General features: G+C 38.5%; 4 protein-coding genes across 4 annotated transcripts; all 4 read left to right on the top strand.

The window, feature by feature from the left end:
* Positions 1-4,879: 4,879 nt before the first annotated feature.
* LOC309478964 (zona pellucida sperm-binding protein 3-like) lies at positions 4,880-7,129 on the top strand (the record flags this gene model as incomplete). Its single annotated transcript, XM_082142810.1, has 8 exons — positions 4,880-5,326; positions 5,821-5,939; positions 6,017-6,120; positions 6,207-6,384; positions 6,515-6,632; positions 6,715-6,797; positions 6,875-6,966; positions 7,043-7,129. The coding sequence occupies 8 exons, from the start codon at positions 4,880-4,882 to the stop codon at positions 7,111-7,113; spliced, it is 1,212 nt and encodes a 403-aa protein (XP_081998936.1). The 3' UTR covers positions 7,114-7,129.
* Positions 7,130-9,932: 2,803 nt separating this feature from the next.
* Positions 9,933-12,309, top strand: LOC309478963 (zona pellucida sperm-binding protein 3-like; the record flags this gene model as incomplete). The annotated part of the gene is made up of 7 exons (XM_082142809.1): positions 9,933-10,806; positions 11,129-11,247; positions 11,325-11,428; positions 11,530-11,707; positions 11,848-11,965; positions 12,049-12,131; positions 12,210-12,309. Exons 1-7 carry the CDS (start codon positions 10,267-10,269, stop codon positions 12,307-12,309), a joined length of 1,242 nt encoding a protein of 413 aa, XP_081998935.1. The 5' UTR covers positions 9,933-10,266.
* A 3,129-nt stretch (positions 12,310-15,438) lies between these two features.
* LOC309479787 (zona pellucida sperm-binding protein 3-like) lies at positions 15,439-17,787 on the top strand. Its single transcript, XM_082143973.1, has 8 exons — positions 15,439-15,994; positions 16,486-16,604; positions 16,679-16,782; positions 16,870-17,047; positions 17,178-17,295; positions 17,378-17,460; positions 17,532-17,623; positions 17,701-17,787. Exons 1-8 carry the CDS (start codon positions 15,458-15,460, stop codon positions 17,769-17,771), a joined length of 1,302 nt encoding a protein of 433 aa, XP_082000099.1. The 5' UTR covers positions 15,439-15,457; the 3' UTR covers positions 17,772-17,787.
* A 19,149-nt stretch (positions 17,788-36,936) lies between these two features.
* Positions 36,937-48,755, top strand: LOC309479701 (uncharacterized protein C14orf132; the record flags this gene model as incomplete). Its single annotated transcript, XM_082143911.1, has 2 exons — positions 36,937-37,041; positions 48,525-48,755. The coding sequence occupies exons 1-2, from the start codon at positions 37,015-37,017 to the stop codon at positions 48,753-48,755; spliced, it is 258 nt and encodes an 85-aa protein (XP_082000037.1). The 5' UTR covers positions 36,937-37,014.
* Between the last annotated feature and the right edge of the window lie 13,353 nt (positions 48,756-62,108).

Raw genomic sequence — 62,108 nt, 5'->3', positions numbered from 1 at the left:
TATACAGGGGCGTTAGAACCCACACAGACCCCAGGGTGAGCACCCCCTGCTGGCCTCACTAACACCCCTAATATTGGTTAAACTTGCTCATTTTGTGGTCTTTTTGAAGAAACTGCTGCCCATTTATTTTGTGAATACATTTAGGTTTAATTTAAGTTCTTATATTTAACCCTACTAATGTGACCCACCGTTTCATCCTTAACGATATTATTTATTTTTATTACGAAATCCAAAAATTGTCATCTCTTGATAATTTCTTTATTTTATATCCAAACATTTTCATCCACAAGCAAAAGTGGCTAACTGCTTTATGTTTTCCTATTTTTCTTGTTGAATTTAACTCTCGTTTCATGCCTCAGGCCTAGGCCTATAAATAACAAAAAATTCATTGTTTAAATGTATTATAATGAATTATTTAAGAAAATATATATTAAGATATTAAACCTTGTAGGTTCTTTTTTCCTGTGTATAAAATCTCATATTATGTATGCGAACCCATGATATATATATATCCTCATAACATCAGTAATACGGTCCTACCTAGAACGGTTTTCCTCAGCGTTTGTCTGCACAAAGGGCAGCTGTGCGAAGATTCGCCATTGGAGAAAACTGTTGATTTTATACTCGAAAAATGTAAGTATCATTAATATAAAAAATGTATATTACCCCAGAATGAATTGCATTGCTATCCCACCCCAAAACATACAATAATAACAACGATAAATGCTGACCAATACTTACTTATATTACTTTTTACTGAAAATGATATAATTCAATAAAACAATGTAACACCTGCTTTGCAGAACTTGTGATAAACTAGATCAATGGGCCAATCAGAAGACACAGGAGTCGAAGGAGGCAGAGGTACACACACATGGACTTTTTTCCTTTAATATATCAAAAATGAAAGTATCAACAACAATAAAAAAAATGGATTTGAATGAACAATGTTTTAAAAGAAAATAAATTATACACAATTCAATAGTGAATTGACCTTAGTTGCAGATGAAAACAATTACCCAAATTAAATGCAAGAAAATATCAACCAAAAGAAAAACAACAGACCTTTAGTTCCTTTCCTTTCCCTTTTTAGCTAGTAGATTTCTATTTTGAGTTTCCTTATAATTTAGAATTTATTTTATTGCCTTTTGGCCTAATTTAGTTACACCTAATTGGCAGATTTATTAGTTATTTACTAGTTTAGATGTATCTCTTTCGTTTCTTAATTTCAGTGTAATTTTTGTGAAACAATCCTTTCACAATCCAAATTAAATGACAATTTCTCAACAAAATGTTCACCAACAAAGTAAATTTACAATTGTGTTTTGTTACCCACAATAATAATGAAAGTAAATATGTAGGGATATATCTTATCAGATCAAACGATTATTTTCAGTTCAAAGATTCTCAGTCCAAACAACACAAACAAATAGAAATTTCCCCTTTAGTTCTCAGAAAATGTCAGTTCCAAAAGGAAATAAAAGATACCTCAATCCTTAAAGTCAAAATAGAGAAAACTCCTACAGATGGTCGAACTGCAGGAATGACGCAAATCCAAGGAAAGAGGAGAAAAGTAGATCCAAGTTCGGTTTTCACGGGTGGCTCGCCATCTATTTCCTTCACTCGTCACGCGTCTCAATCATAGACTGTAAAAAATATGGACAAAGCGTCTGTGACGTCACCCATAGACTTTCTGAAGAACGGGTTTGAAGCATAGACTGTAAAAAATATGGACAAAGCGTCTGTGACGTCACCCATAGACTTTCTGAAGAACGGGTTTGAAGCCGTTTATGGGGGGTATGGGCGGCGCCATCTTGGAAAATCTTGGGAAACCCTAACCCCGCCCACCTTCTGACGCAGCGCGCGTCACTCAGCTCGCTCTGCTACTCCGGTTATCTCTGTGTATATTTTAGGCAACGAAATATGTTATAAAACACCATACTAACTCTTTTCGTTTTCATTTAAAGAAATCTTAAACATTATAGCCACACAAATGTGGTTCAGGCAACGCGTATTGATTATATTCACTGCACATAACGTTTGCCTATTTATAACAAAACGAAATATAAAACACAAACCTGCCTCTTTTCGTTTTAAATATAATATAAAAATATTAAACATTTTAATATGGTCCAGGCAATATGTGCATTTGTACTAAACAACAGATGTTGCAGTAAACAACATTAAAGATCATCTTCGTTGTATTAAAATTTAAAATGACAAAACTCAACCCAGTCTCTTTTTGTTAAATTTCAGTTTTATCAATATTAGCTATTATAAAAGTATAAGTAAAAGGTAAAGTTACAATAAGCTATACAAATAAAGCAAACAATTCAGTCAAACATAAAAAGTCATGCGCTCGATCTAGTCTAACCATACAACGGTACAAGTTAAATATAGCTTATAAAGTTATGAAACTTCCCCTCAGCCAAAACGATTGCCCACGAGACCAAAAATCGCCCGTTAGATATAGACAAGACGAATTATATCTCATGTTTAACCACTACAGAGACGCCAGAGTCAGCGGCAAACCTCAAAACGTCTAGCCGATGAAAGGCTGCTCCAGGCGGGGTACATCGCGCCGAGCGCCCGGTCATCGCTGGATCTCACAACTGGATACAATTTTCATAAATCTTTATAAATAAACCACAGATTTGAGCTTTAAACAACTACATTCTCGCCTGAAAAACTCTTAAAACTACATTTCATGATACAGAAACAGTAGTATTATATGTCAACTGTATTAAAAAATGGCGCTTCTTATGTTGTCATTCTGCCTTTCAGCTGTCAATCAAGCTGTCAATCAAAGTTAACCACGCCCTTATTGTCATACATTTTATATCTAAATACTATCTAAACTAACGAGTTAGAAAAAAATTCACTACCCTCGCCGTTGTCAGGCACTCGGAACCTATCGAAAAATCCAATAAAAGTCCATGGGACCAACCTGTAAAAACATGATTTTATGCTGTGAAAACGGACATTTTAACATGGGGGCTATGGACATTTGCTCCCTTTTGGGACCTTCCCCTAGCGGATTTTCGATGTATTGCAGTTTTTCGCACTTCCGGGTAGGCTTCATTTTTCAGATCAGAATGTTGCCCCTTGGTCTCAATGCCCACACCAAAGAACGCAGTCCACAACACGAAAATCCAACTTCAAAACACATACATGCAAAATCTGGCCTGCACACAACAGGGCAATGTCCTTAGTGATTTCTCTTTACATTAGAATCATTTAGCACATTTCTGAACAACAATTGACATTGTGATCACTCATTACACATAGTGAAACATCATAGTTTTTACTGTTTAGTCTCATATTAATACTGTACATAAACACTGTTAACCATATTTATCAAAATAAACATTCAACTCACCGATTCCTCTGTAAATTAACTGTTTTTTTGTTTGTTTGTCTCTCTTTCCAGGTTTCACCAGATGAACCACGTTAGTTTCGTTAGTGTTAGCGTGGCCTAACATCTACAGAATCAACAGGAACTCTACTCAGGTAAGTATCTAAACAAACGCTTCTCAATCAGTGTAGTTGTAACAATAAACTGATTCTCAATGAAATTCTAGGTTTTCTTTCAGGTATTTCACCATTAATTCTCCTAATCACCGTTTCTCCTCTCTGTATTGTTTCTCTGTTTTTCCGATCTGCGCTGCGCACAGGGAGGCGGAGTCAGCGCTGCTGCCTGTTTTTCCTGATTGGATGCCTAACATCTGCAGTGCTATACACAGTTTCCATTCGTTGCGATTTGCTGAAATAATTTACATATCACTTATATGAATAATAAAATGTATAATTTACATATTATAATAAACATTATAATAAACTATTACATTGTCACAAAGTTTTATTCTATTTGCTGTTCAGTCACATACATATTTAGTTAAATATGTCATTTTAATGGTTTAATTGTTAAATATTTTGGACAAATTAACTTGAGCAAAGACTGCAAATATGCTAATTTGAGTCTGGGTTACAACAAACAAAATGTAATGTATGTCATATGACATAGCTATGCATGAATACACTCTAGATATGTATATATAGTGAACATATCTACGTTTTCATTCAAACAATTAATTAAAGCATTAATTATATTTTATTTACTGACAACAATGAGAAATATTAATAAATTAGTAAAAGAATGAATGAAAGTCACCATCACACAATAAACAAATGCATATACAAGTCAACACATGAAACAAAGCTTTATTCAAACTACAATCATGTATGTAGGCTGCAGGCGCTGAACCCCACATCCTTCTGCCATCTCAACACAGCAATTCCCATTCTGCGGCTTTATTCTGATGAATCAGCTGACCGCCAGAGGTGAGCCGTTCCTTCGTGCCTGAGGTTGTTGCGTGATGTGTTGTGCTTCACAATCTGAGGAAATAAGGGCAGGTGGAGTATTCTGTATTCTGTATTCTCTTTTATGAATACAGAGGATTCGTACATACTTTTTCGCTCGCCTACTCTTTTTCCCCTACTATATAGTAGGGAAGTATGCGGTTTCGAACGCAGCCAAAGTTTCTATCATGGATGAACTGTCAGTTTCCTAATTGCAAAAAGACTTTAGATTAAAACCTAAAGCCTTTTTTTGGCTAGTGACATTATAGCACTCTCTCATTGGCTAATGCATAAACTCTACAGGTCCAGAGGAGAATCAAAGGTAATCAATTAAGGTAAAAGGGGTGGAGCCACCTTAATTCAAAGGTATACAAACAGGCAAAGCCAATTACTGGTGTGTGTTGAGGTGTTTGTGTCAAAGTTTGTTAGGATGGGGTTCCTGATAGTTGTCTTAGTGATTGTTGCATGTGAGCTGCATGATGTCTGGGGAAGTTTGAGGTACAGTCATAGTCCAAGAAGCATGGGGCCAAAATCAGATCCAGCTTCCAGAAGTCCTGCCCTTTCTCCTCAAGGATTCTGGAACCCTTTGCAAGTGGTTTCTCAGTTTCAGAGTCCTTTGGGTCCCAACTTCAAAAGCCTTGCACAGGAACCTTTTGGCCTTCAGGAGAAGCAGCTGTTGCAGGGTCCAATGAAGCCTTTGGATTGGAAGTATCCCACTGTTCCTGAGGTGCAGAGTGAGTTGGTGGGGAACTTCCCGATGAGGCAACCCGTGACTCCCGGCAGCGTAGCGGTTCAATGCGGCGAGAACCGGGTTCTTGTAGAGGTCCAGCAAGACCTTTTCAGCAATGGTCAGTTGATCCAGCCAACTGGTCTGTCTTTAGGTGGATGTCCAGTTATTGGTCAGGATCCTGAGTCTAGAGTGCTCATCTTTGAGTATGAATTACAGGACTGCAACAGTGTGCTGATGGTAAGAACTCATGAATCTTAATGGGTTATTTTGGTGTGGCAGAAGAGAGCCAAAATCTTTCAAGGAAAGTCAGTTAACTTGGTTGTCATTTGCAATGCCAGGGCAACTAAGACCAAGTTCTATTTAAATGGGTAAATCCTGAATTTTCAAGCACTTGCCTTTTAAATAACCCTTCAAACAACATATGATGTAAACTCACCCACAAATAGTATGAAAGGAACTTAAGAAACCAGATCAAATCTTGTGCCTTAATAGTGTTACCCAGGAGCAGCCAATGTGCATGTCTCCAAAACATTGACTATCTCTGGCAACACTGGAGCTTCTTAGGGCAGCTGTAGTGATGTGAAGACTTGATTAATTGGTGATTTTGCTCTTCAGGAATTCTTCCATATTGCACAGTGCACCTTCTCCCATTCATGGCAATATGAGTGCACGGTCTTGGTATATGTAAAGTCTCTGGGATGACCCTCTTGGTAACCACAATCTTTTTACAGATGAATGAGGATGAACTTGTCTACACCTTCTCTCTTACCTACAACCCTGAGGCGCTTGCAGGTACTCCGATTACCCGGTCTGATGGTGCAATTGTTGGTGTACAATGCCATTATCAAAGGCAAGTGATCTCTTTGACTTCCTGCACTTTCTCGTGAAACTGGGAGACCATTTGATGGGTAATTTAATGAACCACAGGCTCCAAAGTGTAAGCAGTGATGCCTTGAGGCCAGCATGGTTCCCTTATGCCTCAACCAAGGCTGGTGAAGAAGTCTTGCTGTTCTCCCTGAAGATCATGATGGGTTGGTACAGGTGTTTTTTCTTTCAATAAAATAAACCTTTACCCTTGCTATTGTGGCTGTGCCTAAAGTGTTTTTTTTTTGTATAGATGATTGGTCCTATCAGAGGCCTTCATACACCTATTTCCTGGGTGGTGTTATTAACATTGAGGCATCTGTGAAGCAGTACAATCATGTGCCTCTGCGTGTGTTTGTGGACCGCTGTGTGGCCACTCAAGTACCTGATGTGAACTCCCTTCCAAGATTTTCCTTCATTGAGAATCATGGGTAAGGTCATGGCCCTTGATGCGGTAGGACTGTTTAAGTTGCTTTTTGTAACCACAGTCATGGGTAAGGTCTAGTTGCTTGATGCTCTACAGTTGACATTCATGAGTTGCTCTCTGATTTTTGTCGTCAGGTGCTTTGTGGATGCCAAAACTACAGCTTCCAGCTCCCGCTTCATGCCTCGGTCCCAGGTTGACAAGCTCCAGTTCCAGCTGGAGGCGTTTATGTTCCGGGAGGGCAACAGTCCTTCTGTATGTACTATTAATATCATGAGATAATTTGACTCCTCCTCCATCTGCTTTGGTTTTGTAACTTGTTTGTCATGCCTTGCAGATCTACATAACGTGTATTCTGAAGGCAACTATTGCTTCTGCACCCAGTGACGCTCAGCGGAAATCCTGTTCCTTTGCCAATGGGTACATGGGTTTTTTGGGGGGGTTTATTTTAAGTCGACTTTTCTGATGTTGTAGGTTTCATGTTTGTCTTTTTGCAGGTGGTCTGCTGCTGATGGAAACGACCAAGTTTGTGCTTGCTGTGACTCAACATGTGGTCCTGATGGTGAATTTGCTGCCTCTCCCTATGGAGGTTTGTAGCTTGTGTTTTCTTTCTTTTTTCATTTTTTTGTTTTTCAAGTGCTCTAACTTGGCTTTCTTCTCTCTAGGCATTCAGTGGGAAGGCAAGGCCTCACTTGGTCCTGTAATGGTTCAAGGGCAAAAGAGAGGTTCTCAATAAAACTGGCAAACCAATCCATGCTTGCATCTGATTTCTCATTTCACGTCATGTCTGGTTTAACTTTTTTTTTATAATTGGAAGTGCCTCGTTCTGCCAATGTGGTGAAACTGATAGTCCTATTGTACATTTGTAAGTCCCATATAGCCTGGAACCCTTTGGTTGCATTGTTATATGGGACTTGCAAAGGTACAGAAGTTTTTCTCCATAGGGAATTTAAATAAAAGAACCTTTTTAAAGGCTGCTAGTGTAAGACCAAGGTTAATTGATATATACTTTTGAAGTCATCAGTTAGTTACTTTGTTTAACTGTAAATTTCCTGGTAAAAAGAATTACCCATGATGCTCTTAAGAATTCCAAAAGCGCTCAGCAAGGAACACCTTGTCTCATGAAGCACTGCAGATGTAATGGACTTGGTCTCTCTATCATTCCTGTACTCTGTGTTTGTGTATATTGTGACAATTGTTTGTAATCAGCTTCCACAGGAGTTTGATCACATTAAGCTGTAGTGGTGTACATGAAACTAGTCTATAATTTGTTTGCACTCATGTGCTCGTTAGTTGACGTTATCTTTACAAGCTGTCAGTTTCTTGATTGTAAAATTGTGTATGAATGTAGATATCTTAAAGCCCTCTAGTGACTTTCTAGAATTCTCATTTGCTAATGTAGTGGTTGTTCAGTCCTGGTCCAAGGGATCCACTCATCTGCACATTTTAGCTATATTAAGACTGTCAGTCCTAATCTGAATGAAATAAAAATTAGCAAGTGTGAATTTTATTTATTTATTACAAATCAAGCTACATTGTTTTGAATCACATTTCTGTAAATCAGTTTCAATCTGACTGCTATGATTGGGGTTCATGTGATTTATGCAACTTTCTCATGTCACACAAAATGTTAACATCAGATGCTGTTTTATGAAACATGCTGAAAGTCGCTGCAGAAACAAGATTGTTGTAAAGTGCTCAATGAGCAGAAAATGACAACATAATGAAGACATGGTTTGAAACCAGTGGAGACGACAGCACGGAATAAAGCTGCTCATACCAGCTTCCTATGGTTCTGTTGTGGCCTAAGAAGATGCAGTAGTCCAGTGCGGTGGCTAATACACGTTGTAAATAAGACATCTGCATTGCAGACCCCTATGTTGCAGTTGTTTTTGGCGTATGCTTACCAACACAACGTAATTTCCATAGAAATCAATGCAGAAATTACGGAAAGTGAAAGAGCGGCATGGATACACAAATCAGATCTGAATTAGTTGCAATATATAATGTGGACATCAAAAATTTTTGTTCAGATTCCAATCGGTTACACAAATAATCAGGGGCTCGTTCTTCGTACGTTGCTTATTACATCCGAGATCAAATTACACATCTAAGATGATATCATCGTGCTAATCATGATCTGGCTAACTCGGTTCTTCGAACACTTGCCGGATATGATTAGTATAGCTGGATTGAGTTATCTGAGATAATTGCGCGTTCATGCGCTGGGTTAAAAGGGGATATGTATCGATAGTAGAAACATTGATCAGGAATGCTGCTATTGGCTGCTCAGCGTGACCAAAGAGCGCGCACAGTTTTTCTCCTCAGCAGAGCAAGAACTAATAGTCGAAGTTAATTTGGAATTTTAATGTTTAATCAAAACGCCAGGGAACACCTCAAAGTCTACAAAAGCCAGGAGAGAGGGCTGGCAAAAAGTAGCAGACAATTTAAATCCGTTAGATGTGGCCATGTTAGATGTTTTTATCACTTATTAGCCTATATATTTGTATTTTAATAATTGCATAATTACCTTGTTCATTGTAATGTCAGAGTCACCACACTAGAACATGGGAACAAATAAAAGTGAAGTACAAATATATTCTACATAATGGTAATTTTTTGTTATATTATAGTCTCTTTTATAAAAGGCACTGTTAAATAAATGGTTGTCTGTTTATAAAAGCAACCAAGAAAAAGGCTGAGAAAAAAGATAAGAAAAGATCTTAGTAGCCTAAACTGTAAAATAATTTTTTCTGCATTAAATTAAGGCCGTATAGTCATTTCAACTGTTAAATCTTGAGTAATGATGAATTGCTTTGACTTGTGAAAGTGAAAACTGATAAACTTATGTTAATGTAAAAATATTTTGCCATGAGTTATTGATCACATTTTTCCTGAGTGTAGTTCATTGTAATGACATTGTGTTTTCCTCTTTTGTGCACTTTTACATAATACACCAACACTTGTATCTGTTCCCAAGAAAATGGTGGCTGAAATATGTGCAGTAAGTGGACATTTTCTAACTTTCCAAAGCAAAGAAAGTATAAGACTTTGTAATGTCCATTTGTTTCCATTTCACTGCACAGTGAATAAACCCTCTCAGATAACTGTAATATGGAGGAACTAGCCTACCTGCAAGTGCATAAATAACTTTACTTAATTTATACTTGTATGCTTTATGGCTGCTGTGTGTGTGTGTGTGTGTGTGTGTGTTGTACTGTGTAGTACATGAATGAACCACAAGCAACACCACTTACCAGTTTCGGAAATGTCGTTTTGAATGTATTGCACCAGTGTGTTAGACTATGTTGTAGTGTGTGTGATTACTAGGATGTTTGGGGAATTGGGTGAGACGTTATGGATTTGTGTTTACAGTTTTGAGAATACGAGACATAGTTTCAAGAAATGTGTTTAAGCAATCGAGATAAACTGTAATACACTAGCAACAATACACTATGTCTACCAAAACACTGCAAACACGTAATACGCATGCATATGATGTCACCGCTTTCATAAATTCATATTTTTGTAGTTTACAAGGAGACAATAATGGTATCGGTTTCAAAAACTTGCACTTTGAAATCAGTTTTCAAAACTTTGAGTTTTAGGCGCCCAAAACGCTGTTGTTGTGTAAATGAACAAAATGCATAAAAAGATTTAGTTGAAAATTGTGTCATGTAAATACCCCCCTTAATGTGTCAGATAAGAGAGACATACAGAATGTGAAGAGCGGTGGGTGCCTGAGATGCATAAAATCTACAGGTCCAGAAGAGAATCAAAGGTAATCAATTAAGGTAAAAGGGGAGGAGCCACCTTAATTCAAAGGTGTACAAACAGGCAAAGCTAAGCACTGGTGTGTGTTGTGGTGTTTGAGTCAAAGTTTGTTAGGATGGGGTTTCTGAAAGTTGTCTTAGTGATGGTTGTGATTGTTGCATTTGATCTGCCTGATGTCTGGGGAAGTTTAAGGCACAGTCCAAGAAGCATGGGGCCAAAATCAGATCCAGCTTCCAGAAGTCCGGCCCTTTCTCCTCTAGGGCTCTGGAACCCTTTGCAAGTGGCTTCTCAGTTTCAGAGTCCTTTGGGTCACGACTTCAAAAGCCTTGCACAGGAGCCTTTTGGCCTTCAGGAGAAGCAGCTGTTGCAGGGTCCAGTGAAGCCTTTGGATTGGAGGTATCCCATTGTTCCCGAGGCGCAGCGTGAGTTGGCGGTGGACTTCCAGTTGAGGCAACCCGTGACTCCCAGCAGCGTAGCGGTTCAATGCGGCGAGAATCGGGTGCTTGTAGAGGTCCAGCAGGACTTTTTCAGCAATGGTCAGTTGATCCAGCCAACTGGTCTGTCTTTAGGTGGATGTCCTGTTGTTGGTCAGGATCCTGAGTCTAGAGTGCTCATCTTTGACTATGAATTACAGAACTGCATCAGCTTGCTGATGGTAAGAACTCAAATCTTAATGGGTTATTTTGGTGTGGCGGAAGATAGCCAAAATCTTTTGAGGAAAGTCAGTTTACTTGGTCTTAGCTGCCCTGGCATTGCAAATGAAAACCATGTACTATCTATTTGAATGTGGAAATCCTGAATTTTCAAACTACTTGCCTTTAATAACCCTTCAAACCAACAACATTTTGATGCTCTTATTTTGGAGTCATTCAACTATTGCACTGAGCACTTTCCCATTCATAGCAATATGAGGGCACTGTCTTGGTATATGTTAAGTCTCTGGGATGACCCTCTTGGTAACCACAGTCTTTTTCCAGATGAATGAGGGTGAGCTTGTCTACACCTTCTCTCTTACCTACACCCCTGAGGCGCTTGCAGGTATTCCGATTACCCGGGCCGATGGTGCAATTGTTGGTGTTCAATGCCATTATCAAAGGTAAGTGATCTCTGTGACTTTCTATTCTTTTTCGAGCAACTGGGAGACCATTTAATGGGTACTTTCATGAACCGCAGGCTTCAAAATGTAAGCAGTGATGCCTTGAGGCCAACATGGTTCCCTTATGCCTCAACCAAGGCTGGTGAAGAAGTCTTGCTGTTCTCCCTGAAGCTCATGATGGGTTGGTACAGGTTGTTTCTTTCAATAAAATACACATTTACCCTTGCTATTGTGGCTGTGCACTTAAAAAATAAATAATTGGTTATATTTTTATTTGTATAGATGATTGGTCCTATCAGAGGCCTTCATACTCCTATTTCCTGGGTGATGTTATTAACATCGAGGCATCTGTGTATCAGTACAATCATGTGCCTCTGCGTGTGTTTGTGGACCGCTGTGTGGCCACTCAAGTACCTGATGTGAACTCCCTTCCAAGATATTCCTTAATTGAGAATCATGGGTAAGGTCATGGCCCTTGATGCGGTAGGACTGTTTTAAGTTGTTTGTAACCACTGTCACAGAATCATGGGTAAAGTCTAGTTGCTTGATGCTCTACAGTTGACGTTCATGAGTTGCTCTTTGTGATCATTTTGTTGTCAGGTGCTTTGTGGATGCCAAAACTACAGCTTCCAGCTCCCGCTTCATGCCTCGGTCTCAGGTTGACAAGATCCATTTCCAGCTGGAGGCGTTTATGTTCCATGAGGGCAACAGTCCTTCTGTATGTATTCTGAATATCATGTGTTAATTTGACTTCTCTTCTGGACTGCTTTGGTTTTGTGACTTGTCTGTCATCCCTTGCAGATTTACATAACCTGTGTTCTGAAGGCAACTATTGCTTCTGCACCCAGTGATGCTCAGCGCAAATCTTGTTCCTTTACCAATGGGTAATTTTAATTTTTTTATTTAATTACAAATTATGGACTTTGTTCATTTTGAAGGTTCCATGTCTTGTCTTTTTGCAGGTGGATTGCTGCTGATGGAAACGACCAAGTTTGTGGCTGCTGTGACTCAACATGTGGTCCTGATGGTGAATTTGCTGCTTCTCCCTATGGAGGTTGGTAGCGTTTTCTCTTTCTAAGGTTGCCTTTATGCAAGTGCTCTAACTTGGCTCTCTTCTCTCTAGGCATTCAGTGGGAAGGCAAGGCCTCACTTGGTCCTGTAATGGTACAAGGGCAAAAGAGAGGTTCTTAATAAAACTGACAAACCAATCCTTGCTTGTTTCTGACTTGTCATTTTGCCGCAAGTCCCATATACCATACAACCATAGGGTTCCAGAAGTTTATACATTTTCTCCATAGGTTATCTTAAATTGAGCATTTTAAATGCAGCTACTGTAAGCTCCAAGGTTAATTGGTATATGCTTTTGAAGCCATCAGTTTACAACACATGTTTTTCGTTTAACAGCAGAATTTCCTGATGAAAAACATATCCATGATGCTTTTAAGAATTTGGCAAACAAATGATTCCAAAACTGCTCTGCAGGGAACACCTTGTACCATGAAGCACTGCTGATGTAATGGAGTTGATCTCTCTATTGTATTCCTGTGCTCTCACAGTTTGTATATGAATATTGTGATGCTTAACATAAGTATACAAATATATTGTTTTCAAAAACTTGCACTTTGAAACCCATTTTTAAATGTTTGCATTTAGGCCTCAAACTCTGTGGTGATGAAAATAAATGGCCAAATGCTTAAAGTTGCCTGTTTTTAGTTAAATGGTGTCATGTAAATGGCTGCATCCGAAATCACATACTCCATTGAGTAGGTATTTATTTTGAATTAGTAATTATTTCACAACCTCTAAAGTGTTTTGTGTAGTATGAATGAAATCCATATATACTACATCCACCATGTTATCATTGTCATGTGACCTTCCAGCATCAGTTGTTGCTTCACTGCCATTCACAAATCCTCTCCTGAGGCCTCATGGGATAGTAAAGTGTCCATCGTATGAACACTTTCGAATCTAGCCGGAAGGAGTAGATCATCTGGGTACTTTTTGCCTACTCTTTTATGAGTTCTGTAAGTTCGAACATACTACTTTTGTCATATACTGTTTTTCGCCAATTATATAGTAGGGAAGTATGCGATTTCGGATACAGCACTTTTATCAAATAAGAGAGACTGACCCTGTGTCTCGATGTCCATACTATCCATCCTAAACAGTATGTGAGATTAAAATAAGTGTGTCCCAAAACATAGTATGTTGAAAAGAGTATGCCTGAAGTCCCCAGATGGTCTACTATTTCTGGTCGATTTTCGAAGTGTGGATCCGTGCTCACTATAACGGCTAATATTGCCCACAACCCATTGCGCTTTGGAGGAGGATTCAGTTCAGAACTACAAACGCGAGTTAAAAGTGTTCAGAAAACTACAAAACATGGCTGATGTGCGTGACCGATGGGTCAAGTATAGAGAGTCTTCACAAAAACAGTACATACTGTTAGGGTATAGTATAAGTAGGCGAATTGAGACACAGCAAGACAAGGGCTGTGTTCGAAACCGCATATTCAATGAGTAGGTACTTAATTTCAATAAGTACTTACTTCGAAAGCGCTAAAAGAGTAGGTACTTTATAGCCTGAAGTATGAATGCGAACCGGACATCTGCCATGTTGACGTTATCATGTGACCTCCGACGCGTTATCACAAACGTTAACAAGCGTTAACACGTTTAATTCATCTGTCTGTAAATATCTTGATATTGGTTAAACTTGCTCATTTTGTGGTCTTTTTGAAGAAACTGCTGCCCATTTATTTTGTGAATACATTTAGGTTTAATTTAAGTTCTTATATTTAACCCTACTAATGTGACCCACCGTTTTATCCTTAACGATATTATTTATTTTTATTACGAAATCCAAAAATTGTCATCTCTTGATAATTTCTTTATTTTATATCCAAACATTTTCATCCACAAGCAAAAGTGGCTAACTGCTTTATGTTTTCCTATTTTTCTTGTTGAATTTAACTCTCGTTTCATGCCTCAGGCCTAGGCCTATAAAAAACAAAAAATTCATTGTTTAAATGTATTATAATGAATTATTTAAGAAAATATATATTAAGATATTAAACCTTGTAGGTTCTTTTTTCCTGTGTATAAAATCTCATATTATGTATGCGAACCCATGATATATATATCCTCATAACATCAGTAAGACGGTCCTACCTAGAACGGTTTTCCTCAGCGTTTGTCTGCACAAAGGGCAGCTGTGCGAAGATTCGCCATTGGAGAAAACTGTTGATTTTATACTCGAAAAATGTAAGTATCATTAATATAAAAAATTATATTACCCCAGAATGAATTGCATTGCTATCCCACCCCAAAACATACAATAATAACAACGATAAATGCTGACCAATACTTACTTATATTACTTTTTACTGAAAATGATATAATTCAATAAAACAAACAAAATGTAATGTATGTCATATGACATAGCTATGCATGAATACACTCTAGATATGTATATATAGTGAACATATCTACGTTTTCATTCAAACAATTAATTAAAGCATTAATTATATTTTATTTACTGACAACAAATGAGAAATATTAATAAATTAGTAAAAGAATGAATGAAAGTCACCATCACACAATAAACAAATGCATATACAAGTCAACACATGAAACAAAGCTTTATTCAAACTACAATCATGTATGTAGGCTGCAGGCGCTGAACCCCACATCCTTCTGCCATCTCAACACAGCAATTCCCATTCTGCGGCTTTATTCTGATGAATCAGCTGACCGCCAGAGGTGAGCCGTTCCTTCGTGCCTGAGGTTGTTGCGTGATGTGTTGTGCTTCACAATCTGAGGAAATAAGGGCAGGTGGAGTATTCTGTATTCTGTATTCTCTTTTATGAATACAGAGGATTCGTACATACTTTTTCGCTCGCCTACTCTTTTTCCCCTACTATATAGTAGGGAAGTATGCGGTTTCGAACGCAGCCAAAGTTTCTATCATGGATAAACTGTCAGTTTCCTAATTGCAAAAAGACTTTAGATAAAAACCTAAAGCCTTTTTTTTGGCTAGTGACATTATAGCACTCTCTCATTGGCTAATGCATAAACTCTACAGGTCCAGAGGAGAATCAAAGGTAATCAATTAAGGTAAAAGGGGTGGAGCCACCTTAATTCAAAGGTATACAAACAGGCAAAGCCAATTACTGGTGTGTGTTGAGGTGTTTGTGTCAAAGTTTGTTAGGATGGGGTTCCTGATAGTTGTCTTAGTGATTGTTGCATGTGAGCTGCATGATGTCTGGGGAAGTTTGAGGTACAGTCATAGTCCAAGAAGCATGGGGCCAAAATCAGATCCAGCTTCCAGAAGTCCTGCCCTTTCTCCTCAAGGATTCTGGAACCCTTTGCAAGTGGTTTCTCAGTTTCAGAGTCCTTTGGGTCCCAACTTCAAAAGCCTTGCACAGGAGCCTTTTGGCCTTCAGGAGAAGCAGCTGTTGCAGGGTCCAATGAAGCCTTTGGATTGGAAGTATCCCACTGTTCCTGAGGTGCAGAGTGAGTTGGTGGGGAACTTCCCGATGAGGCAACCCGTGACTCCCGGCAGCGTAGCGGTTCAATGCGGCGAGAACCGGGTTCTTGTAGAGGTCCAGCAAGACCTTTTCAGCAATGGTCAGTTGATCCAGCCAACTGGTCTGTCTTTAGGTGGATGTCCAGTTATTGGTCAGGATCCTGAGTCTAGAGTGCTCATCTTTGAGTATGAATTACAGGACTGCAACAGTGTGCTGATGGTAAGAACTCATGAATCTTAATGGGTTATTTTGGTGTGGCAGAAGAGAGCCAAAATCTTTCAAGGAAAGTCAGTTAACTTGGTTGTCATTTGCAATGCCAGGGCAACTAAGACCAAGTTCTATTTAAATGGGTAAATCCTGAATTTTCAAGCACTTGCCTTTTAAATAACCCTTCAAACAACATATGATGTAAACTCACCCACAAATGGTGTGAAAGGAACTTAAGAAACCAGATCAAATCTTGTGCCTTAATAGTGTTACCCAGGAGCAGCCAATGTGCATGTCTCCAAAACATTGACTATCTCTGGCAACACTGGAGCTTCTTAGGGCAGCTGTAGTGATAAGACTTGATTAATTGGTGATTTTGCTCTTCAGGAATTCTTCCATATTACACAGTGCACCTTCTCCCATTCATGGCAATATGAGTGCACGGTCTTGGTATATGTAAAGTCTCTGGGATGACCCTCTTGGTAACCACAATCTTTTTACAGATGAATGAGGATGAACTTGTCTACACCTTCTCTCTTACCTACAACCCTGAGGCGCTTGCAGGTACTCCGATTACCCGGTCTGATGGTGCAATTGTTGGTGTACAATGCCATTATCAAAGGCAAGTGATCTCTGTGACTTTCTGCACTTTCTCGTGAAACTGGGAGGCCATTTGGGTAATTTAATGAACCACAGGCTCCAAAGTGTAAGCAGTGATGCCTTGAGGCCAGCATGGTTCCCTTATGCCTCAACCAAGGCTGGTGAAGAAGTCTTGCTGTTCTCCCTGAAGATCATGATGGGTTGGTACAGGTGTTTTTTCTTTCAATAAAATAAACCTTTACCCTTGCTATTGTGGCTGTGCCTAAAGTGTTTTTTTTTTTGTATAGATGATTGGTCCTATCAGAGGCCTTCATACACCTATTTCCTGGGTGGTGTTATTAACATTGAGGCATCTGTGAAGCAGTACAATCATGTGCCTCTGCGTGTGTTTGTGGACCGCTGTGTGGCCACTCAAGTACCTGATGTGAACTCCCTTCCAAGATTTTCCTTCATTGAGAATCATGGGTAAGGTCATGGCCCTTGATGCGGTAGGACTGTTTAAGTTGCTTTTTGTAACCACAGTCATGGGTAAGGTCTAGTTGCTTGATGCTCTACAGTTGACATTCATGAGTTGCTCTCTGATTTTTGTCGTCAGGTGCTTTGTGGATGCCAAAACTACAGCTTCCAGCTCCCGCTTCATGCCTCGGTCCCAGGTTGACAAGCTCCAGTTCCAGCTGGAGGCGTTTATGTTCCGGGAGGGCAACAGTCCTTCTGTATGTACTATTAATATCATGCGATAATTTGACTTCTCCTCCATCTGCTTTGGTTTTGTAACTTGTTTGTCATGCCTTGCAGATCTACATAACGTGTATTCTGAAGGCAACTATTGCTTCTGCACCCAGTGACGCTCAGCGGAAATCCTGTTCCTTTGCCAATGGGTTTTTTGGGGGGGTTTATTTTAAGTCGACTTTTCTGATGTTGTAGGTTTCATGTCTTTGTCTTTTTGCAGGTGGTCTGCTGCTGATGGAAACGACCAAGTTTGTGCTTGCTGTGACTCAACATGTGGTCCTGATGGTGAATTTGCTGCCTCTCCCTATGGAGGTTTGTAGCTTGTTTTCTTTCTTTTTTCATTTTTTTTTTTTTTTTCAAGTGCTCTAACTTGGCTTTCTTCTCTCTAGGCATTCAGTGGGAAGGCAAGGCCTCACTTGGTCCTGTAATGGTTCAAGGGCAAAAGAGAGGTTCTCAATAAAACTGGCAAACCAATCCATGCTTGCATCTGATTTCTCATTTCACGTCATGTCTGGTTTAACTTTTTTTTTATAATTGGAAGTGCCTCGTTCTGCCAATGTGGTGAAACTGATAGTCCTATTGTACATTTGTAAGTCCCATATAGCCTGGAACCCTTTGGTTGCATTGTTATATGGGACTTGCAAAGGTACAGAAGTTTTTCTCCATAGGGAAATTAAATAAAATAACCTTTTTAAAGGCTGCTAGTGTAAGACCAAGGTTAATTGATATATACTTTTGAAGTCATCAGTTAGTTACTTTGTTTAACTGTAAATTTCCTGGTAAAAATAATTACCCATGATGCTCTTAAGAATTCCAAAAGCGCTCTGCAAGGAACACCTTGTCTAATGAAGCACTGCAGATGTAATGGACTTGGTCTCTCTATCATTCCTGTACTCTGTGTTTGTGCATATTGTGACAATTGTTTGTAATCAGCTTCCACAGGAGTTTGATCACATTAAGCTGTAGTGGTGTACATGAAACTAGTCTATAATTTGTTTGCACTCATGTGCTCGTTAGTTGACGTTATCTTTACAAGCTGTCAGTTTCTTGATTGTAAAATTGTGTATGAATATAGATATCTTAAAGCTCTCTAGTGACTTTCTAGAATTCTCATTTGCTAATGTAGTGGTTGTTCAGTCCTGGTCCAAGGGATCCACTCATCTGCACATTTTAGCTATATTAAGACTGTCAGTCCTAATCTGAATGAAATAAAAATTAGCAAGTGTGAATTTTATTTATTACAAATCTTTTTCAAGCTACATTGTTTGGAATCACATTTCTGTAAATCAGTTTCAATCTGACTGCTATGATTGGGGTTCATGTGATTTATGCAACTCTCTCATGTCACACAAAATGTTATCATCAGATGCTGATTTATGAAACATGCTGAAAGTCGCTGCAGAAACAAGATTGTTGTAAAGTGCTCAATGAGCAGAAAATGACAACATAATGAAGACATGGTTTGAAACCAGTGGAGACGACAGCACGGAATAAAGCTGCTCATACCAGCCTCCTATGGTTCTGTTGTGGCCTAAGAAGATGCAGTAGTCCAGTACGGTGGCTAATACACGTTGTAAATAAGACATCTGCATTGCAGACCCCTATGTTGCAGTTGTTTTTGGCATATGCTTACCAACACAACGTAATTTCCATAGAAATCAATGCAGAAATTACGGAAAGTGAAAGAGCGGCATGGATACACAAATCAGATCTGAATTAGTTGCAATATATAATGTGGACATCAAAAATTTTAGTTCAGATTCCAATCGGTTACACAAATAATCAGGGGCTCGTTCTTCGTACGTTGCTTATTACATCCGAGATCAAATTACACATCTAAGATGATATCATCGTGCTAATCATGATCTGGCTAAATTGGTTCTTCGAACACTTGCCGGATATGATTAGTATAGCTGGATTGAGTTATCTGAGATAATTGCGCGTTCATGCGCTGGGTTAAAAGGGGATATGTATCGATAGTAGAAACATTGATCAGGAATGCTACTATTGGCTGCTCAGCGTGACCAAAGAGCGCGCACAGTTTTTCTCCTCAGCAGAGCAAGAACTAATAGTCGAAGTTAATTTGGAATTTTAATGTTTAATCAAAACGCCAGGGAACACCTCAAAGTCTACAAAAGCCAGGAGAGAGGGCTGGCAAAAAGTAGCAGACAATGTGGCCATGTTAGATGTTTTTATCACTTATTAGCCTATATATTTGTATTTTAATAATTGCATAATTACCTTGTTCATTGTAATGTCAGAGTCACCACACTAGAACATGGGAACAAATAAAAGTGAAGTACAAAAATATTCTACATAATGGTAATTTTTTGTTATATTATAGTCTCTTTTATAAAAGGCACTGTTAAATAAATGGTTGTCTGTTTATAAAAGCAACCAAGAAAAAGGCTGAGAAAAAAGATAAGAAAAGATCTTAGTAGCCTACAATGTAAAATAATTTTTTCTGCATTAAATTAAGGCCGTATAGTCATTTCAACTGTTAAATCTTGAGTAATGATGAATTGCTTTGACTTGTGAAAGTGAAAACTGATAAACTTATGTTAATGTAAAAATATTTTGCCATGAGTTATTGATCACATTTTTCCTGAGTGTAGTTCATTGTAATGACATTGTGTTTTCCTCTTTTGTGCACTTTTACATAATACACCAACACTTGTATCTGTTCCCAAGAAAATGGTGGCTGAAATATGTGCAGTAAGTGGACATTTTCTAACTTTCCAAAGGAAAGAAAGTATAAGACTTTGTAATGTCCATTTGTTTCCATTTCACTGCACAGTGAATAAACCCTCTCAGATAACTGTAATATGGAGGAACTAGCCTACCTGCAAGTGCATAAATAACTTTACTTAATTTATACTTGTATGCTTTATGGCTGCTGTGTGTGTGTGTGTGTGTGTTGTACTGTGTAGTACATGAATGAACCACAAGCAACACCACTTACCAGTTTCGGAAATGTCGTTTTGAATGTATTGCACCAGTGTGTTAGACTATGTTGTAGTGTGTGTGATTATGAGGGCTTGAGTGTCCTGTCTGAGGGCAAAGTTTGGTTTTTCAGCAAGAGTGAATGGTTTTGAGTGTAGAGCTTCATTTTGACTCACTTGATTCATTTGGGGAATTGGGTGAGACGTTATGGATTTGTGTTTACAGTTTTGAGAATACGAGACATAGTTTCAAGAAATGTGTTTAAGCAATCGAGATAAACTGTAATACACTAGCAACAATACACTATGTCTACCAAAACACTGCAAACACGTCTCAAAATCAAATATTTTTTTCAAAACACTTACACATGTTCTTGTCCAACAGGAAGATTTAGTCAATCATATCACAATGTCATAAAAACACTAACATCAGATGGAATTACAGAAACTGCATTATTTGACATGTGTCAGGTCTGCCCATATACACATGTATATCGTATGGTCATGAACCTCAACACCTGAGTGTGTTTCCTAGATGGGAATCAGCTGTGATTTATATATTTGCATAATTCAATCAGCTGTTTCTCAGTAACAATAGAATAAAATACAAGGGATATATGTGTGTTTTAGTTCACAGTATAAGCAGCGGTTCACCTTGACTTTAGCCTGTAAGGTTAGGTGTAGAACATGGTGTTCTCTGTTCTGACATACAGTGTTAAAGCATTGGTAAATTTGGCAGTAAAAATCCATTGTTTTGGTCTTGTTTGAGCTTGTGTGTAAAAGAAGTTCAAGCATTTTAAATTTGTGTTAATTGAATGCATTTTGTGTTAAAGCAACAAGAAATGTGTTAATAGTATAGCTTACACAGGCAGATGTAGTGCTAACTGTGTTAAGAGTTTTGGAAAATTGTTAAAAGTATTGAAAAATCTGTCATAGCAATCGTAAAAAACTGTAATACACATATTGAATCATTTTTATTCCACTCCGCTGAGAGATTAAAAAAATATTTTACACACAGCACGTCGTCATTCTCTCATCCGATTAAACGAACCGGGACAATCTTATTATCAACGTGTAAAACTAGAGGACGTCCTGTGGAGAGAGGGTAGATAAATTATTCTTTCCCTAATCCGTTGATAATTTATGCAATAACTGCAATTCATCAATTTGTCACATGACCTCAAAGGACCTTAATGTGAATATTCACACTTCTACAGCTCTGGAAGTCCGTGATTTATGATGAACTCAAAGGAGAATATTTTGCTCAGGAGATGCACTCATGTTTCATGTACACTGGGAAAAACATTGGAATATAGATTGTTCATTTTCAATCAGAAATTGCTAAATTTAGCCTATACACACAATCCTCGGAGGCTTCTCAAGTAAAGTTCACTTTGTTTCAAGTAAATATTACTCACACTTTGTTAGTAAAATTGTCTAAATTTAACGCTGTAATTTTTTTAATTTATATTTAAATTGTAAAAAAGTAACGCTTATAAAAAAAATACTATAATTTGAATGTTAATTATCTTATTTAAATAAGCAATAAGTAGTTTACTTGAAGTATTTTTTAACATTGCTACAATTCACCTGCGAAATATTAATACTGATAATGTGTTCAATAAAAATATCTGAACATTTGACAAAAAAAATAAAAAAATAATGCAATGATAAAGATTTATAAATGTATTAACTTTGACATAGATTTCACAGCATCACACAGCGGTTTTTATTTAATTTATTGCTATAATGGTCCCTTTCAGTTATGAAAACCTTATTTCTGAATGTTCTCGGAACGTCCAGTTATTTAAATATTATAAAAAAATAAAAAATAAATCTTGGTTATGCAAATGTTAAGGAAACATTACTTTTAAATGTTCTCTGAAAATTCCAAAACAAGTAACATTTCAAAAAATGTCCAACTTCAGTGATTCAGTTTAAAAATGTTACAAAATATATATTTTACATTTTTTATAAAAATGTTGTGCTAACATTTTGAGAACATTATTAAAGAGCAGATAACTTGTATTAACATGACTCTCATAACATTGAGAAGCTGGAATGATTTGAGCTGCCCGTTTTCTTGAGCAAACCTGTGTGTGTACGACCTTATCACAATGACATCTCCAAATAAACACTGACAGGCCTTTAGAGAACGCTAAACTAAAGCAAGCCCTGATTCAATCAGACGGCCCACGTTTGAGCCAGAAGAGAGATCCAATCAATATTTATCCCTTAAATATTAATGTTGTTCAGAGTCAGAAACATGATGCAGTGACGAGAGCTCACGCAGGAGCGAGTAGACCCGGGTTGGGTAAGGTCAAGATCAGGTTGGCTGAGGTTTCTGCTAATTAGCTCAAACAATGTGTTTGGAGAAGCGGCAGAACACAGTTTGGCTTTCCCGGGAACACTGAGAGTGCCCAGAGAACAGACTGAGAGCGGTCATGAAATATGAAGACATTACAACACAGCCGTCCTGGATTTCACATGCAGTCTCACAATCAGACGATCATCAGTGAGATCAAATACAGTTCAGTTTGAAGCTTCGTTCTTTAATCGGCTTTAATACAAACGATGCCGAACTACACACTGAAACATGTGCTGTAAAATAAATGGTTGTTTCAACTGAAAGTGTTCATGGTGCCTTGAAATGTTATACATAGAGTCAACTAAACCCTCTGGTGCTCGTCATCCATTTCTGACTGAAAGATTTTACCTTTTGTTTTTAGACTTCATCGGAATGGTACGAAAGTTTTGGCTCTTGAACACACACACACACACAAATGCAAACATATTGTTCATAAAACACATTTACATTTATGCATTTAGCAGATGCTTTTATCCAAAGCGACTCACAAAATAGGAACAAAAGCAATTCGTCAAAGAGCCAAGAATATTTGTAATTCGTAAGTGTAATTGTAGATTTAAAAATCTTCCTTTCCCCTGTTGTTTGATTTCATGGAAACAGACACCAGTGATTTTGCCAAGAGATCTCTTATTTATTTATTTAATATAAGACATAGGAGGAAGAGACAAACGAAGGTCTTGATTCAGCTTCTCAGTCATCTTCTCCGCCTTTCAGACAAAAGGGCTTGGTTTTATACTACTGATCAACATCTCTCTGCCATAGACAAAAACTATCAGTTATTGTATATGCTGACCAGAAAAACTGCATTATCAGAGAAACACATGATGCCCATTGTAATGTGACTAAAACAATGCATTACCAGAGAAACATGTGGTTCCCATTAACATATGAATGTATCACCTTATGCTATGCTCGGTTAAAACCCTGGACATACATTTCAGTCTCTAACTCCAACTGTCACGATCCACACACACAAGAAATAGGGAGAAGATCCAATAGCAGTAAGTATTTTAATGGGGCATTCCATAATCGTAATCCAGTCCAAGCAGGGGTCAAAACCAAGGTAGCAATCAGACATAAACAGGAACAAAACAACTGGCAATAACAGACCTCAGAAGTGGCGTGATAAATACAAGAACTCCGTGACACATACTAAAACAGACAGGGTATATATACACAGGGGAGAGACAATGATAATGGGGAATTGGCTGGGTGCAATGATCAGCGATGGGAAACAGCTGAGTGCAATGATAACAAGGATTGTGGGGAATGTAGTTCACAAAGTGAAATGACACCGTGAGGAAGGAGGACATCTAGTGGTGACCCAGGGAACACAAACCAGACACTGTGACATAACCTCCCCTCTACGGAGCGGCTACCAGACGCTCCAAGACGTGACAGACAAAACAAGAGTCCAGGCGTGAGGTGGAGTGGTGGAGGATCAGGGGGAGTGGTGGAGGATCAGGGGGAGGGATGGGGGGCCAGGTCCATGGAGGAAAACGGGGACAGGGAGTGACAGTTCATCTGGCGGCCAGAGCGGAGACGACAGTCCATCGGGCGGCCAGGGCGAAACAGACTTTCCGTCGAGTGGCCAGGGCGGAGCAGGTCGTGCAGGCGGCCAGGGCTGAGACGACAATCCATCGGGCGGCCAGGGCGGAGACTCTCCCTCGGGCGACCAGGGCGGAGACGACAGTCCATCGGGCGGCCAGGGCTCAGGAACAGACACACCGGCTCAGGAACAGACACCACCGGCTCAGGAACAGACACCACCGGCTCAGGAACAGACACCACCGGCTCAGGAACAGACACCACCGGCTCAGGAACAGACACCACCGGCTCAGGAACAGACACCACCGGCTCAGGAACAGACACCACCGGCTCAGGCTCAGGAACTGGAACAGACACCCCCGGCTCCGGAACTGGAACAGACACCACCGGCTCCGGCTCCGGAACAGACACCACCGGCTCCGGCTCCCGAACTGGAACAGACACCACCGGCTCCGGCTCCGGCTCCGGCTCCGGCTCCGGCTCCGGCACTGGAACAGACACCACCGGCTCCGGCTCCGGCTCCGGCTCCGGCACTGGAACAGACACCACTGGCTCAGGAACAGGCACCGGCTCAAGTGTGTGCGCAGCCCACACACACCACATGGCTGTGGCCATAATGGCCAGAGTCGCGGTCACTGAGGGCTCAAGCGGCGCATACATGGCGTGAACAGTCTCTGGCTGGGCAGACGTGACGTGAACAATCTCTGACTGGGCAGACGTGACGTGAACAATCTCTGGCTGGGCAGACGTGACGTGAACAATCTCTGGCTGGGCAGACGTGACATGAACAGGCTCGGCGGCCATCTTGTCAGAAGACACAGGCTCGGCAGGCTTGCTGTGTCTCCTCCACGCATGCAGTACCGCCACTGCATAGAAGAGGAACACGGCCCTCCTGGCCATGGCAGGACTGATGGTGGGCGACTCCGAGACGATCTCAGGGATGACAGCGGGCTGCTCGGAGGGGACGGCCTCCGGACCACCGGACTCGAGACCACCGAACACAGGACCACCGGAACTGGGACCACCGGACTCGGGACCACCGGACTCGGGACCTGCGGGACAACAGCGAGCTGCACGGGGACCTCCAGGACCGCAGCGGGCTGCACGGGACCTCTGGGACCACCTCCGGGTCCTTTGGACGGTTGGAGGTCTTCCTCCTCCTCCGCCGTCTCTGATGGCGAGGAGCAGGCTCCGGGTCGGGCAGGAACCACGGTGAAGAGGGCTCAGGGTCGATCATCACCGGCTCAGGGTCGATGAGAGACCGAGGCGGAGAGTGGTGCTGGATGTCGCCTCTAGAACCTCCTCTTCTGTGGCCACCACGGGTACCAGAAAATCTGGCCAGACGGGTTCCCTCAAAAGATGGTTCCCTCCTGATGGACGAGGGATTTGGCCATCTTGATCTCCTCCGTCTGCTGGGCCCATAGCGCGAAACACTGGAAGATGTTCATTCGTGGAGGTGTTTCCTTGGGTCCTGAATTCCTCCTCTCGATGGTCGGAGAGGAGCCACAAACATTCTTACCGCTGGATCTTGACATGACGGAGTTCTTCTGTCACGATCCACACACAAGAAATAGGGAGAAGATCCAATAGCAGTAAGTATTTTAATGGGGCATTCCATAATCGTAATCCAGTCCAAGCAGGGGTCAAAACCAAGGTAGCAATCAGACATAAACAGGAACAAAACAACTGGCAATAACAGACCTCAGAAGTGGCGTGATAAATACAAGAACTCCGTGACACATACTAAAACAGACAGGGTATATATACACAGGGGAGAGACAATGATAATGGGGAATTGGCTGGGTGCAATGATCAGCGATGGGAAACAGCTGAGTGCAATGATAACAAGGATTGTGGGGAATGTAGTTCACAAAGTGAAATGACACCGTGAGGAAGGAGGACATCTAGTGGTGACCCAGGGAACACAAACCAGACACTGTGACACCAACACACTCAAAGTCTCCCAAAGTCTCTCTCTCCCACATCTTCACAAAATACAATGATTACAAATGATTATGAATGTATATAAAACATATAAAACAGATACATAATACTACTGATTATATTACTATATATTATAGTATTAGTATTAATACTAATATTGATAAAAAGTAATAATAATACTAAAAACAATATTAAATGATGAGATTTGAGTCTTCAGTTGCACTCTTGCATTGGTGATTTTAAATGGCATTTAGACAGAAATATGGATATTAATCAATCTAGTTTTAACAACTTCTATTTTATAAATTGTAAATACGCGTTTCCTAGTTGTAAATTGGACATGAATGCCCTCTTAAGTCGTATTTAAAGGGCCATAATCTTTAAGCGTGCCAGTGGGGAGAATGATTTCTGCTGTGACTTATTATTTATCAGTTTTTTCACAACAACATCGCCTTGTTTTGTCATTAAAGTGATGCATATTTACATATACGGATAATCATTTGAAGCATTTTATATGATTTATGCACAGCAAAAATAGCCTGCATTTGAGAAAATTCCAGAATCACCAGCAAGCCGACTATCTATAGATAGTGCAGTGATTGTTTATATGTTTTGTCAAGGAATGGGACGCTAAATATCCTTTTGGCTTTACAGTTTTTTTCAATCGCTAACAAGCGCTTGCCCATACTTCGGATACTTTTTCTAAACTCTTAACACAGACTCACACCTACAAAACACAATTGGCCAAATGGATAATTTTCTTCTCAAAAAACACATTTTGTTAAATATATACTAACTCTTCATTTCAAAATAGAACACATCTTTCTCTGCACACACTAACTTCACCAAAACACTGGAAATCTGACTCAAAATGAAATTATTCTGTCAAAGAATAACACTTGTTTTCACTTCACAAGGTGCATGCAGTCAATCAAAGTACTCCAGGTTTCAAAATACTGGCTATTGTTGACATTACAAAAACTGCATAGACTTTTATGTTTCAGTTTTACAGGTATTTGCATGCAAAACATGCAATCCACCGTTTTTACACAAAATGTCTTTGTTGGGAACTGTATGTCCACATGTACAGTAATGTTCACATTCAAAAGCATTCCAGTAAAAAGCAAATCAGTTTTGTTTTCCTTTACTGTTTACTACAGGAGGTACAGTAGAAACACGGTATGATAGAACAGAAAAAGTTTTACAGTATTGCTTACAGTGAACAAAATATCCATGAAACACACAAGAGCATTCTGAACAAAAAAACCCCAGCAAAAAGCCCAGATAATAAGGGGGGGGGGGGGGGGGGGGAGGCACTCTTTCACCAGCCTCTCTTAGTGAAAGACCATGGTTGAATACATGGTCAATGATAGTGGCACGAATTTCATCACTGACTACTGTTCTTGCAACCCTTGGAATGCCACCACCACGCATTCTTACACCTCTACCTTGCCCTCTCCTTGGGCCTGCTCTTCTCCCTGGCCCTGCTCCTCTCACTTCCAAAAACATCACTCCTCAAAGTCCTCCTTTTACTGTATAAGTGTCAATGTAATAGAAGTGTAAATTATTCAATTATTTGTTTATTATCAGCTGAGATATATTGTTTTTGAACTGATATCATTGCAGAAGCAGAGGTTTTTATACTGTATGGTTTGGAATATTGTTTTTGCTATTGTGGGATGTTGTGTGTTAACATTTGTAAATACTACAAAAACAATCCATAATTTTGTTGGGAGGTATAGCTGGTCTGTTAAGAAAATGTAAGCATTGTGTGTTCACTGACTGCATATTGTGTGAAAACGACATGAAATGTGTGAATGGTATGGCCACAAAAGGCCGATGCTGTGCTAATTGAGTTTTGAAAATGTGACAACTGGTTGGACAAACGCTTGTTAGCGACTGAAAAAAACTGTAATAAGATTTCCTCAACTAGATGTACCGCATCGCGGTACAAAATATGACCGCCGCTCAGGCCTGCACTGGCTTTCCACAAAAATAAATGACGTGGAGTAATTTGGCTGTATTGCGTGTTTATGTATATACCTAAAAAAAGTAATAGTATGTGCATGTCTGTCTGTGTGTGTGTGTGTGTGTGTGTGTGTGTGTGTGTGTGTGTGTGTGTGTGTGTGTGTGTGTGTGTGTGTGTGTGTGCACACATGCACACACCCCCGGGGACCAAACGAAATTTTTCCGTAGAAGTCTAGTGGGGCTACATGCCCACCAAATTTCATGTTCCCCGGTGCTTCGGTGTCCCTGGTATCGTTGACGAAAAATTTACGGGGGCCCCAGCGCGGGGGGGGAAGTGGCCCCCGCGGACCAAACGAAATTTTTCCGTAAAAGTCTAGTAGACCAACATACCATAAAAATGTCTTCATCCTCGGTGCCACGGTTCAGGTAGTTATTTAGGAAAAACTGCATTTTTTGGGGTTTGGGGGGGCCCAGCGCGGGGGGGGAGTGGCCCCCGGGGACCAAACGAAATTTTTCCTTAGAAGTCTAGTGGGGCTACATGCCCACCAAATTTCATGTTCCCCGGTGTTTCGGTGTCCCTGGTATCGTTGACGAAAAATTTAAGGGGGCCCCAGCGCGGGGGGGGGAAGTGGCCCCCGGGGACCAAACGAAATTTTTCCGTAAAAGTCTAGTAGACCAACATACCATAAAAATTTCCTCATCCTCGGTGCCACGGTTCAGGTAGTTATTTAGGAAAAACTGCATTTTTTGGGGTTTGGGGGGGCCCAGCGCGGGGGGGGAGTGGCCCCAGGGGACCAAACGAAATTTTTCCTTCGAAGTCTAGTGGGGCTACATGCCCACCAAATTTCATGTTCCCCGGTGTTTCGGTGTCCCTGGTATCGTTGACGAAAAATTTAAGGGGGCCCCAGCGCGGGGGGGAAGTGGCCCCCGGGGACCAAACGAAATTTTTCCGTAAAAGTCTAGTACAGCCTTTCTCAAAGTGGGTGCTACGTAAATAAAAAATTACGTAGGCTAAAAAATAAAAAATAAAAAAAAATCGGACATTTCATATATAAATATATTTGAATTTACTTAAATACATTCTTCTTCTTTTTAACCCTTTCGCACGTACGCTCACACCGGTGTGATCAGTCTAGGCTGGTCCCTGGAGCACCGGTGTGATTAGAACGGTCAGTGCATGACGTGATCAACTGCTAAATTCAAATGTGCTTCCGCGCGTTGGCTGGAGCTGAGCTGTCATAGGCTATATCACAACTTTTCAGTGTTTTCATCCACATAATGTTTGTTTTAGGTTTCAGACATAAGTACTAAAAAAAACAATACATTTAGAGTTTGTAAAATACACACTGATGTCAAAGGAAGAGGCAATAATAATCCTTTCCATTATAATTAGTTTTATTCATATCAGATACACATTGTGTAAGTAACTTTAAGTTTACTCTATTCTTCTCCCAGTTCACCTGCCACTTACTTTTATGTATTTCGGGAGAAGTGGATGAATTCACTTGTTGTAAATCCAACAGATCCGATTCTCTGAACTGCGTCTGCGGCACAAACTAACATGGCGGCGCCCATCGCGCGTACAGCTCAACTAAAGGCCAATTTATACTTCTGCGTCGGGTTCGCGTAGAAGGTACGGCGTAGCATACGCATTGACGTGTACCATACGTCGTACCCTTCGCCGTACCCTGACACGCACCTCCTCAAAAATGTAACTACGCGTCGCGGCGACGCGGACCGCAAGATCTGTGATTGGTCGGCTGGATAGCATCGCGTTTCCTCCTACGCATTTCCGGAATGATCTTCTGCACTCTGCAGCGCCCGCCCGCCATTTTTAAATTCCGAAGATCAGTGAAGAGCCATGGAAATAAACCAAGTGACCGAGAGATTGCTTGAAGAAGTGCGGAAATACAGCCATCTGTATGACTCCTTCAGTCGCCATTGCTCGTAGAAACCTAAACTCAAAACAGCCGCGAGGAATGTAAACACAGTGGAACATTAAAACCCACCCGCGCCAACTAGCGTTTCGGCGGTGTAACTGCAGAGCAACACAGACATTCGCAGAAGTATAAATGCTCACGACGGCGTCGCCTACGTGCGTAGCCTACGACGTACACTACGGCGTACACTCGACGCAGAAGTATAAATTGGCCTTAACGCGATCGTTATAATTGTGTTCAAAAAACAAAACACTTCCACTTGCATATATTTGACAATCGGAATATCAGATACTTCATGCCATATCTAACAAATTTGTGAATATTTTGAATAAAAAAGGAAAAATGACATAAAAGCAGATCATCATTCATTCAGCTCTGTTGTTGCTGCGGTGTCTCACGTGACAAGCAATGACGCGTCACCACGGAAACCATAAAGTGACACATTCTAAATAACGGTCACCTTGAAAAACTCACGCTGGGGGGTCAGCCAGAATATTTTAAATTTACGTGTGAAAGGGTTAAACATTATGATCGGATTAATAAAATTGTAAATTCATTTTAGATAAATATATATATAAAATTTCCATTTACATTTGGGTTATGCAGTGTTTTTAAATTATATTTTACACTGGGGTGCCTTGAGATTTTATGCACTTTTGAAAGGTGCCCTGACTGAAAAAAGTTTGAGAAAGGCTGGTCTAGTAGACCAACATACCATAAAAATGTCTTCATCCTCGGTGCCACGGTTCAGGTAGTTATTTAGGAAAAACTGCATTTTTGGGGGTTTGGGGGGGCCCAGCGCGGGGGGGGAGTGGCCCCCGGGGACCAAACGAAATTTTTCCTTAGAAGTGTAGTGGGGCTACATGCCCACCAAATTTCATGTTCCCCGGTGCTTCGGTGTCCCTGGTATCGTTGACGAAAAATTCAGTAAGGTGACGAAAAAAAAACAAAAAAAAAACTTTGACAATCCCTATATGACCGCTTTCGCTAGCTACGCTAGCGGCGGTCATAATAAATAGGCAGGAATAAACCTGGTGGTGAACCATGATTCCTGTTCTTCCCGATAACAAAGCACTTGAACGCGACGAACTCGTAATCACGACTTCAGAAGAGGGAAGTAGGACATTTCAGCATTTCTATAAAGACATTATAAATAAGTGGTGGTTATTTTTAAATAGCCACATAGTAAAAAAATATTGTTGCAATTAGTTATCTCAACTTAAAAATGTAAGTGTGAATAACTTTCCCGGATTAAACTGGCGAAAAATCAAACATCCAAATTGTTACTTAATACAACATCACATTTTAACCAGACGAGTGCTGCTCATCTTTATTTATTTTTTATTTCAATGAAGTGAATGTAGCCTACTAGTTCGATAATGTTTTATTTATTTAATATTTTGTATTTCTAGGGGATTTTATGGTAGTAAATTATATTTATGCAGTAGTTATAATCCATTTTGAGCATGGACCTGTCTGACCTAAAAATGACATTTCCTTTATTATAAGTTTGGTGTCTTTTTAAAGAGATTATTGCTGAAGTCAAAAGTTTTTAAAAAGTGAACTTTAAAAAAAAACTTCTATAATTTTTTACATTTATTGTTATGAAAAATGCACAAATTCTATTGACATTTTTTATATGAAACATGTTTCCAAAACATGTTTTACTCTAAAACTGCGAGAAAATCAAAGCCATACATCTAAACAAGTTTTGTTCCAAAACTGAGTTTGATATCTAAAAAAAATTAGCTTTCAGGAAGATTTTGTGTAGTGCAGTAATTATTAAAATAATTTCCCATTAATTTCCAATTCAAATTATTTTTAACCGCGAACAATACAAGTGTGATTTTTTTCAGGACCATTTAACCTTTTTCAAATCATGTCCATAATTTGTGTGTGTGTTTGTGTGTGTGTGTGTGTGTGTGTGTGTGTGTGTGTGTGTGTGTGTGTGTGTGTGTGTGTGTGTGTGTGTGTGTGTGTGTGTGTGTGTGTGTGTGTGTGTCGTCGAATATGACTAAATGAGAAAACAGTAAGTGTCTTGTCTAGTTTGCTTCCTCTCACAGTGCCATATGGGATTATTCTCAGCATCCTCAGGGAAATCAGCAGAGAAACAGGAGTGACTTTGACGTAATTTCATAAGTGAACGTTCCCCTTCAGTACACACACACGACCACTGAACAGGTTGGGATGAGATGTACGGAACATCATGATGTCAAGGTGATGCAATCAAAACTTCTGGAAGTTCAAAACTACCATTACTACAGAATTGGTTTGCATTGGCTGTCACAACGTTCAGAGAAAGCATTGAGTGTGTGACTGAACGTTTGGACAGTGTGCATGCCAAATACAAGAATGTAAACTGGACATAATAAGGTTCCAACAAACTAAAATAGAATGTTTGAAAGCACTTTAGAACACAAATGTGATTCCAGGGCTTGAAGTGAAGGTGACTCGCCTCTGAGAAGAGCGCTGGTCAGATCCGGTTCAATAAATAATCCCTGTCACTGGGGATCAGGGCTCCGGCCGGCTGAATGTGGAGCTGTAACATGCCATGGAAACATGCTCTCGTTTGTTGCAGTCAGCACTATGTACAGTAGCGGCTCTGAGCTGCGAACACTAAATGGGAAGTGAAAGGTGAGGTCATGGACGACTGCGCGAGAACCAAAGCAGAACCAGCCCATAATGAGGAATGATCTGAACACCAAACACAGATGATGGACGCTCAATTAAAAGCAGGAGATTTAAGATCAGTTGATGTGCTCATGATATTAGACCATCACTTTTCATGAGAATCTTCTGGTAAATGCACTAGTTTCAAGGCTTGAGAATTCTCATGATAAAGTGCAATATTACCTTACATTTTATTTGATAAGGAAGGTCTGTTGCTGCTAAAACAACGCAGGAAAAAAAACTATAATTATTAAATAAATGTTTTTCTCCACTATACATTTACATTGGCCACAATGGCACCCTTTTATTAAATACTTTTTGCGACCTTTTATTTATTTATTTTTGCCGAGATGGCAGCTCTGATTGGACAGCTCCTATAATGCCTGATGAGTTTGGAGATCAGAGATCATTCCTCCAGATCCATGTTGATTCCCTCTCCTCTTCAGTCTTCTATAGGCTTCAGGTCAGGAACTGGGATGCTCATGGCAGAAGCTTCATTTTCAGTCCCATTTTTGTGTTGATTTTGGATCATTGTCCTGATGGAAGATCCGAGATTTTTGAATCTGTTGGTATTTGCTAGAATCCATGATGCCGTCTGAACAAAGTCCTGGACCTCCAGCAGAAAAACAGGCCCACACCATTAAAGATCCAGCTGTGTATTTAGCCATATATGGGGGAATTTATATCCCACATCTGGAGGGTTTGCTGCCAAAAAGCTCTTCTTTTAGTTTGCTTTCACACCTGCCTCATTTAGTTAACTTGAATCGCACTAGAGTTCGTTTTCCCCATTGGAGCGGTTCGTTTGGGCAGGTGTGAATGCGGCAATCGCACTCGGGAGCGCACCAAAAGCGGACCAAACAAGCGTACGGTACGCTTTGAAAGGAACTCTGGAGCGGTTCGTTTGTGGTGAGAACGTGATCCGACCTCGAACAGAACCAACTGCCAAAGAACTGCGCATTTTTGGACTAAACCAGTTTCCGTAGTAAGACGATCAGCGCTGTGCATTATGGGATGAGGAGAAATGTTTGTTGACAGTTTGCACTTTAAGCATGGCAGCTCGCGGACACACCTGGAGTTGTGAGGAGGTGCGGAGCCTCATAGAAATTATTAACGTTATTTTCGAGCAGCATCCTCGATTCATTCTCAATATTATTGTTTGTCTAAAGTGGTGTAATAATAATAATTATTATTATTATTGACATGGCTGTCAGCAGCCATGTCACCCTGTAGCCCAAGACTGGTTGCCCACTGAAGCTAAGCAGGGCTGAGCCTGGTTAGTACCTGGATGGGAGACCTCCTGAGAAAACCAGGTTGCTGCTGGAAGAGGTGTTAGTGAGGCCAGCAGGGGGCGCTCACCCTGTGGTCTGTGTGGGTTCTAACGCCCCAGTATAGTGATGGGGACACTATACTGTCAAAGAGCACCGTCCTTCGGATGAGACGTAAAACCGAGGTCCTGACTCTCTGTGGTCATTAAAAATCCCATGGTGTCCTTCGAAAGAGTAGGGGTTTAACCCCGGCATCCTGGCCAAATTTGCCCAGTGGCCTCTGTCCATCATGGCCTCCTAATCATCCTCATATACTGATTGGCTTCATCACTGTCTCCTCTCCACCAGTAAGCTGGTGTGTGGTGGGCGTTCTGGCGCAATATGGCTGCCGTCGCATCATCCAAGTGGATGCTGCACATTGGTGGTGGTTGAGGAGATCCCCCTTCTATGTAAAGCGCTTTGAGTGCCGAGAAAAGCGCTATATAAATGTAATGAATTATTATTAAAGTGGTGTAGACAAACTATATAATAAAGTATGACCAAGGATACAATCAGCCACGCAGTCATCTGCCGGATTTTCCTCCTCTTTGTTTACTTCCAGGAGTTCTGTTGGAATTTTCCCACACGTTAATTCTGACCAATCGAAGTGCAGTTATGGAAATGCGTTCAAGACACATCTGGCCAACGAGTGATGTGGATGTTGTCACGTGACTGCGTCACTTTCATCAACTCATAAACTGATTCGGACCAGAGCGATCAGTGTGGTGTGAAAAGGAACCAAAACGCCTGGAAAATGCTACAAAGTATAATTTTTCGCCCTTGGTCCGAACCAAATGAACCGAAATACAGATGTGAAAGCACCCTCAGTTTCATCTGAATGTTCTGGAGTTTGTGGAGGAGCGAGGAGGATTTCTCCTGAAACCCTCCCGAATAACATGTGCTGATGTAGAAGTTGTTTGATATAGACTCAAGACTCACTAATATCTGCAATTCTCCATCTGTGATCATTGGAGTCTTCAGCCATTAAGACGATATACGTTTTCTTCAGGCAGATTCAGAACATCTTTAGTTGATCAGATCTTCTTAATTATTGTCACTTGAGGAAACAGGGATTTTTCAATGGTTTAGATATTTTCTTTCAGACACTTTCTATTTTGTGAAGCTTTTTCCGCACATCAGAACTATATTCTGTGGTTTTACTTTTATTGTTTAGGATGTTTGTAGGATGTTTTTATTGTTTTATTTATTGTGAAGGATGATTAAGGGAATTTGGCCTTTGTGTTTCCTCATATTTATAGTTCTGTGAAACAAGAAGTCATGGCTAGACCATTTTATGTTCTGGTGTGCTATAAATATGTAAATATGAATGGGAATATATCTCAGAGATATTTTACCCGTAATAATTTTTAGGGGTGCCAACAATTATGGACGTGTTTTGGAGGAGAAAAAAAAATCATAATGCGATTTTTCCACACATTCATCAGTTGTACTTCAATGAAAGGTTTTATTTATTTTTTAACCAAAGATCAAAAGGACAAACAATACAGATTTATTTTCACAGCCTTATTTTGATCATATTTATCAATGGTGCCAATAAATCTGCCCACGACGGTATAGGGTGAATTTATGTTGATGACAATGGACAATTTGGGACAACGGCATACAGTATATTTTAAATTGTGTCTTCATAATTTAACATATCAACAAGTTGATGATATTTAGGTCAAACTGAAGATTGAATGTCAAACCTCACTGGTCAGACAAACCTGAAGCCTCAGGAGGAGCGTTGGAGCATGACATCAGCTCAACACGTTACTCATCATGTGACGGTGAAGCGTGAACGTGAAGTCAGGAGTTTCCCGGAGAGCCGAGCTCTCGGATCCAGACGTGATCAGCTGTGACTGATGATGACGAACACGTCAAACACAACAGAACGACGGAACCAGACCCAGAACACACACGAGATCTTCTCTTCAACATCTCAGATGTTTCTCCAAGAGACACTGAGAGTGTCTTGCTTATCTCAGATGTTTCTCCTGAGATCAAGACCTCAGTAATCTCCTAATCTGACTCATTTACACACCGCAAAATAATGAAATTCAAGACATGTGGAGCTACAAATTTTAAAAAAAAATTATAAGAAATGATATTTGAAATGAAATGAAATTTCAAGTTTTCACAATGAAAACCATTAAGATAGTTTTGTATTAAGACATTAATTTTATGATATTGTAGTATAATGTGTTCATTTATTAGTTTAATTGTAAATATATTTTCATTAATTATTAAAAATGATCAGTGTAATGTGTCTGGTCTCTTATTTTTATTTTTCAAATTAATAATGAATAATAAAAAGCAAAATAATAATTAAAGAAAATTTTTTTTTTCAAATTGTTATATATTAATTAAAAAAAATTATACAAATAGCATAAATCAAATGCAAAAAAAATATATTATTTTGCATTACAGAGATAAGATAATACAGTGATTTAGGGCATAAATATAGGGCATATATTTTCTTATTCAAAGTACACTTTCTTATTTTTCCTTTGGTCCTGAAGTGAAATATGAGTGGGACATTTTCTTGACACATTTAACAACAACCAAAATCATTCAGCCATTTGTGATCACGTATGATGTGACACGACATGAAAGGTAGAGGTAGAGAATGAGAGAGAGAGAGAGAGAGAGAGAGAGAGAGAGAGAGAGAGAGAGAGAGAGAGAGAGAGAGAGAGAGAGAGAGAGAGAGAGAGAGAGAGAGAGAGAGAGGAACAGAGAGAGAAAACACCAATGTTGTGGCTGTGAGAGACACTCTCTCTCTCTCTCTCTCTCTCTCTCTCTCTCTCTCTCTCTCTCTCTCTCTCTCTCTTTCTCTCTGTTCTCTCTCTCTCTCTCTCTCTCTCTCTCTCTCTCTCTCTCTCTCCACATCGACTCGTTCATGATTTCTGTGTTTAACTCTGGCTCTGTAAGGATGAACTCTGGACGTCAGGAAACCTGCTGTGAAAACCCCATGAACTGAAGAAACACTTGATCCAGGAATTAAACACACCGGATCGTCATGGATCTGTCATTTATGGCTGCGCAGGTACGAGATGTTTGACATTATGCTTCATCTGCACATCAACATGTTCACTTTGAAACGGAGCAGTGAGAGTTTAGAGCTCTGATGATTCCTGATCTCATGACAGCGTCTTCATGTCTTTATGTGCAGATTAACCACTCGTTTACTTTACTGGCGTATTCTCTCTCTGTGTGTGTGTGTGTGTGTGTGTGTGTGTGTGTGTGTGTGTGTGTGTGTGTGTGTGTGTTGTGAGTAAATGTAAGAGACATTGTCAAGACGATCTGCTGAAGTTCATCTGAGCGTCAGAATGAGGAAGAAAATTTGATTTAAAAATAATATCAAAATGGGGGAAAAAATCTAAAAGAATATGTAATTATAAATTATAAATATAAACAATACATAAATATAAATACATACAATATTTTTTTCTGGGTCAGAGTATCACAGTCTTCCTCACTGAAATGAACAAGTGAACAGTTGAACCAATTCTGTATTTGAACTCACTTTGCAAACACAATTTATGTCTTATTTGATGAACTTAAAGTTAAAAGTGATTTTCCACGTCCGTCACCGTGAAGACAGAGCGTGTGAACGAGTGAACGCTAGAAGAGAAATGCTCATTTTCAGACACTTCAGGCGTTTGGACTAAAAGAGAGATGTGAGATTGACCGTCAGACGCGGTTAAACAAATGCACCTATAGTTCTCCCGATGACTTTATGAATGAGACGATAACACCGGAGTGATTGCAGACGAGCGTGACACACTCCATTACCCCACTGGAGGGAAAATCACTCATGAATCGAACGCAGTGATAAACGTGATATTGTTCACAAACTCTTTGAGACGTACAGAAATAAACTCGACTCCCATGAGGCAGTTCAGCAACACGAGCGGACAGCAGGTGCTGAGTAATCACAGCTCTCTAACACCATCAGTCAGAGTGTGTCTCGCAGCGCCAGCGCTCACGTTTCACGCAGCGCGAGTGAATCTTGGTGTCAGTTCGGCCCCGGCGGGCACCAGCGGGGCATCAGCAGGGCATCAGCGGGGCATCAGCGGGGCATCAGCGGGCATCAGCGTGGCACCAGTGACCCTCAGTGTCACTGCGCTTGTTTACCACCTCCAGCACCAGCGGCACACAACACACAACACAAGCACTGTTCCACACTTTAATCAGAAAGTGCATGTGCTAAACAACAACATGAGGGAATGAATGCATAGGAGCAGGATTTTCAACAAAAAGAAAATGCAATTTCAGTCTTTCTCCTAAAAAGTGGCATGTTTAATTCAGTGCGTTACTTGCCATTTCTTTGTAATTATTTGGGAAATTTAAAAAGCAATTTCTTAGAAAAGTGTTATTTTAGTTTTTATTACTATTTTGAATCAGGTTTTATTTTTATATTTTCAGTTTTATTCTAATTGTTTTTGTTGTTTTTTTGTCATTTTTATTAGTATTAGAATTAGTTATTTAAAGTAAAAAAAAAAAATCAGTTTTAATTTTTATTTTTATTTTTATTTCCAGTTAGTATTTTAATGCTTCAACTTAAACTTATTACATTTATTTAGGTTAAAACAAATCAGTTTTAATTTTAATTTATTTTTAGTTAGCAATTTTAGTGATTCAACTAGAAATTATTACATTTATTTAGGTTAAATTTATTTATATTTCACCTTTAATTGTATATCTATTTATTCATTTATTGTATCTATTTATTTATTTCCAGTTAGTAAGTTTAGTGCTTCACCTTAAAATTATTGAATTTATTTAGGTTAAATTTACTTTTCACTTATTTCATTTATGTATAGGTTAAACATATTCATTTTAGTGCTTCAACTGACATCTGAAATATATGGACACTTATAAATATGTCTATATTTTCAAAACTACAATTTTATTTTTGCATTTCAAAATAAAAATAACTTTCTTTTTGTCAAATGTTTCAATTGCAGAGTGTGTTCATGCTTCCAAATGAGTAAATTATCTAATGCAATGGCATTCATACATTATTAATTCGCCTTGCGGTCACTGTACAGTGTACAGTAATGTAGGGGTCATGTAAACTGATGCATTTCATGCTGTCAAGATTATTTATGAGTTGACCATGAATCCAGCGGCTGAAAAATGAGAACGGAGTGCCATGAGAACAGGAGTTGCTTGCTTTAGTAATTTATGAATTGTATTTCAGTGGCGTGATGTTTGGAGACTGTTGACTTCGAGCTAAAAGCACCTGAGGTTTGATTCTACATCTCATTTTACACCGTCCACATTCATTGCATAAGCACTCAAGGCCTCATTTATACTTTATCTGGCTAGAAGCTCGTATCACAAACACTACATTAACATATGAAATGTAAATACCATGGTTAATACATTTTTAAAAAGATTTTAAAAATCAGTATCACATCTCTATTATTTTAAGTTTATTACGGTAAACTTAGACATTTTTAAGACCAATAAAGTAAATTTAAGGAATAAACAGAATGAAAACACAATATATTACATCAATAAGTTATATAAATGTAAACGTCTAGTTGTATGAGCAACACTTCAGAGTTTGAAAATACAACTTCCAACAGATATCCATTACTTTTTCATTCATTTTACAAAAAAAAAAAAAGTAGCTTGAATACCTTCCATCCACTAGAATATTGAAATAACTATTTTATCATTTATAATTTACTGTTCCTTCTGAACATACTGCTCAAAAGTGCTGTTTTTCCTCAGTATTTCTGTCTTGTTTTTCCATTACAAATGTCTAAAGATTCTTAAATCAAAATATATTTACTGGAGATGCAAAATTACATGACATATAAAGTCTTGTTCTCAAATTAGATATTTGTTCTGGAAAATAATTGCAATGCAATTCAGCATGCAACATTTAATGACAAAACTTCAATAATGCCATACGATTTTCTGCTCTGATTTAAGACCTTAATTTGTGTAAGGGGCGAATTAAGACTTTTTAAACCCTGTTTATAATGTTTACTGTTTATATTATAAAAAGTTTTTTTATTTTTTTATTTATGATATTATTTTTATGAAAATTAAGCATATTTACACCTAAATTCTCATTAATGTAATGCAAAATATATATATATATATATATATATATATATATATATATATATATATATATATTAAATCTTTATCATGATAGTATTTGTCTTACTACATTTACTATATGCTAATTTTTAACTTTTTTAAAAAACAGTCACAAATGAGTCAATAGTTGTCATACAGTAAGAGTTTAGAGCTATAAAATGAATTCGGAGAGCAGCTCAGATCCTGTAATGAGGAATATTCGAGCTCATATTGAGAATTTTCTGACTTGAGCACATCTGAGCTTTGAGACGTTACTGAGATCTCATCTGAGAAGCGGTAAATTGAGCGGTAAATTACCTGCGCACTAACACCTGTAAAAGCATCCCATAATGACAAACTGAAGGAAATGGAGTCATTATAGGCCAGCAGGAAATGGAGTTATTATTCCCATCATATTCCTCTCCTCTGATTCATACGATTGTGGAGTTAATAGAATCAGCGAGAGCTCTGTCGAGTCACGGCGGCGAAACATCACATTCACTGCAGACCTTCCCACAACGCCAGACGCTTTTCATTCACACACATGAATAATGGATAGAACATTCATAGATATGAGCTTCACGGGTTCTTGTTGTCGAGTCGTGTGCCGGTCTACTTCAGGAATCATCTAATCTTTCCTTTTAAGACTGTCCTATTTGGCAGATATTTTTCATTGACCTGCCATAGAGACTCTTTTCACCATCCCATCAATTTCCCAATTGAATAATTAGTTTTTCAGTGGGTTGCATATAATCATGACATTAAAGGGGTGGTATAATGCCCTTTTCACAAGATGTAAAATATATCTATGATGTCCCCAGAGTGTGTGTGTGAAGTTTTAGCGCAAAATACCCCACAGATATTTTTATATAGCAAGTTAAAGTTGTCACTTTTTGAGGGTTTGCAAAAACGCACCGTTTTGTGCCTGGCCCTTTAAATGCAAATGAGCTGCTGCAGAGGGCGGGGTTTCAAGAGCTCCTGTCTGTTAGCAGCTGCTGTTACCTCACGCAGACACACTAAAATGACAGAAACTGTTCTGCCTTTAATGTTAAACGGAGTCAGATAAGGATGGAGAGACTCAAGAAGAAGTGAACATGTAGAATGCAACAGGACGTCTCTGAATGGTTAGTTGATGAATTTATGTTGCTGATGTGGAGTTAACTATCTTCAATTAGGATATTCTGTCATGATAAATCTATAAATTGCTCATATATGAACTGTTGTGAGATGCACACAGAGTGACTTTCTATTGCATGTGAAAAGATGGATGCTAGAGTTTGAGCTGACGCACAAATGTACTCTTATACAACAACTTTTCCTCGGCTCAACATGGACTGCGTGTTCCCGGGGGCGGGGTTTATGTAAATTCTAGGGTTAGTGATGTCACTAACCCGAGAGGAATGTCGTGTAGTCCCAACCAGCCGTTTGTTGTAGTCCTTTTCTTTAAAAGCAAATATCTCCCTTTGCTTTGAACTTTGAGCGTTGTAACTTTGCAGATGTTGTTTATGCTCAAACAGCAACATTACACACTAACTAAAGTTAGAAAAGTGAAATCACACTCAACCACCCCTTTAAAATATTACGTGAGTCAAATCGAAAATCTCAAGCACTTGTGATGCATTTAATGCTTTTCTATCAATTTTGAGCCAGTTAACTTCAACTTATCCTCCATTTTCACTGATGATGCACAGGATATCAAATATGAATTCTTGAAAACATAAGCATATTAAACAAGCACGACTATCAGAACTGATCTCTGCCATATTCGAAGGATAAACCACATCTGCATGAAGCTCTGAAACTGATCTTATTCCCTGGAAGAGTTCCTGATGCTTCACAGATGTGTCGCATGGCCTCTGTCTGACTGAGCTGATGTGATTTTCAAGAAAATATCACTTTTACCCTCAAACCTCGTTTCCTCTTGTAGTGGAAGTCGGTCATGTTGTGGCTTGAGGTCTGTTTCCATCTCTTCCACTTCCCCGCTCTAGTCTCCTGTCACAAACATCACAACGCCTCACTGGAGATCCTGCTGTTGATCAAGTGAGGTTGAAAACTACACCTTCTGCAAACGAAAATGCCGTAATAATGGCTTTTCAATCACAGATGATGAAAAAGATGACCCTAAAGTGCTCTTATTTTCCCCGAAGAGAAAAAAGCACAACGTTTTATCAACTTTCCTGAACTCCCTGAAACGCCTCCATTGTAGTCTTGAGTTTCTTCCCGGGAACGAACACGTCACAATATTCCTCATTATAATAATTCCTAAGCAGAATAAAGGGGCGGGGCCTGGTTGAGTTAGTTAGTAGTGTGTTAAACTGGCGGTTATGGTAAGGGGCGGGACATTTCCCAAACACACTCGAAGCGCTCGACCGATCACAACACACTGATCCAGCCGACCAATCAGAGCACAGTGTGCTTTTCAGAAGGAGGGGCTTCATAGAGACAGGAACTAAACAGAGCGTTACTGACAGACTGGGAAGAGAGGAGCCGCAACAATGGAGATTATGAGGAAAATAATTAACATTCAAGCAGGAAAACCTGTTCTGATAGAGCTCAAAAACATAAAGGGCCCTATCTTACACCCGGCGCAATGCAGCGCCAAGCGCGACGCAAGTGTTTTTTGCTAGTTTCAGCCTGACGCAGTTATCATTTTCACGTCCTGCGCCACGTTGTTTAAATAGCAAATGCATTTGCACCCATCTGTGCACCCATGGGCTGCTGGTCTGAGAACCAGATGTGTGTTGAGGCGCATTGTTGGCGCGTTGATATTTTGTTATTTAAAGAGCGCGTTAGTAATGTGCGCCTATAGGCGGGTCCACAACGCGCGCACACTCTGCTTATTACACACACAGGGACGCACAGCAGCACACAAACATGACAAATATTTAAAATAAAAGGATTACAATGTAAAATATGAATATTGTGTGCATAAAGATATGGTTGAATCCGGCTTGTCCCGTAGATGGTCTGCTTGAGCACTTTTACCTCACGCACGAGCAGATCCGTTTGCGCTCTGGAGACGCGTTCGGTCTTTCCACTATCAAATTCTGTCATGTAAATAACTAATCTGCCAAGGCGCGAGCGCAACTGGCATTTAAAGGGAATGGGAGAAGAGACTCTGATTGGTTTAGCGCACATAAAGCCCAAAACACACCCATTACTCATTAAGAGAATAGGAACAACCCTTTTAGACCATGCGCCGGGAGCGCCGACCATTTTTCCCGTCGTTAAACTAGCAAAAGTGGATTCGACACGACCTAAGTGCACTTGCGCCCTGTGCTTAAGACCATTCGCTTAGATCGTTAAAATAGGGCCCTAAGACTTAAAAGGGCATAATAGGTCCTCTTTATGCTAGTATTCTATCAGCCGTAGTGTTATACGCTCTTACATGTCACTACATGTTCTGTCCAGGTCTCGCTGCCCTGAAATGACCGTTCCCCCTGAAACAAAGGCTCAGTCGTATCTGAGCACGACACTGGGACTCAGTTTTAGAGTGTGTGTGTTCACTAAGAGCTCATGCAGGAGAACACGACACCTGCTCAGGGCTTTCCATCACATCCCTGTCTACTTCTTTACGCCACAGGCTAATGTTCTCCTGAAAGTCACAGCAGCGTCTTGGTCAAAACACATTAGAGAGGATAACAGGTTTGAGGTTTAAACTCATATACATGAGGCAGAACTAATATACATACTCCTTAAGTAAAGTCATGATGCAACATATACAGTGGCCACTTGAGTCACTCTTAAACACTTTCTTTGATATATTTTTCTAATACATTCAGACATTAAATGTGACTTCAGTGTCCACATACTTTTCGGGGCTGCTGTATTTTCCACTCGAGTAATTCAGTACAAAAGTAGGTCAATTATATTGGAAAAGCTCATTAGCATGATGGAGAGCTGAATGGTGTGTGGATTTAATTCACATTAAGAGCTGAATAGTGACGGCACCTCTGAAATAAATGCATTTTTCATTCAGCTGTAATGAGGCTTTTGTTCAAAGCTCTTTCCACTGCCGTTTGTCCTTCGTGTGCAAGTTACATTTCTATTCCAGCTTAAATATTGAAATTACATTATAAAACTCTGAGTGGGTGTGTTTTATAAAGAACAGGTTTTAATGTTGAATCTCCATCTCTGTCTTACAATTGTGCATGAATAAAATATTGTTAGTTTTATTAATAATGCATGCTTAAAAAGAAAACACATTAGTTTGTAATTCGCACAACTTTTTTTAATGCTTTTAGTTAACAATAATTAACTGTTCCTATGAAATACACAAATTCATAGTAATTTGCATATAAATATAAGCTTCAGACAGTCACATTTCCATACAAATACATATAAAATACACATAAATACTTGTTGATTTTTCTCAAGTACTACTCACAACTTTCTTAAGGGTTAGTTCATCCATAAATAAACATTCTGTCATAATTTATTCACCTTCGAATAATTTATTATTTACACATTTTAACCTTACCAGCTACCGTCCTTCACGAGCAAAGCGATAGTGGTTTGGATTTATTTACTCATGCATTTATTGATCGTCTGGTAGAATCAATAAAGTACAGACAGTGCCGTGAGCAGCGAGGTGAACGTTCACGTCCACTGTGAGGTGTAAACACAGAAGCGCCTCAACATTAACATGAGACAAATGAGCAGAGTTGGTGTATGGCTCATCAAAACTACACTTCTACAGTCTGACCTTTCAAAATAACAGTGCTTTATCACCAGCGCTGCTTCTGAAACTATTTTTCCCATTCATTTGTCCTATGGACAATTGCAAATTAGCAGTTTTGCTATAACACTATAAAAACAATGTATCTGGTTTGTCCAATGCTGTTGTTTTGTCCATATCAAATAAATAAATAAATAAATAATTTAAAAAAAAGCTTTTTTTATTTATTTTTTTAAAGCATTTAAAACAATGAACCAAACCAACCAGCTACAAGGTGAATCACAACATTACAAACTTGATTTAAAGGCACACTATGCAAGATTTGTACCTTAATATAACAGCTTCGAAATCATTTTGATGGTAAACGAACTCGTAGTAGAGCGAATCATCCCGATAACAAAGCAGGGGAGGGACGTCGTTGGCAAAAACAGCATTGCAGGTTTGAGAGGTGGCGCCCCGACAAATCTCGCGAGAATCACGACTTGCTTTACGGCACGAGGTCACATACATCTACAACATATGAAGCAGCCTCTATGGAAGACACTAGCACGCATTTCAGACGTGAATCATGGCAGAGTCGACGAAGAAAACGAAGAAAGCGCAGTCGGAAGAGTGCAGAGACGGCTCTGCGTGAGTGCTATTTACAACAGTAACGTTAAATACAAGTACTCTACAGCGACTCTAGGGGGCGCTGTTTGAGAAAAATGGAAACTGCATAGTGTGGCTTTAAAACACAAAAGTATTTGAAAATCTGACAAAAAAAAAACAAGACTGTGTGCTCAACAGCATTAATGAGGGAAAGACCCATGAAGCATTAAAAATTACTAAATTTGTTGGTATAGAAACTATATTTTAAGTTTCTTGCAAAATATGCAGACAGACAGCTCTTTATGAGAGATTTCCTTGCCACCACTCTGATTGGTGGAATTTTCTGTAGTGCATCATGGGTAATGTAGTTTTCACCAGGAATTCCTCTGTTAAACAGGAATATAAAATATATATATATATAATTCAAATAGACGGCTTTAACAAAGGCAAATACCATCGATTAACAACCTCAGTAAGGCTGTCTTTGAAGGTTTTTAAGTTATCGACTGCTGCACTCTATAGTATTGTGAGGTTTTAAGTTACATTTAATATTGACTTGCTTAGCAAATGAAATGAATATTACTTTTCAAAAATGCATTTAAATTTTGAAGCACATGGCGTAGTTACAGCTATCTACCAGCAGGAGACATAATAACCAGTCAAACCTTCTCTCTCTATGAAGCACCTGTGGTTATTACGTGTGTGGTATTTATATGGCCAAGGTGGAAAGGCTTTTACATTTACATTTATGTTTATGCATTTGGCAGACGCTTTTATCCAAAGCGACTTACATTGCATTCAAGGAACACATTTACATTTGATCAAATCTTGCTTTCTCAGAAGCATCATACTGTACGTACCGTAGAAATGGGAAAGAAGCCTTTTATCACTCCAGCAACCTGTGCGGTTGGGCTTTGATTGTCTCAACCAATAAATCACTCTAACTTCTCTCTTCCTAAATGTTTATGGCACATTAATTAAGCCCAGTTCCCTCTGCAGGCCTCGCGTGCGTGTGTGTGAAAACACACTCGAGGCCACAGACACGCTTCTCATGTGCAACAGTTGTCATGAGACAGTTCTCCCTAACGGTGTCATTCAAAACAGACATGAAGATGCTCTGGGAAACATTGTCTGACAGAACAACTACATTCTGCTCAAATTTTAACATTTTCATGTTGATGTGCTTTGATGGTTCAACACATGAAGAGTTCAGATGCAAAAGCCTCTAAATGCCATATGAAATTTTCTTATAGAATGATCATTTTTATCAAGCTCGTATATTTAAAATCAATAATTTCACTTAAATGGCAATGAAGATTACCTATTAATTGTCATTTAAGTGAAATTACTGAACTTAAATACACAAGCTTGATAAAAATGATCATTCTATAAGTAAATTTCAGATGGCATTTAGAGGCTTTTGCATCTGAACTCTTCACATGGTTTTACTCCTCAGCGTCAGGCTGTTTAATATGGAAGCTTGTTTCCGCCACAGAATAAAAAATAAAAAAGATAATTGCGATTTTTTTTTTTTTTTTTTTTTTTACCTCACAAGTTTACGACTCACTTTACAATTGCAAGTTATAAAGTCAGAATTGCATGCTATAAAGTTGCAATTGTGAGAAATAGTCAGAATTGCAAGATTTAAACTCAATTGTGAGATAAAATGTCGCAATTTAATTATCTGCCACAGCCAGAAACCAGCTTCCATAGTATAAATATATTCCTCACATGCAATACATAAACAAAATTACAAACCCAACAATAGCCGCATTTCCATTACCCTTCAAATTGCGCAAATTGAAATTGCGAATTGAAAATACGCCCAATGGAAACACGTCATTTTCGCAAAAACTCCCATTTATCGCAAAAAAGTTTTCCCGCTTGCATGAGGAGGTTTTTCAGGCAATTCGAAAAAGAAATATTTAGCAAAACTGCAATGGAAACAGTTCTTGCGCATTTACAGGTCAGGTGACGTAGATGATGCGGTGTGATTGGACAGAATACGAGACAGAGCTCTTTATTAAATTCATAAAAGACAAAAGAATGACAGAAATATGTGATATATATAAACTTAACAACGTCCGTTGCAATGATTTTTGGAATGACTTATCGCGAGAGCAAAAAATGACATTTTAGTCGCATAACATCAGTTAATGGAAACGCCGTCATTTCGCAATAGTTTTTTATCGATATTTAGAAAAAAATCGCTAAAGTTTTGCGGAAATCTTTAATGGAAACGCGCCTAATGCTATTTGTGGTGTTTGCTAAGGCAAGTATCACCATCAATAAATAATGATTGCATTTAATAGCCACAGAATAAAACATTTTACAAGATAATTGTGACTTTTTATCTCACAATTGAGTTTAAATCTTGCAATTCTGACTTTATAACTCGCAATTGCGACTTTATATCATGCAATTCTGAGATGTAAACTCGCAAATGTGAGAAAAAAAGTCAGAATTGTGAGGTAATAAATCACAATTACCAAGGTTTAGTGATATGATCAAAGTAAAGATGGATCCTATGCTAAATTCCTCTGCAGATACCGATAACCGATCATTCAGAATGATATCTACCGATAGTTTGATTTTCTTAAAGAATAAAAACTCTGTTAAAAAATAACGCTGTAAACTATACTATAATATTAGAGGTTAAAATGAACACTAAAACAGAGCTATTATATTCGACTGGTGTTTAGTTTGAGATATAAAAATGACTCAAATAAATGTTTTTCCATCCCATTTTGATTGACAGGATCTAATCAGGCCTGATCATTGGTTGTTTTTAAACAATCAGCCGATGGTGAAAATAATTGCTTTTATTGGCCGATACCGATTATTGGCCGATATATCGATGCATCTCTAGATCAAACTTCAGCAAAACAGGTGAAAAAATCATATTCCTTGCATTAAAGGAATGCCCTCATAGGAACACCCTAGCAACTGCATAGCAACCACCCAAGCAACCGCAGTCACCCAACATAGTTGAAAAATCTACGTAAAAACCTAGTTGAAAACCTTACGCATACCTTAAAAAAAAAGTTATTGATTTAGTTTATTAATATTTATAGCAGCTCTGGATAAAACAGTGATGTCATCGTCCAGCTCAGTTCAGGTCTCATGTAAAGCGTGACATTGCTCAACTCTCTGTCTTTCAGCTTCCGATGATGAGCGGCGCTTTCATGGATGCGTCTCCGGTGAACGACTGCAGCACCGAGCACTCGCTCTTCAACTCGACCGCGAGTGTGAACGCAGCGCCGGCGCCCTCCGCGCCGACACCACAGGAGGAGCAGCGCGTGTCCAGCGACGCCGTCTGGCTCTGGATCGCCATCATCGCCACCATCGGCAACATCGTAGTGGTTGGAGTCGTTTATGCTTTTACCTTCTAAGGATCAACAGAAGACTTTTTGTTTTCTTTCTCTCCACCATCCGGAGACCTGCAGCCTCACATGCACGTGTGGGACGAACAGTAGCGGCCTTCGCTATGTTTAACTCGTTTCACTTGAAACGGGACTCACAACTGAAGGGAAAAAAGCCTCGTCCCCCGCAGCGCACACACACCAGGGTCTGAAATTAACGTGGGATTAGAGCAAAAATGCCACCAAAGTTCATTAAAATTAGAGATGCACGATATATCGGCCACCATATCGGTATCGGCTGATATCGGTTAATTTTTTATGTTATCGTTATCGGCCCCATAAGAACATTTGGCTGATATATTAAAGCCGATAAATAATGGATTATGTCCTTCAGCTGAGACACTTCAGATGTGCACTGTTCATCATGATGATTATGAATTGCTTGAAATATGATTGGAATCACTTCAAAAAAGGAAAATACAGTAAAGTGCAACATGTGCAACGCAAGTCTGTCATATAGGCTACATAAAAGTATAATGAGAACATCATTATTGTGTGTTTGGGACATGGATTTTAATGGTGAAACTTTTGTTTTTGTAATCAGGCTCTCAAAAATTACATAAAAATGTGGATTTAGATTTATCTGCCAATATATCGGTTATCGGCTTTCAAATATAAAGAATTATCGGTTATCGGTATCGGTCAAAATTTTTATATCAGTGCATCCCTAATAAAAATGAATCCATAAACCAAGATATGGTGAAAAAAAAAAATTCTCCACATAAGTTATTATTTTATAAGCAGTACCAAACAAGCACTTTTTTTATTTTTTATTTTTATTTTTTTTAATATCAGCACGTTTGCAAATGTGATATTGATTTTATACAACAATAAACAAAAAGTGAATAGGCTATTTGGCGACTCAGTGGCTAACTCGTTAAGACAATGATTTGCCGCACCCTACTGGCGGTTTTAGTATCATTTCATTTTAGCTGTAGACTGAATGCTGTTTTTGTTTTCGTTTGTGATTGTAACAATAGTTCTGGTTAAAGAGATAGAATGAGTTTATAAATATGGACTATGAAGAGCAAAATATGAGTTACATTGTAAATATAAAAGAGTAGGGCTGTCAAAATGGCTGAAAAACTAAATTCGAATTTTATACTTAAATATTAGTAATTTCACTTAGGGGGAAACATCTTTTGGCTTGTCTCCTGAGACCAATGAGCATTAAATTGTTTATTCATATGTTTATTCTCCAAATGTTTCTTTGAAATGGGCCTAAAAAAATGCAAAAGGGCGCGTGTGGGGACGAATCAAAGAAGCAAACTCTGCTAGTCAATGAATCGAATGCAGTGAGCGTCATTTTTAAACATTAAAGCAGTGGCATTTCTGTGCAACACCGGTTATTTTAGTCAACCAAAACTAACATAACACTTTAGTTACTTAAAATCAGTGTTAAGTGAAAAAACATCTATAATTTCAGACAATAATTTCATTTTCGCCAGTTTCCAAAGAAAGATTTCTTATTTTAATTTACTTTAACATATATAAAAAAAGTAACACAACCAAATGTGAAATTTTGAAATAGAAAGACTGAAATAGTATTTTCTATTAAAACGTTGACCGAAAATGTGTAACTTTTATTTAATTATTTTGTCTTACAAGGTTTTGTTGGACTTTGTTTATTTGTAAAGCCTGTTTGTATTCATGGTGTAAAATAAATCGGGCTGGAAATGATAGAAAGTCTGTAGAAAGTGGAAGCTCAGTTTGTTGTGTATAGTATTTAAGAGAACCGTCTTTATTTTTCAAAATGAGAGTTGAATGATGCCGTTTCTGTAGTAACCTGAAAAATGCCATTTACTATTAAAATTTTAATAGCTAATATCCTTCAATTTCTCTGTCATCTATTTCCCACTCCAGAAACGATGCACAGATGATTATGTCTACATCAGCGGCGTCTGATGGAGTCAGTGATGATTGCAGACCTCGGCTGGATGAAATATTAACCTGATATCCTCATTATGAGCTCGTATGAATATGATGTTTTTCTTTTTAACAAGCTCTTTTTATACACAACAGTGGCATCTGGATCAATTTGAGCTGTCACTCAAATTACATGATATCACTGTCCACATGCATTATAGATCATTTAGATTAACATAATTTCCAAACCTCCCAGGATGCATCTGTGCTGACAGCTCGTATGTTAAATGAGTCCATAAGTACCAAACTTTACCAGTACAGACCGTCAAACTCCGAGCAAATCCGGTCAGCAAGTTTCTGTGCATAAAACAACATCTAAAACCATCTGTTATCCTTCCCCGTTTAGCTTGAATAATCTAAAACCCTCTTGTATCATCAGTTTGACGATAATGATGACAGTGGTTGATTTGCCATATTGCAACATTTTTTCGTCAGTTGTAGTCGTGAAACTTCTGCTAGAAATAGTACTGAAAAAAGAAACTCTGAATGTGTCCATCACCGTATCTCTAGGTTCATGCATACGGATGATTCATTAAAGCTGTCAGTTTCATGTGCTGATGCTACAAATTCATCTCAGTCCGTTGGGTTTAATTATATCCAGAAAAGTAAAGGAAAACCTGACGAAACAAGACATGAAAACTAACAGCCAACACACACATAAAGAGCTCATTAGAGGAATGAACATGTCAAACTAAACAACAAGAGAGAGAATAAATAAATAAAAAAGAAGAAATGTCTATTTAATGTAATGATGTCTTTTATAATAACCACCTTTAGTCGAGCTTTTGAGAGAAACAAAAGAGAGGTTAGGGTTTCTTACAGAGGCAGAGGTAGGTAAGTAAATAAATAAATCAATAAAAATGAATAATCATTAAAAATGATTAATAAAGTAACTGTACTGTTCAGACAGAAGATCTATGGACTGTTACTTACAACACTTGATGTCATCCAGCAGGTGGCGCTGATGCTTAAAGAATTAACTTTAATCACCATAACCTAAAGTCTGAATGATTGATACTGATCATAACGATTTAAATGATTGACAGTGATAACTATGATAATGGTTAATGATGGAAATAACTATTGCAAACAAATGCTGAATTAAGGTGTAATTTGACTAATAACAGTAATGATGATTTGAAGAAGTAAAAGCACTTCAAGGAACAGTTTATCCAATAGTAATAAAAAATGCCATTAAATATTATTTGTATTATTTTAATATTATTTGTATTATTTTAATATTATTTGTAATGAAATATAATGTCATTATATATTTCTGTCATGTTTTAAACAGAAAACACAATAGAATACGATTAAGGAACAGCATGACATATAAAATAACTCGTGTCGTTTCAAACACGTTTTTCTTACCAGAGAAAATTGAAAAATGTTCATGTGGCTCTTTCTCATATGAAAGTTCACGGTGATCATGACCGTAAAGCCCGAAAGAGGACAAAAACACCATAAAAGCATCATAACAGTGGACCATAAAAGTAATTCACTATATTTCAAGTCTTCTGAAGTCGTATGATGCTTTGAGTGATAAAATGATTCTTTAAAGAGGATCTATTATTCCCTTTTACAAAGTCTTGATTAGTGATCGACCGATATATCGGTCAGCCGATATATCGGGCCGATATTTGCGGGTTTGACGTGTAACGGCATCGGCCGATACGCGGCTGCTGCGTTCGCCGATAGTTTTTTCCCGGCATTATTTACAGACAGGCGTCCGCAGGCAGCTTTGTGTTGCTGGAGACGCTGCACGTGCAGCCCATGCACTGCCCCTCCCACACTAGCTGAGTGCTGGAAGCCTCTTCAAAACAACGTTAAGTTTTAAACTTTCAAAGCATCTTTTAACTGTTTGACTTAGCTGAAATATTGCCATACACTTTGAAAGTGGAAACACGTTGCTCTATATGTGTGTGCAACTATAGCTAAGCAAGTTTGAGGGTCCAAATGGAAAACGCGAATGCCGAATATATGCTTTTCATTGTATTTAGGGAGCAGCAAATAGCTAAGTTTGAGGCTATCCATATGCATACGGCAGCTGTTACAAACACTGGTCATAGGATTAAATAATGCCGACGTTGGTTCGTGATTCCGTGATATTTGTGGGAGTTTTATTCAGCGAGGTGGTCGAACTCAGTCAGAACACTCCCTGAGGTAAAAGAATCGACGCGGTTGCGACACGCATGCGATGCAGCGCGCTCGTTTGTCCCGGCGCTCATATGCCGTGGTGAGATGAAAAGTTGAAAACATTTAAACTTTTCAGAATGCCGCAAGCGCACGCAGGTTATGTGACAAAAAAACAACTGACCTTTCCATGACAACATCGAAAGCTCGGCCGAACAGCTGATCAAAGCTGGACAGGGCAGGTTTTTATTTTTCATCTCCATAAATATATGTGACGTTAGTCGTAAAGGGCTTGAAATAAATTAATCCTTACTTCCTCGTCATCATGAGTAGAGTGCAGTTCATAGTTGCATAGCAACGACAGACGCCACGGGAGTGCAAGCGCTTGTAGAAAGGAGAAAGCGTCGCGGCTGTGCTTACCACACGTTTTTAGACGCGATATGTGAACAGTCCCTAATTCATAATAAACTGAGAATCTATTTGGTTTAAAATCGTTTTTGTTTTGTTTAAAATGGTGATCACAATTACATATATCAGACAACTACACAGAATAACATGTTCCAGTCTATTTATATAAAAAAAAATTGAATCATTAATTCAAACACGTTTAAAACGAATTAATTCAGTCTCATTCATAAATACCTGTTTAATTAATGGATGAAGTTCAATAAATGTTCCTTTTATAAGTTCAATAAATGTTCCTTATTTTAAATTGAGACTTGTAACATTTGTTATCATCATTGTGTCATTTTTATGATGTAAATTGAGTGAGCAAAAGCAGTATCGGCTCCAAATATCGGCCCAAGAAAATCGGCAGCCCGTATCGGTCATCGGCTAAGGCTGATGAAAAAAAATCGGTATCGGCATCGGCACTAAAAAATCCATATCGGTCGATCCCTAGTCTTGATGTTGTTTCAGTCTCTACTAGAACAGGTTTTCCTGCTTGAATGATGATTGTTTTCCTCATATTCTCCATTGTTGCAGCTCCTCTCTTCCCAGTCTGTCAGTAACGCTTTGTTTAGTTCCTGTCTCTATGAAGCCCCTCCTTCTGAAAAGCACACTGTGCTCTGATTGGTCGGCTGGAGTAGTGTGTTGTGATTGGTCGAGCGCTTCGAGTGTGTTTGGGAAATGTCCCGCCCCTTACCATAACCGCCAGTTTAACACACTACTAACTAACTCAACCAGGCCCCGCCCCTTTATTCTGCGTATTAATTATTTAAATCAGAAATATTGTGACGTGTTTGTTCCCGGAAGAAACTCAAAACTACAATGGAGGCGTTTCAGGAGTTCAGAAACACTGACACTGATATAGAGAAGAACTGGAGCTGGTTCATGATCAAACAGCAACATTACACACTAAAGAAAGAGGAACATGGAGAATAGCATGATGGGACCCCTTTAAATATGCAAAACAACCGCACACGGGTTTAGAAAGACATGAGGGTGAACAAATAATGACAGAATCTTCATTTTTGGCCGAGTTTCAATCATGACATTAGAGAGTTTGTTTATGTCCACTTACATAACGGTGAGCTGAGCGTGATGAGTGTGTCTGTGTAAACTGAATTGACATTACAACCATTACAAACTCTTCCGGACGACCATATGCAGATGACCAAATCAGCAGAGGAAAACTGATTACAACATCTGATCCGCTCACACACACAGAAGAGACTCCGTTACTATATGAAGAACTACCATGGTACATGTCCACAACAACTACACACTCTTAAACCCTATTTGGGCAGGATTAACTTTACAAGGGTAGATGGAGTAATGTAATTTTACCACAGGACGTCTGTAATATTAATGGCCAATTCACACGGGCTAAGAGATCTCAGTAAACTAGCAGAAGTGGGAGAGTAACTCGATTTACGTATCGCCATCACTCCTGTCGTCATGTGTGTGTTACGCTGCTTCCTGATATCACGTGCACAAACACATATAACCTATATATATATATATATATATAACACAGTTATGTCCGGTGGAACGATGTATTGATGAACTTCAGATTGGATTGTGTTGGTAATAGGCACTAACGCTAAAAGATGTTTCGTGGCTCTAACAAGTGCTGTCGATCTTCTTCTGATCTGATGGTGTGTGTGAAACACTTGAGTTTTGCCACAGACTCGTTCCAGCGTCTAGAACACAACTGATGCTTTATCAAGCGTCTCCATATTTGAAAAAAACGTGGAAAACTACTTTTAAACAGGAAATGGCAAAATATTTACATACATATTTACAGCGGGTCTATTCACACGGGATTAGTATTTCCTGAGGTCATTTTTCCAGACCGTTTTACTGAAGGTAGAAGTCGCTGTAATCTTTACTGACATTGTCCGACATGATCACTGAGATGCACATTCGGACGGGACTAAAATCACAGAGAAGCTCTGGTAATAATTACTTTACCCCACCTCTCCATGTTACACTAGTCCCGTCCGAATAGGGCTTTAAGCTCTACAGGACTAGTTTAACATGCAGAGGTGGGGTAAAGTAAAGTAAAAAATCATTCAACTCTCGTTTTTTTCAAGTATGGAGACGCTTGATAAAGCATCAGTAGTGTTCTAGACGCTGGAACGAGTCTGTGGCAAAACTCAAGTATTTCACACACACCATCAGATCAGAAGAAGATCGACAGCACTTGTTAGAGGCACGAAACATCTTTTAGCGTTAGTGTCTATTACCAACACAATCCAATCTGAAGTTCATCAATACATCGTTCCACCGGACATAACTGTGTTATATATATAAATATAGGTTATATGTGTTTGCGCACGTGATAAACGATGCGCAAATCGAGTTACTCTCCCACTTCTGCTAGTTTTACTGAGATATCTTATCCAGTGCGAATTGATATCATATTACATTAATATTATTAATATGATACCATTACTATTACAGACGTCCTGTGGTAAAACTGCATTACTCCATCTGCCCTTGTAAAGTGAATCCCGTCCCAATAGGGCTTTAGTTAAATGGTAACCCTACTGAACCCGGATAAAACTTAGAATTAATCTTTTTTACATTGCAAATGTGAGTGCATATAATGCATATAATGCTAAAAAATTAAAATAAATAACATGGTATTACCATCCTACTCTTCCACAAATATTATATATATCATATGTGGTTTTGAAAAACATAGGATTTTAGAACCATAGGTTTTACTTATGCATTACCAAAAATAATAACATAAAAATAAAAGCACCATAGGTTTTGCTTATGCATCACCATGCTACATGCCAACATACCAATACAATTTAAAAAATACACCATAGTAATACCATGGTAGCATGTAACAAAAACAAGGTAATGGGTTGCATAAGTTGGTTAGTTTGAGATGTTCATGAGTGTGCTGTGGAAACTTCTTCTGGAGGTTTGGTTGATTGTGCTGAGGTCTGGAGAGCTGGCAGACTCTTATTGTGTTAGCAGGAGTTCAGCCAGAGACAGACGACATCATAAATCATTACGCTGAAGAAAGCAGCTTCACATCTGACTCCATGCCGTCCAGACATGAGCACGTTCAGCGGTCACACCCATATAATGCATTTCAAACATGTTCCTGGACTTTAAATGTGACTCTGTGGCTTTGAGTGATGGGGAACGTCTCAGAAAACTAAAGCAGATGCAGTTACAGTTTCATTCGTCTGGACAATATTTCAATTCTGAATGCATTTTATTTTTATTTCCTTCCAGTTCCATGGATTATGAAAAGCAGAGCGTCGTCATGAAGAATTAGCATTGTTGCAGCACGGCACCTGTTTGTTAAAGTCCGGTGAAAATCAAGTTTTTAATGTTTATATGTTTATGTGGTGTTTTTAATATGCTTTACAGTTTTTTACAATCGCTATGACAATTTTTTCAATACTTTTAACAAATTTCCTAAACTCCTAACGCACCAACACACCTACAACACACAACTGGCAAAACAGTTAATTTCATGCTCAAAATCACACATTGTAAACTAAACTCCAACACTAATTTTCAAAATACAATAATACACTAGCAACAATACACTCTGTCTACCAGAACACTGCAAACATGTCTCAAAATCAAATCATTTTTCAAAACACTAACACATGTTCTCGTCCAACAGGAAGATTTAGTCACTCATAAAAACACTAACATCAGATGGAATTACAGAAACTGCATTATTGTATATGTGTCAGGTCTGCCCTTATACAACAGACAGTATGATTGTATTGATCATAGATTGTGTTTTGCACTGCAGTTTCTTTTGAAGCCTCTCTACGTTTTTGTTTTGTTGGGTTTAGGTCTTTTGCTGCAGAAATTCAATAAAAAAAGAGCCATCTCAGAGTGCTTTATAGAATGTACGGTTAATGAAAAAATGAAGACAGAGACAGAATTGCTGCAATGAAGACTTTATTTGCAAAAGGACATTACTGCAAGATAACAAAAATATGCAATATAGCTGCCATTTATTATGTGAAAATACAAAATATACGAACAGAAAAAGCACCAGAAGAATTAAAAAAAGAAAAAAAAGAGTCATCTTCTAATTATCTATTTGCATAATTCAATCAGCTGTTTCTCAGTAACAATAGAATAAAATACAGGGGATATATGTGTGTTTCAGTTCACAGTATAAGCAGCGGTTCACCTTGACTTTAGCCTGTAAGGTTAGGTGTAGAACAGGGTGTTCTCTGTTCTGACACACAGTGTTAAAGCATTGGTAAATTTGGCAGTAAAAATCCATTGTTTTGGTCTTGTTTGAGCTTGTGTGTAAAAGAAGTTCAAGCATTTTAAATTTGTGTTAACTGTATGCATTTTGTGTTAAAGCAACAAGAAATGTGTTAATAGTATAGCTTACACAGGCAGATGTAGTGCTAACTGTGTTAAGAGTTTTGGAAAATTGTTAAAAGTATTGAAAAATCTGTCATAGCAATCGTAAAAAAAACTGTAAGACAAACCATGTGCAAATTCATAAGTTATTGCCGAGTATTTTCTCCTTAAAACTGCAGTGGACCAAAGACAGTCTCAAAAACACGGTTTGAAATCGCTGGTGTTTCTGACGTCACAAACATGTGACCAATCCCGTCGCGTGTGGGCGGGGCTTTTCCACAGTGACTTTCTATGTTCAAAGTGTTTATACGGATGCTGATTGTTAGAAGGAGATGGCGACCGGGAACATGGTTTGTGTAACACTACTAACACATCATTAGCTGTTTGATAATATCGTCAAGCAAAAGGCTAATCATATTAATTACCGTTATGTGTCCGACTTTGTAGAGAGCGATACATAAAACGCATTACCATTCTGATAGATTGACTTGTAGACGAGCCTTTATAATCCACTCTTCTTCTTCTTCTTCTTCTTCTGAATCAGGTTCTGCTTCAAACATATATGGCTGAATTACAGGCCGAATATTACAGTTTTGATTGAGTGGAGATGGGACTCATTTGCATATTCATTAGTCCGCGTATACTAAATGAAGCAAGAGTGTCGAGTTACATTCAAGCTATTTTAAAGGCATTAAGACATTATTTTCACATTTTGATTATCAAAGAGGAGTTTTAAAGTCCCCATGAAATCAAACTTGAAGTTTTTTTGTTTTTTTTTATGAATATGTTAGTCTTACTGTTATCTATAAGCTAGTGTACTCCAAAACAATGACAAAATTCACATTTAGAAGATTTAAAACCTTCACTTCTGCCAATATGGATCAATGATTTTGATGACATCACTCATCAGCTTGATCAGATTTTCTATCCAATCAAATGCTTTCTAGAATCTGAAGCCCCGCCCCCTACATTATAAATAGACTAAAATCGGTCACTTGTTCACACATTTACTATTGTCTACTTGGTGAATGGCACATAGTGCACTATATAGGAGATAGGGAACGATTCAAACGGCGTAAAAATGCTTTCCATTGGGGCGAATGAAGTCTCCTCTTCGGTCCAGAGACCCGACACACAGAGCCGATCATATGATCGAGTCGCTCAGACCAGAAAACGTATCGGATCCATTTGAATTCTGCCCAGAATGCTGTATTTTAAAGCGATACTGAGGAGATGAGGAGTAGAAAGGTTAGAGATTAGAAGGAAACTGCAGATTTAAGGAGCTCAACGGCTCTGGCCAAGCTGTGATATAAACTAAACCCTATTGGCTATTTTTTAAAGGGGAGGAGCTGATTGATATGCCCCGCCCTCTCTTCCTGTTTCAGTGGAAATTATGTCAACACTTTGAATAATGCTGTGCGTTTCAAGGCACTTCAGTGGGACTTTAAGGGATAAATTATTCATTGCAGGGGGACTTTAAGTGATAGTATACTTCATATTTTCTGTTTTACTTCAAGTTTTATCCAAAAAATTGTTTAATATATCTATATAGTTAACGATAATAACCTTGGTACTTGTGGTTGTCTAAGTGTGGACATCTAACGTTTCAACATGACATGTTTTGAAAGCCGTGATGTGCCCTAAAACTTTCCACAGCTGAAGACAATTTGAAAACCACACTTTAAAAATATATCCCTGAACAATCCAGACACCAAATAAACACATTAAAATGTTCCATTCTGTTCGGTAATATAAATAGAGCTACATTATAAATCAGCACAATTATAAAGATTACGCTATTGTGTGCAGTGTTCCCTTGTTTGTCTCATTTTATTTGTCGTTATCAATTAATTTTCATTAACAGAACAGAACAAATAATCATCATTTATTACACGTTTTAATGATTTTTCTCAGCTGCATTATACATCAACTGAACATAAAATATCAAACAGTGCAGAGCTCATTACTGACTCATTAGAGAGTTTTTATTTCTGTCTTTGTTTAGACCAAGAAAATTTTAAGTCTGTCATCATTTGCTCACCCTCATATCATTCAAAACCAGTATGACTTTTTTCTTTACACTGTAAAAAAAAAAAAAAAAAATCCCCTAATTCAACTTAAAAAGCTAAAATCAGTTGCTGCCTTAAAATAAGTCTAAAGTTTTTGTTTTGTTTTGTTTTTAATTTTGCCTAGTTGAATTACGCATTACATAAAAGTTAAATTGGTTAAATTATATTTTTGAGTTAATGGGAAAACATACGTTGCCATGACTTATTAAACCATATATTTTACAGTGTTTGCTGGAGCACATAAAGAAACATCAGTCTGAACCTTCTGCTCTTTTCCGTTTATTAAAAGCAGATGTTTATTAGAGGCTGTCGAGAAGTAAAACGATTAAAAAACGTACAACAAAAGCACCAGCGAAAAGCGAATGACAGAATTTCTGTGTTTGGGTTCATTTTCCTTTTAAATGTCCAGAAGATTTTGTTATGTCTGAACTACATCCGTTTAATCTTTTTCCATCTCCATTGTTTCATCACTGATGTAAACATATTCATGCAAGAACAACAAACTCCCTCTATTAGCAGCACTAGCACTCATGTCGACTCTCACCGCGGACACAAGATCTTTTAATCAAAGGCATTTAAACAAAAAATTATCAATATATCAACCATTAAACTGCGTCATGCAACTTTGATCAGGTTTGTAAACTGTCACCCCTTTTTGAGCATAGATGTGAAAATCCTAAATGAAATGGTTGTAATTCATGAATGCTTTGGAACACAGACCTATGATTGATCACTCAGCATATTATTGCTGAAGCAAAATCAAAGTGTAAAAGTTATAAAGTTATAGTTTACTGTAAAACAAATACTAAAAGTTTTTTATTTGATACAAAAAAATATATTTGACAAAATAGTATTTCCTCTAAAATTGCTAAAAAATCAAAGCCATTTGTGACCCTGGAACACAAAACCAGTCATAAGTCGCACGGGTTTATCTGTGGCAATAGCCAACAATACATTGTATGGGTCAAAATTATAAATTGTTATTTTATGCCAAAAATCAGTCGGATATTAACCAAAGATCATGTTCCATGAAGATATTTTGTGAATTTTCTAGCATAATAATATCAAATGTATTTTTGTGAGTGAATGCTGCACAATCGTGAACATAAATGAACAACTTTAAAGGTGATTTTGTCAATGTTTCGATTTTTTTGCATCCTCAGATTCCAGATTATCAATAGTTGTATCTCGGGCAAATATCGTCCTATCCTAACAAACCATACATCAATGGAAAGCTTATTTATTCAACTTCCAGATGATATATAAATCTCAATTTTAAAAAAATGTACCCGTTGGACTGTTTTTGTGGTCCAGGGTCACATATGTCTAAACAAGTTGTGTTCCAAAATTGACGTTGATATCAGAAAAATGTAAGACTTTTTTAGGCACTATCCCAAAAACAGTCACCGGGCGACACCCACATTTCATTGCATTTTTTCTCCTGTAACAAATTAATATTATTAAAAATATTAATATTACATTTTCTGTCACAATATCATTTCTTTCACAAAACAGTCGCCAAATATGAGTCGCATACCTTTCCGATGATATGAAATTTGTCAAGATTAGGGGTATGTTAGGATGATACCTAATTTATGATGATTACTAAAAAAAAGGAGTGGCATTCATGGTAACACATTTGGTGTGTGTGAAGTTTCCAGTCTGAGCAGTGAAAGTGACCCAACAGTCCCTGGTGACCCAACAGGAAGTTTACTTTTGAGCAAAACATCTCGGAATTTCCTACTGACATAATACAACTTTAGCATTTTAACATGTTAACTCAGATAAACATTTACACAACATGTTCACTGTGGTCAAGCAGCGATCCAAAGCACTTGTGATTCAAGCTTGAAAATATGATTTCACTTTGGAAATCATTTCCATCTGCTCAATTTGCTAGATATGTCCAGTATTTCCTGGACTTTCTTCTCTTATTGTTTTTGATGAAAGCACGTAGCTCTGAGCTGATGTCCAATCCTCTGAATGTCACTGATACGCACTCAACAATGAAATTAAACATTTAACATCTAGCTTAAATATCCGTTCAGTGGTCTTATTGAAAGTGAACCTTCAGTGCCATAAAAATGCCAAAATGCCAAAATGTTGCACACCGTAAAACTAAAGCAAACACTGAAGCCCTACTTTTTAATACGTTCCTGGCTTCATTTCAGTACAATGCTGTGTGTGCATGAAAATCTTTTAAATGACTCCATTCCAGTAAGTAACAGACACTTTCCATGATCCAACCAATTCCCAGTGGATAATTAAGTCCGGACATACATATTCTTCTTGATGAACATCCTTTTTAACTCATAAATAAATCAGACTACGGAAGCAAAAGTGATTTTGAACCGTGTTTCAATTTGACTAAGTATCTTTCTAAGGG

The sequence above is a fragment of the Leuciscus leuciscus genome (assembly GCF_965113295.1).
Source record: "Leuciscus leuciscus genome assembly, chromosome: 17".
Taxonomy (NCBI): Eukaryota; Metazoa; Chordata; class Actinopteri; order Cypriniformes; family Leuciscidae; genus Leuciscus; species Leuciscus leuciscus.
The sequence above is the reverse complement of the archived record's forward strand: the minus strand, read 5'-3'. Positions and strand labels throughout refer to the sequence as shown.

What these genes read in the sequence shown, in the direction of transcription:
- LOC309479787 (XM_082143973.1), top strand. Translation starts at nt 15,458, where the DNA reads ATGGGGTTCCTGATAGTTGTCTTAGTGATTGTTGCATGTGAGCTGCAT. An exon ending in GTACAATGCCATTATCAAAG is followed by an intron (nt 16,605 to 16,678) that starts GCAAGTGATCTC and finishes AATGAACCACAG; the next exon opens with GCTCCAAAGTGTAAGCAGTG. An exon ending in TGCTGCCTCTCCCTATGGAG is followed by an intron (nt 17,624 to 17,700) that starts GTTTGTAGCTTG and finishes TCTTCTCTCTAG; the next exon opens with GCATTCAGTGGGAAGGCAAG.